Genomic DNA, 72,089 nt, shown 5'->3' on the forward strand with positions numbered 1-72,089 from the left:
GTGGGTGAAAAGAGATTTACATAGCTCTGGTAGTTATAACTACAGCTTATTTGTTACATGACTGGAAAATTTAATGAAATATTTTAAAATTCAGCAGCGGTAAGTCACAGTGGACATTTTATTGTTCTAATTCTATATGTACACTGTTTATTTAACATGTTGATTGGAAATGAAATATGGGAATGATTTAGAAGTCATCTAGATTTGGAAATCCGTCCTTCTGCACAGACACTACTGCCACCATGTGGACAATGCTGGGAGCCTACTGGGAGATGAAGGGTGAAGGATGGGCCTGAGAGAGGGTCCGTCTCTGGGAATATGATAGTGGTCTGTACCCCTTAGAATAATTTTGAAAAATTCAAGTACACTTTTAACTTTGTACGTAAAACTTTAAATTATAAGTTTGAATGGTTGTAAGGAATAGATTTTCCTGTGGTTGTGGAAATAGACATTTTAAAATAAAACTGCTGTAACACTCCTTTAAATGTATACAATGGAAGCTAAATGCCAAAGGGATTTGATGTACACCATCAGCCATTGTAATATTACATGAGCAAGAAATTTTAAATGAATAATTTTCACACAATTCTTTTTCTCCTTAAACTTGTATTTGAATTTTACTTCCCCAAAAGACTTATATTGTAATGTTTTATGCATATATATCTTATATATAAGATACAATGTTATATATATAAAATGCTATATATATAAAGTCTTATATGTGTTCTCTGTAAAAAAATAAGTATGTAAATTAGATTTTAAATTACAAAATATTTCTGTGACTGTAGGTTTTAGTTATCTATATTTTTTACATGTACATTTGATTAAAAACAAATATAAATGTTGATCAACAATTATAAAAAATTATAAAGTAGTGTTTTACTTGGAAATTTACATCTTAGTGTGGGATATAGGGATTTTAAAAAATTAGTTCAATTATCTGTGATGAATATTCATTATTGCTAGCATGAGAGACGGGTCCACATCCATATTCTCTGTTTTTTATCATTTTTTCTAGTTTTAAACCTCAAGAAACTTTCATTCACAGCAGTAAGTAATGGGACTGGAAGAACATTTATTAGGCAATGTAACTCAATTTTTTGAATGATTTCTAAGTTACTTGCTAAATATAACCTAGTACTCTTTCAAGATATATTTTTTAATGATCAGTGGGCAACTGGCTAAGTTTGGTTCAATGCTATTAAGAGCAAAAGAATTGGAAGCTACCTGACCCACAAAAGGATTAGAAACCCAGTCATTAGAATCATTTACTTTCTCAGCACAGATACCAGTATTTAAAATTGTTCCTGTGATGGATGTCCCATAGATACCTGTATCCCAAACAGCATACCTTTGTAAACTTTGGTTGTGTGGGAATTAAACTCTTTTTTTTTTTTTTGGCCACACCATTGAGTTCTAACCACTGGACCTCCAGGGAACTCCCCAAGCTCTTCTCCTTTTTCAAAAAAAATTTATTTATTTTTATTTATTTATTATTTTTGGCTGTGTTGGGTCTTCCTTGCTGCCCGCGGGCTTTCTCTAGTTGCGGCGAGCGGGGACTACTCTTCACTGCGGTGCACGGGCTTCTCATTGCGGTGGCTTCTCGTTGCGGAGCACAGGCTCTAGAGCGCATGTGGGTTCAGTAGCTGTGGCTCGTGGGCTCTAGAGCACAGGATCAGTAGTTTTGGCGCATGGGCTTGGTTGCTCCGTGGCATGTGGGATCTTCCCGGACCAGGGCTCAAACCCATGTCCCCTGCATTGGCAGGCAGATTCTTAACCACTGCGCCACCAGGGGAGCCCCCCCACCAAGCTCTTCTTTTTTAATGGGAAAAAGGAGAGACGGGAACAGAGAACTATAACAATACAACACAAAACAACATGACACAGCATCACAGTTATACCAGCATAACAACTGGCCAGAGATTACCAGGGCTATCAAGTTTATCAGTTTTAGAAATTACCAAGATTATCAAATTTGGAAACAAATACAAATGGAATTTGAAGATACAAGGGAAATGTATTCCCTTTAAATTATTTATATATATATATATATATATATATATATCTTGCAAAGTCTTTGCACATCCCAGGTTGAAGTCACTGGTTTATCCCAAAAGCCAGTCTATGATGAAGCTTTCCATAAGTCTGATGCCAAATAGGACCGTGGTGGTAGGGGCAGAGGGGGGCATTGTTAAGTTTTCAAAGTGTTAAATTTGCTGACTTTAAATAACTCTTCCTTATTTTGCTGTAATGTCTTCTGTGTTGAGAAAAAAAAAAAGAAATATGGTGCTAAGAGATGTCAGTATTGATTTTGAAAGCCCATGCCATGCTGGTGTCTCACTTACAGTGCTTTTTAAATTGTGCCAGTTAGAATAGCCTGAATAGGCTGAGGTAGTAAACAAGCCCAAATCTCAGGGATTTGAGAACAAGTTTTATTTCTGCTCACGCTCTATGTTCATTGCAGGTCGGCTTAAGACCATGACAGAGCAGCCCCTCTCTCGGACAGCTGGGTCGTGGCACAGAAAATCATGAGCATTCTCTTAAAACTCCTGCTCCCAGGGACACGCATCACTTCCATCTACATTTCTTTGGAAAAAGTAAGTTCATGGGCTTCCCTTGTGGCGCAGTGGTTGGGAGTCCGCCTGCCGATGCAAGGGATGCGGGTTCGTGCCCTGGTCCGGGAGGATCCCGCATGCCGCGGAGCGGCTGGGCCCGTGAGCCATGGCCTCTGAGCCTGCGCGTCCGGAGCCTGTGCTCTGCAACGGGAGGGGCCGCAGCAGTGAGAGGCCCGCGTATCGCAAAAAAGAAAAAAAAAGAAAAAGTAAGTTCATGGCCTCTGCTGAGTTCAACACGGTGAGGAAGTACAGACTTGGTCCAGGAAGAGGCAACAGATGTTCTGACAGATAGTACAAGCCCCCCACATCCATAAAAACCCCAACTCTAGGAACCATTGATTTACAGTCAACAGATGGTAATCATTTTCTAAAATTATTAAATTAAAATAGCTATTTTAATTCTAGAATTATAAAATATTTCCAACATAAAGAAAAGTATAGAGATTAATATCACAAAGATGTGAGTACGTATATCCCCAAATTACCAGCTGTTAACGTTTGCCATATTCCCTCAGATCCCTTTGTCACAAAGAGAAATAAAACATTGTAGGTGCAGGTGAAGCACCTCCAGTAATCCCATCTCATTCCCCTTCTAAACCCCTAACTTTTTAGAATTAACCCTATTCTGATGTATAGTATATTTTCTTTGTGCCTATTCTTTTATGTATTTGTTACAAAGTGCTTTAAAAATATACGTGATGTAAAATGTATATATCTTTCTACAACTTTTTCCACTCAACATTATATGTTTTAGTTGTATCCGTGTTGATGCATATAGATCTGGTTGTTCATTTAAAGTATTCAGCAGTAGCATGAGATAATGTATAGATCACACTTTATCCATGCTGTTGGAACTTTAGTTCATTTATAGCTTTTTGCTGTTACAGTGGAATGATAAACACCTATATATGTATCTCTGTGTATAAGACAAGAGTTTCTCTAAGATTTATGCCCTCTAATTGAAACACTTCACCAGAATGGCCTTGCAGGGTCGAAAAGCTAATTGCTTTTGCATACCAAATTGAAGCTTTACAAATGGTGGCTCCAAAGGGGCAGACTCAACAAAAAGTGACACTGTGGCCCAGTCTTCCTGAAACTATCTGGGCAGAGAGAATCAGAGACAGCTTCACAAGGCTCTCATGGGCCTCTGAATTGTGCTCAAAGCAGATGAAAGATCATCATCCTAGAAAACTAGGTTTTCCTGGGGGCTGTGAGTGGTGTGGTGAACATGGGATTGAGAACCAGCAGATTTGGAGATGCCTTGGGGTTGGATGAAAATGATCCAGCGGGGAATGCCGGGGCTGGGAGTGGACTTAGTACCAAAAGGGTAATAAGGACCAAAGATTGAAAGGAAAAATGTACAGCTGAGCTGATGTCAATTTGAACAGATAAGGACTGAGAACCCATATATCCTTCCTGGTGCCCTGATGCCATGGGCTGTAGTGAAATTGCAATTGCTACTTCCTGCTCTTCCCATTCTACTAGAACCCAATTTTGTTCAGGTGTCAACCCTTCCGCTACAGAGCCCATATGTTTCAGTTCCAAATATAGGTGTAAATGGAATAAAGGTAATCCTACATCCCTTGCCAGTAATTGGTCTAAAAATGGACTTGTAATAAAATTTGAGCCAATAAGAACTGAGGAGAGATTTTTCTGGGGGAACTCTGAGAAAGTCTTTTCTTACTCCTTTGGAAGAACTTCCAACACGTTGTTTTTCTCTTCCTTTGAACTTGGCTTGAGTGGAAATGCAATTGCTGAAGCCTGTGGATAACACTGGCATGTGGAGTAAGGCAGAACCAAAGGAATTGAAGTGAAACTGAGCTTGAATCATGGCCCTACCTCTGTGCTTTTAATGATGTAAGCAAACCAGGCCCTTTATTGTTTAAGCCTGTTTGAATTATGTTTTTAAATACTTGTCACTACAAGTACTGCTTCTAGAGAGTGGCAGGAAGTGTAAGTTGAGGAATGGGGAGTGTGCTGAATTGAATGATATTATTCCAAATTGACTGAGATTAATTTCTGCCATAAGGTAGAATGAGAGATTAAAATAGAAATTAATTTTTTATTGAAGTATAGTTGATTTACAATGTTGTGTTAATTTTTGCTGTACAACAAAGTGATTCAGTTATACGTGTATACACATTCTTTTTTATATTCTTTTCCATTGTGGTTTATCTCAGGATATTGAATATAGTTCCTTGTGCTATACAGTAGGACCTTGTTGTTTATTCATCCCATATATAATAGTTTGCATTTGCTAACCCCAAACTCCCAGTCCATCCCTGTCACACTCTCCCTCCCCCTTGGCAACCACAAGTCTACTCTATATCTGTGAGTCTGTTTCTATTCCGTAGATAATTTCATTTGTATCGTATTTTAGATTCCACATATAAGTGATATCATATGGTATTTGTCTTTTCTTTCTGACTTACTTCACTTAGTGTGATAATCTCTAGTTCCACCCATGTTGCTGCAAATGGCATTATTTCGGTTTATTTTTTAATGGCTGAGTGGTATTCCATTGTATATATATACACCACATCTTTATCCATTCATCTGTTGATGGACATTTAGGTTGTTTCCAGGTCTTGGCTATTGTGAATAGTGCTGCTATGAACATAGGGATGCATGTATCTTTTTGAATTATAGTTCTGTCTAGATACATGCCCAGGAGTGGGATTGCTGGATCATATGGTAATTCTATTTTTCGTTTTTCGAGGAACCGCCATACTGTTTTCCATAGTGGCTGCACCAACTTACATTCCCACCAACAGTGTAGAAGGGTTCCCTTTTCTCCACATCCTCTCCAGCATTTGCTATTTGTAGACTTTTTAATGATGGCCACTCTGACCATTGTGAAGTGATACGTCGTTGTTTTGATTTGCGTTTCTCTAATAATTAGTGATGTTGAGCATCTTTTCATATGCCTGTTTGGCCGTCTGTATGTCTGCTTTGGAGAAATGTCTGTTTAGGTCTTCTGCCCATTTTTTGATTGGGTTTTTGTTTTTTTGTTGTTGCGTTGTATGAGCTGTTTGTGTATTTTGGAAATTAAGCCTTTGTCAGTTGCATCGTTTGCAAATATTTTCTCCCATTCCATAGGTTGTCTCTTTGTTTTGTTTATGGTTTCCTTTGCTGTGCAAAAGATTTTAAGTTTTATTAGGTCCCACTTGTTTATTATTGTTTTTATTTCTATTGCTTTCGGAGACTGACCTAAGAAAACGTTGGTACAATTTATGTCAGAGAATGTTTTGTCTATGATCTCTTCTAGGAGTTTTAGGGTGTGATGTCTTACGTTTAAGTCTTTAAGCCTTCAAATAGATATTAATTTTAATCACAGAATATATACAAGCAGTCCTTGCTTTGCACAGTTCTGATTGGCATGCATGTCAGTTACCATGGTTTAGTTACATAAACATGGTTCAAATTCCAGTTACTCTGATGTGATATATTAACTGTGTGTAACTGGATAAAAGTATCAACTTCGCTGTTTCAGTCCACAAATCACTGCATAAATAACAGATCCCATTGTGACCAATGACCAATCACGTCAGTTCTTTCAAAGTCTGTTGTTCATGCACAAAGTCTGTTCATGCAGGCAGAAAGGCATGTTGTCATGTGGCCTCTGGGTTTCCCAGTGATGCAAACACATGATATTTTAATAAAATCAATACTGGAAAGAAAGAATTGGCCAAAAAAGATGAAAGTGAAGCAAAGAAAGAAAAAAAGCGATAATGCTGGAGGTGAAATTTGAACTGAATATAAATGTAGTTAGAAAGAAAAAAATTGACAGTGAGGATGTAGACCCTGCCACCATTTGAGAGACTATCGATATACAGTTAGAAGAACTTAATGAAGGTGAATTTATCAATGTAAGCAAGGAAAGCGATTGGGATGAAAAGGATATAGATGCCCCCAGAGAGAGTGATGCCTGCAAAAACGCCACATTAAATGACCTCATAGAGATATTTCATGAAATTGAAAATGCAAAGGATAAAATTTGGAAGCTGACTCAAACTTAGGAAGGAGTATAATAGTCCATCAAGACATAGAAAAGATGATCAGTACTCTCTGTAATTTATAGGATGAGAAGTTAGGCGCTATTCAAGCTATTCTTTTTGTTTTAAATATAAATTTATTTATTTATTCTTGGCTGTGTTGGATCTTCATTGCTGCGAGTGGGCTTTCTCTAGTTGCGGCCAGTGGGCGCTACTCTTCGTTGCGGTGCGCGGGCTTTTCATTGTGGTGGCTTCTCTTGTTGCGGAACATGGACTCGAGACATGCGGGCTCAGTAGTTGTGGCACACAGACTTAGTTGCTCCATGGCATGTGGGATCTTCCCGGACCAGGGCTTGAACCCATGTCCCCTGCATTGGCAGGTGGATTCTTAACCACTGTGCCACAAGGGAAGTCCCCAAACTATTCTTGATAAGTTTTTTTTTTATAAAGAAATAAAACACTTTAATTCTCAATGTTTCTAATGTTTTAAATTACATACTAAATCAATATTAGTTTTACTGCTTTTTCATTTCCCTAAATATTTATAGTCAACAGAAAGAAAGTTTTTAATGTTTTGATTAAAATGTTTAAAGATCACAGAACAATTGTAATTATGCATCCGTGACTTTGCACCAGTCATTCCTTCTGCCCCTCCTCCCACCTCTGTTTCTCTACCTGGCAATCTCATATGCATTTCTCAAAACCCAGGTCAGGTGTTAAGATTGCTTTGCACAGTTTCAGCTTGCTGTGTAAAGAGAGGACTGCCTGGGAAATAAAGTCACAGGTTTCTGCACACCCAAGTTTGTGAGTCTATAAAATTCATACATCCTGAAAATTTGATAGATTTGTATGGATGTCTCCTTCAACATCTTGTTAGAAGATTTTGCTTTCACCTGATAACTGGCATGGCATAGGACAAGGGTGCTGGACTAGGTTATTGGGAGGCTTGTGTTCTGGTCCAGCTTTGTGGTTAAGTAGCAGTGTAATCCAGGCCAAGTCACTTAAGCCCCTTCCATTTCCCCTCTGTAAAATACAGTGAATATGAATTTTCAAGGTACTTTTGAACTCTACATTTCTATAATTCTCTACCATTATCAAAGAGAGATAAAGGAAGGGAGAGAAAAATGCACCCCCCCCCCAAAGACTATTGCCATTTTCATAGTAACAATAAATGTTTGTGGAGTGAATAAATGATTAGCATGATTTTGGTGAGGTAGGTAGAGCTATGCAAATATTGATGCTGGTAAGAAGCTGCTGTTTACTAGCAGCTCTAGCTGCTAGTAGCTATAGCTACCTTGATAACTTAGGGTACCCTATTATGTATTCTTCAGCTTGGTTGACCATTTATTCACATACTCATTGGGCACAGTGCTAGGCACTAGATGAGAAAAACTCAAGTCCTGCTTTGGAGGATCTCCCACCGTGGTGGGGAAAACAATTCATGCTTCCCAAGGTAGGGGCATTTAAACTGGATTTTGGAAAATGTATATGAGATAGCCCAATAGAGAAAGAGAAATGGGGTTGGGAGGAGGGCATTTTAGGAAGAGAGGATGGCTGGTGCAAAGGCATGGATGCAGAAAAGAATATGAAGAGCACTGAGAGTGGAGTGATCAACAGAGGATAGGTGGTAGGAGGATTTAGAAAACACTCCAGGTATTTCTAGTAGGAAGGTTTTAACGGAGAGAATTAGGTGCTTACAAAATTGCTGGAAGGGATGGAAATGAAGTAGGGGGTTGTTGTGCAGTGTTTACATCATGTCACCATGGCTGCTACCCAGAGGTTGGGGGATACTGTTTCCTCCCAATGGTTGGGAACAGTGTGAAACCACTGCCAATATCACAGCTGGTACATAGTCTTTGACTGGACAGTAGAATAAAGTATGGCTGGTAAAAAACTCAGCCTGATGCCATCTGTTACTATAGTGTAAGAGGAAGAACAACTTCAGCTTCCTTTCTCTCTGCCAAATCCTGCATGAGTGTATTTAACTGACAGGATCACATCTAGAACCTGGTAGCAAGGGGATCTGGGAAATGTAGTTCCCAGCCTCCCAGACCCTGTGATAAAGAACTCAGAAAGGGATTGGGAATGAATGCTGAGGGTCAATAGACAATATCTAGCATAGCTGGGAAGCCAAGTTGGGACCAGACTGTGAGGGGACTGGAAAGGCATGCTAAAAGTATCAGAAAATGCTGCATGGGATGCCACTGAAAGTTAAAAGCAGGATTTTCACAATTCAATCGGTTTTATAAGCATTGATGGCATAGTAGATGCCATTCTTCTAAACGAAGGAAACCCCAAGCTCTATACCACAATAATTTATTAAATAAATAATATATGTATAACCATGCAATGAAAAATTCCTCTAAAGGTTTTTTAAAAATTAGGTACAGTCAACCCTTAACACAGGTTTGAACTGTGCAGATCCACTTTTACACTTTTTTTTTTTTTTTTTCCAAAAATAAATACTAGAGGGCTTCCCTGGCGGCACAGTTGTTGAGAGTCAGCCTGATGATGCAGGGGACATGGGTTCGTGTCCCGGTCCGGGAAGATCCCACATGCCGCGGAGCGGCTGGGCCCGTGAGCCATGGCCGCTGAGCCTGCACGTCCGGAGCCTGTGCTCCGCAACAGGAGAGGCCACAACAGTGAGAGGTCCGCATACCGAGAAAATAAATACATACATACATACATACATACATACTAGAGTACTACTGCACGATCTGGGGTTGGTTGAATCTGTGGATGCAGAGCCAGGATGTGGAAGAGCATCAAATATGGAGGGTAAGGGGCAGACTGCAAGTTATACATGGGTTTTCAACTGCATGGAGTGTCAGCGTGCCTAATGCCCACGTCATTCAAGCGTTAACTGTATTTGTGCTAACTCATCACCCATTTTTTTATTGGGCGCACATTTTGTGGCAGGCATTGTGAATACAGATATAAAGCCCCCGTGGTCTCTGACATTAAGAAGCTAATGTCCTTTTTCTTTTCGGTAAAGACTAAGAAAGTTTTAGAGGGTTATTTGGTAGATTAATTCATTGATTCTCAAAGTAACTTCTGCTGAACCTTGTAAGAGGAACATCTTGTAAGATGCTAAGAAAAAAAATGGTCCCACTATCAAACCAGGTTTAAAGAATTTGTATTTTATTTCCTCTTGCAAATTTCAACCTCTAATAAATCCTGTAGTAAAACATTAACTATTTAATTTTGTTTTACCAAAATTACCCACTGTTGACTCCTAATATGTATCAGCAGTTGAGTTCTTCAGAGCACAGTTGGGGAAATACCAGCTGCTTGTGTAGAAGAGCCAATCAAACTGAAGGCTACCACTGTGCTATTTACAAGAAAAGGGTTTAGATATGAGAGAATGAAAAGAAGAAAACTATTGTAGCTTCAGGTATGATTTCATTTCAGAAGCATTTGCAGGACAGAAAGGACATTGAACTCATCAAACCAATCTTAATACTAAAAACATTAATAGCTATCAAAACTTAATTTCTTAAGGATGAGCTATTAAGTGCCATAACAATCATCTAGGAAGATGCAAATCTTGGACAGTGGAAGGTTATAACTATTTTAACAGGATGTTAAATGGTGAGCTTGGCCGCAGCAGCAAATTATAGTTGCATTCCAAAACATTGATCAAGGAGCTTTTGCAAACCAGTTACACACTGTGGAACCCCTTAACCCACAAGGCCTTGAAAGAGCCTTGAAAGGGTGGAGCAAATGGAAATAGAAACGGATTTTGTGGAGAGTTACGCTGTGGTTCTTCACCTGTGGCTCCACTAAGGGGAGCTGTGGGGTGTTGCTCGCCTCACCTCTTGCCTGCAGTTGAGACGCGTTCTCTTGTATGACTCTGGCCTGGGGGATCTGGGTGGGATCGCAGCTTTGGCAGAGAGCGGGGAGGCTGCGTGAGTTTGGCTGGGCCTTCTCTCCAAGAATCAGACAAAGAGCACTGGATGTGGGCTAAGACGGCAGATAGAGGCAGCCTGGGGCTGTTCTAAATCCTGCCCAGTAGGCTATCTGGAGTGGATGCAGGAAAACCAGAGACTGGGGGAGAATATCCGCTGGAGGAAAATGAATTGCCTGCAGCACAGAAAGTTCAGGCAAGTGTTCCCAAGCTGAGGCTTCTGAGGAACTGTCCACACAAAACAGCTCCAACCTCTGCCAGTCCCACCGTATGAGAAGCCTGCTTACGACAGCGCCTGTTAAACCGTTGATATGCTGTGGCCTTTACCTCTCGCACTGCCCCTGCTTTGACCTTGCTGGGCACAGAAATCTAGGCCAGCTCACCGGGAGAGGAGAGATGCCCAGCAGAGGAAAGACAAAGGACCATCATCGGTGACCAGGCTACAGCGAGCCCCAGTGGCAGAAGTTTTAAATGCTCGTTCGGCATCGTGAACGGAGACTGTCTTAACTTAAAATGACTATAGAGCTTCTATTATTTACAGTAACAAGGAGGTCACAACACCTGACCTCATGTTCCTACAAGGGTTAGTGCATTACCCCCATTGACCAGGCTTAAAGGGACACTGGGAGACAAAACCAACTTGCTTCCACGATTACCCCATGAGTTCTGCTTGTTCAATGTACCCTTTACACCGTTAAAGACAACCGAGACGGGCATGTGTGAGAAGATATTGGTAGATGCCTGCGATACAGCAGGGCCTTGTTATAACATAACATGCCACTAAATATAGGCTGGTAAAATCCTAATCCTGTCGCGTGTATAGAAGCCAATCTATCCTGGGTTACTTTAGACACATCTGTAAGATGAAGGCTAAAGACTGGGACAAGAAGTGATGTGCTGAATCTAACTGAAGGCTGGCAGAGGGGCGAGACCTGTTGCAGCAGGTCCTACGGTCCCTCCTTTCACCATTTTGGGGGTTTCCGGAGTCCCAAGTGCCAGGCTTGACGCTGGGGTTTCAAAGCTGTTTCCCCAGCACCTGACAATTTAGCAGGGGAGACTGACAACAACACAACCACTAACGGACTCCGGAGATCATAGGAGCTAAGGAAAGTCAGAGTAGGTCAGCGTGGAGGTTCATTTAGAAGTGAGGGTTAACAATAGAATTTGGCTTTGAACTACAGGTGGGCACTTGCTAGACTGAGAAGCATTTAACCTTGCAGGTGACATGAGAAATCAGGAGGTAGTCTCACCTGTGATTCTTACATTGGTGAAGCTTCAGAGTCATCTGGAAGCTCCAACCCCCGAGTGATTCTATCTCTGGTAGAAATCAAAAGCTCAACAGTATAGTCCCTCAACCCTCCCAAGCTCCCACATGATTCTGATACAGTAAGTTTTGGCATTTGGGAACCACTGGAAGGGCTCAGCAAAACGATCTCACTTGGGTTTATGAAGGTCTGGTTGGCTGTTCTGCAACAGTGAATGGTTTTACTGAAATCGGTACCCACAGAAAGCCCAACAAACACAACCAACAACTCTTGTTAAAATGAATTAACTTTTATTGCTATTTTATAAAGCTTAATACTTTGCTAAAGGAAAAAATTATATAGATAATATAGCCATTAGAAGAAAGAGCAGAGCTAAGTGATACAAAAAAGGCAGTAAGCAGCAATAAAATTAATACCTACACAAAACTAGCAGCGCCATAGATAAAGCAGAAAGAGCTTTACACTGGGAAAAGTTACTTAAATACAGAAATAGCACCTTACAAAAAGGAACTGAGAAATGTAAACTTGGTAGGTAGATTCAAGTATAAAAGTTATACCCCCAACTCTTGTACCAGAATGAAAGGGTTTCACAAACCCTGGACAGTGTAGGGCACACACACACACCTCCCTCAGTGCTGACTCAAAGCTGCATTTCCTTAGCAGGATCACTGACAATCTTTTTTTTTTTTCTTCTTTTACGAAATTATACAATGATAGACTCAAGATTGCCACGGCTTCTTCACCACCCCTGATATCCAAGTCTAGCTCAGCTGCTCCACTACCATCAGTTGCTCTGTAACAAACAAATTCATATTCCCGATGGAAACAACCACTGCATTATTATTTCTACACATCACAAAGACACATGAAGAAGTGGGTACTGAAAACAAAAGGAACCTGCTCTTGGTTTTCTATTGCTAAGTATGGTCACAGAATCATAATCCCATTTATGGGTTTGTTTCTTAACACCCCTCAAGAACTGTGAATCCTCTGAGGTTTATGTGGTCATATCATGAACAGAATTAAAAAAAAAAAAGATAGCAGAGAAGTTAAAGTGGTGGGCATCCAAGAAGAGTGAGGGGAAAATCGGTCTGTGTTTTCATCTAAATATAGACCTCTCAAGTGAAAATATTTTGTGGAAGGTCTGAAGCATTGATATATTTAAAATGCATGTGTCCTGTGCAGATTTATATGCCATGTGTCTTATAATCTACTTGAAAAAGGCATATTTTTGTTTCGATAGGGAACCCATCATATTAGTTCAGGGTAATCGTTACCATGCAATTAGATTAGCTGATGATGAGAATCACATTTTTTATCAGTTTAACTCTAGAGAATTAAACTCTAGAGAGTTCACAGTCTTGTGAACAAGGGGGAAAAAATATCATCTTGTAAACTTTAAAAGTTTAGTGTTGATAAAAATTTTATATAATAGCAAATTTATTTAATCTTGCTACCTACGTCAAGTTTTCAAAAATCTTGTGGGGGTGATAAGGCTAATATTATCCTGTAGTTAATATAAAGCTACTTTATTCAGACTCCCAGAGTCTCTTAAATTAATATTTTTATTATTTCATATAACATTTTCTTGGGTCCAAAAATTAAAAATAAAATCCTACACCAAGATTCCACATTTAAGAAGTATAAAAAAGGAGAGAGGAATAAAGAAAGGAAGGAATGAAGGAAAGGAGGGAAAAATGAAGGGAGGGAGGGAAGGAAGGAGGAAGCCATTTACTCTGAAGAGACAATGAGGTAAATAATACATCTAGGCATACAAAGATCTAGTTTGGCTACTTAATGAAACCCTAAAGTAATATGGTTTAACAAAGGGATACTGGTAAATTTCCAGAATTATATTTATGCTAGAACAACGATCCCCTGCACTCTCTGTTCTTATTTTGCAGTTCTAGGAAAAATAACTCTGATTTGAATATTCTTGGATTCTGAACATCAATGTGTCCGTTTTCCCTCTTATTCTTCCCAACATGAAGAAAAAAAAGTAAAAGAAAAAAAATAAAGTATCACCTATTGTCCTACATCAATTTCTACACTGTCACTCTTCAGAATTCTACTAAAAGGTCCCAACTAGGTTCCAATTTTCCATATAATTCCTTTCTACCATCCTGATTTATTCAATAAACAGCAATTGCTAGAAGACATCCCATACCTGATGTTCTACAGTTAACATTTAAATTAAAACACAAGGGCATGTAGTGAAGGAAACTGAACATAGTAGGACTTTTTTTTTTTTTTTTTTTTTTTAACAAACGAACAGTAAAACCTCACTGTTCACACAGTTACTGAGAAGCAGCTATCTGGCTGCTAGAGTTCATCTTAATTCTCAGGCCCAGCTCAGGTTAGCACAGTTCATTATAGCAAGGTGTGTCTTCACAGTTATTTTGGTCTTGACATTCCGTCATGTATATACACTTATCCACATTATTACTAGGTTGTAAAGTAAGTGCAGGGCAAATTATAGGAAAAAAGTACAAACATTCAAGTCGTCATACCCTGAAAAACATGTGTTTTGCTGTCGTTGTAAACTTTTTGCACTAAATCCCACTTCAGGAAAAAAATAAATAATACCATAGGATTCAAACTGAAGTTGGCTTCCTGATGAAGCCGAAGGAAGCAGTAGCTTTTTCAAACTGCAGAAAGGAAGTTTCTCTCACCACAGATCTACTCGGGGTGAGTGGGAATACACGTCAAGAACGCTCAACCCAGTTAAGTGCTAGACGGGCCTCCCCCACTTTAGAAAAACCACAAGGCTCCAGGAGGCTGTTCAGATCTCCTTCCAGCAACAAGATGATTCTTGAATGAAAACCACAACAGTCAGTTGGTGCTTCCACTGTGACACCACGAACGGAGTCTGGACTCTAACTGGTAAGAAATGCACAATTAGGAACAATTACTTTCAGGAAAATAGATGCTTCCTGAAGATGGATAGTTAACATTGGAACCAGGGGATGCAGGAGAGAGGAAGGATGCATGCTGAAGACCAGATGGTTTGCGTTCTAGTTTCTGTTCACCATTAGGACATGATCTGTAACACAGGGAAATTCAGGCACCTCCATCTCACCCCTGCTGGGCAAAGCGTCAGGTTAGTCGGCCCCGCCGCTGGGGATTTCGAGCCTCCTCTGTGCTGAGCTGGTGTTTCGTGACTGATTCCTTTCTCTTCTCCTGAGGACAGGGTCCCCGAGGCTGCCAGGCGTCTTGAAAAACGTCTCTCGATGTGTGCGTCGGATGCTCTTGGGGGTCACTGGAACTGGTGACTAAAATAGAGAAGAAAAAAAAAAGAGTACATAAAAACAGAAGTGAAGTCAAATTGTACCCAGTCTCTCAACTGGAAGCCCCCTCTTTTTTTTTTCTTTTTTTAATTGAAGTATAGTTGATTTACAATATTGTGCCAATCTCTGCTGTACAGCAAAGTGACTCAGTTATACACAAAGACGTTCGTTTTTTATATTCTTTTCCATTATGGTTTATTGCAGGATATTGAATATAATTCCCTGTGCTCTACAGTAGGACCTTGTTGTTTATCTATCCTACATATAACAGTTTACATCCGCTGATCCCACACTCCCAGTCCTGCCTCCCCCTTGGCAACCACCAGTCTGTTCTCTATGTCTGTGAGTCTGTTTCTATTTTGTAGATAGGTTAATTTGTGCCATATTTTAGATTCCACATATAAGTGACATCATATGGTATTTGTCTTTCTCTTTCTGACTTACTTCACTTAGTATGATCATCTCTAGTTAAATCCACGTTGCTGTAAATGGCATTATTTCATTCTTTTTTATGGCTGAGTAGTATTCCACTGTATATATGTACCACATCTTCTTATCCACTCATCTGTCAATGAACATTTTGGTTGTTTCCAGGTCTTGGCTATTGTGAATAGTGCTGCTATGAACATAGGGGTGCACGTATCTTTCTGAATTATAGTTTTGTCTGGATATATGCCCAGGAGTGGGATTGCAGGATCCTATGGTAATTCTATTTTTAGTTTTCTGAGGAATCTCCACACTGTCTTCCATAGTGGCTGCACCAACTTACATTCCCACTAACACTGTAGGAGCCCCCTCTTGACATGTGTCGCTGTGATCCCCACGCAGGTGTTCCATCCTCTTTGCTTTTCTGTCACACTCCTCCAATGTATCTCCTTCACAACACTTACCACAATTGGAAATTAGCTGATTTATTCTGTGTGCAGAAAGGCAGCCTAGCGAAGAGGTCACAAGTGTGGCACTGACACCTGCAGCCAGGGTTTGGGCTCTGCCATAACTAGCTGTGTGACCTCGGGCAAATTACTTAACCAGTCTGTCCCTCAGTTTCTTCATCCATAAATGGGGATGATAAAAGTACCAACTTAGCAGGGTTGCAACAATTAAAGGAGGTGAGATTAATAAAGCACTTTAGATCATGCCAGGCAAGTAGTATGTGCATGTGTCTTTGCTCTTTTTGTTTACTTGCTAATATTTATCCTCTCACGTTAAATATTTATCCCTTTAATGTGCCCTAAAAGGGCAGGGACCATTATCCTGTTTACTGTTACATCTTTACTGCCTAGGTCAGTGCCTGGCACGTAACTGGTGATCAAGAAGCATATGCTATATTATAATCGCCTTGTTTAAAAACTAACATGTATCTTTCAATGTCTAACAGACTTTTGAGCCCCTGAATTACTTATCTAAAATACTTTTGGTCACAACGTAACTCCTTCTCTGGGAGAGAAATAATTACTCTGAACAATGCCTAATGCATAACAGGAATTCAGCAAATGCTCACTGACTGGACTACAGATGGAGTTGGGGGAGGCAAATAAAGTACTGATTAATTTATATCGATTACAGACATTTATCTATGTACATCTGTATCTATTTTGAATATGTATATATACACATCAAGGAAACAATGGATATATTAACATATGGCCATTGCCTCCTAAACAATGCATTTTATGAAATGATAGACGCTAAAAATCTTTGAGCTAGTATCAAGACTTTCGTTTCCCTTGATTGTTTCTATAGCTGCACAATTAAAATTCAGGATGGTCTCCGTTATTGACGTAATGAAATGAGAGCTTGGAGAAATCATCTGAATATTCAGCATGCATCAGAAATCCCCATGAACTATGCTTTAAACAAGTTCCTTCTGATTCTAAGAAACAGATTGACACCTAAAACGAGTTTTGCCTCTAAAGCACAGGATCTCCCACCTTCTGTCTCCATGCTGTATGAAATAAGCAGATACCTCTGGGTCTACAATGGAAGCCAGGTAGAATCTGCTGTAGCACCCCTGTCCTACAGTTGTTTGACTAAAATCTGATGAAACGCAGGCAAATGCTATCACGGAGTGATGCTCCTTCTTGTGCGGAGCTGAAATGAACCTTCAGGACTCACCTGTTGTAATTTTACCACAGAGGCTGGATGTCCTCCGTAAACGGGGGACTCGGGCGGGATGATGCTGTGTGATCTTGACATCACCGGACTCAGGTTAAGTGAGTGTGGACCCTGAAGCTGAGCATCTGTGGAGGGGAGTGTCGATGACTTTGGATTAACCAGGGCAGCAGGGCCGATGAGAAGGTGAGCTGTTGATCCAAGGCCAGGCAAGCCAAGATTCACAGGTCCCGTGCTTGGGAGAGCACTGGAAGCAGAGGACACCGGCCCGGGCATCGTGGGTGAATAGAGAACAGGAAAAGGGCCCAGCGTCGGCGATGGCAAGACCATGCATGGAACACTGAGCGGCGGCAGCTGACCTGAAGACGGTCCCACAGCACGGGGGGTCTGATTGCCAGATAAGAGCACACTGAAACCATTTAATCCTGGAACAGAAGCAGAACAAGGTGAAAGTCAGGGCAATGTGAAGACACCATCCAAGCTCCCACCCCTCAGGGCCCTTTCAAACGGGAGCCCACTGTCAATCAACCCTCATGCCACAGCCTGGCCACCCGCTCTGTGCTCTCCCAGCCCCGCACTGCCTCCTTGCCACAGTGGCCACCGCTGAATTCCCACAGTTACCTATGTGACAGTTTGGTGGATGCCTGAGTCTCCTGAGAGACTTTATTAACATGAGCTCCACTGAATCCAAATTGAGGAGGAAAGTGAACTTGGTTGGGAACAATGATAGCTTCCTTTTTACAAAACTTCTAACAGAAATTTATATTTCCCTCAATTAAGACCACGGGCAACAAATGACAACAGAATGAACGGTACCTTGACTTTATCACTAGTAAAAAGCACAGGTGTATTCATGTAATGTCACCACGATGGCAGATGTCTTAAGAGTCTAACGGTCCCCACACTCTGAAGTTAGGAGAGGCCTGCACTTGCTGTCAGATCTTTTCATTACTATAATTTAAAACAATTCCTTTTCTAACTGGATTTCAATATAATTGGCTTCCTCTGTAATCCTATGTATTTAATTCTCTGCATTTGTAAACATCCTGAGGAGGAATCCACAGCCTTCACCATAGCGTCCAAGGGCCCACGGCCCAGAAAAAGCTACTGATCCCTATGCTGGGCTGTCATTTTCATTCTGAAGAAGCCGGGTCTGTTTTTTTTATTTATTAAGGTATCAGCAACACTGAGTAGCGTGCTTAGACGAAGCCCTAACAAAATATTTGCTAAAGGAATAAAGAATGTTTTCTAGATAAATGAGAAATAACAAACACCTACCTAACCTGTGATGGGAACAAGGGATTGAAGAAAATCACTTTAAGCCTCTTTGTAAGAGAGCAGCCTCATGTACACAGTGCATATTTTAAAAATTAGGTATCTGTTATATTTCAGCTTTATTTCAAGAGTAAGAGCATTTATTGAGTCTTACTAAGCGTCAGGCACTATTATTCTAAGTGCTCTAGATGTATTATCTTATTAAATTTAATCCAATTTTCACAGCACCCCCATGAAGCAGGTGCTCTTATTATTGCTGTTTTACCAATGAGGAGGGCTGAATACTTAAGTTCACGCAGATAGTAAGTGGTTTTAATGTCCAGCCCTCTCACTCCAGCCCTGCACTCGACCACAAGGACATGTCAGCACTTCTGAATATTGAAGAGATCAGCATGTGAGCTGCACATGGTGGCCAGGACGTTCACATGGTTAAACTGAACCACTGCCAGATTCAGCTGAATTATAAAAACAGAATCACCTTTTGAATACGTTGTGCTTTTTACCAAGTAAAGTTGAATGCATTAAAAGTAAATTACCTGCCCTAACTGTTTTCTCCTTATCCATGAGGTTGGTGAAAGTGAAAGCAGCCTCTGCCTTCATTTCGTCGATGGAGAAAGCAAGGGGCTAGGACTGAAATGACTCAGAGGCAGCTCATCAATGCACCAGCTCGGTCGGGTGACATGAACAAAAATTTAAACATCAAATTTATGACCCGAGTACCCCAAGGGACTCGAAGACATGACACCCCTTACCTGCTGGCGACTGCACGTAAAGATACTGCAGCAAAGAGGGCTCTTTGGTGCTTTCATTTTCTTTCGAAGGCTTTTCTATCTCTGTATTTCTAGAAGGATCTCCCCACTCAGAAGAAATGAAGCAGTCTGCTGTGGCCTTCCCCAAAACCTCCTTTGCAGCAGAAAGTTGTCCGTTCATGTGAATGTCTTCATGGGGTGCAGGTCCCCTTTTATCCACGGTCTTGGAAGAGGCAATGTCTGTGGAATCTGAGGGTTTCTAAGCACAACCCAACCAGGAACCAGAAAAGCAAGTCAAAATCCCAGCAGTAAATTATAATAACAGCTTTCTCCAAATAGCTAACATATAAACAAAAAGGTCAGACACAGCTGTATGCCACCCTGATTAGTGTATATCAGTTGTTTCTGTCATATTTATAGGAACGGCCTGAAGATCACTGTCACGTCATGCGCTTCTGTAGGCTTACGATTTCTTAGGCACAGAAACGATGGAGATTTTAATAATGGGAAACTGGGTATGGTGTTTAGACTGTGAAATAAATTTCTGAGCTGGAACACGTAAAGGGTGTTGATGCTGCAGGCTTTTAGGGCTTGATAAGAATTGCAGGGCTGACCCAAAGCTGTCTTGGTTATCTAAGACACATATATATAGATATACCAGTCAGTCTTTTCCTTCCATTTTGCAACCCCAGGCTATATACAAAATTAGAAAAATTCATTCTGGCAGGAGGAAGGCATAGAGGAGGAAGGGTCTTAATTAATGGACTGATTTCCATGAGGTGTGCCTCCCTGATGCTCTACAAACGGCTGCAGGGAGAGTGCTTCTGCTTCCTGGGAGTTTGACCAGTCATATCTCATTAACCTCCAAAAGGCTACTGTGGACAGCTCAGATGTTTGTTCTTTTCATTTTGTGGCTAGGGAAACGGGCCCTCTGAGCAGTGACCCGAGCACTGACATAGACACTGAGGGCCAAACGGCACCTACATTCTTGACTGTGGACCCCAGGTGCACCCTGGATTAAGATGATTATTTCATCAGTGTGTTAAAAAAAAAAAGTATAGCAAAAAAGACTGGGAAAGAATATACAAACATGTTGACAGTGATTGCCTCTATGTGGTGGGATCATGGGTAGGTTTTTTTCCCTTTATACTTTTTAGCGTTTTATGCAAAGTGTGATTTTTATAAAAATCACTTTTGTTACAGTACTGCTTCATGGCAAGATTATTTGGGGCTGCCAGTCCTGGGCTTAATTATACAAGTGACACATGCACCGCTTCCTATTCCAGACTCAGTAGCTTATCTGTGTGTCTCTATTGGGAAGGAACTACAGGTCGACGGGCCAATCAGCTAGCACGTCCACCGGAACCCCTTACCTTGGGCATGACGAGGGAGAGGGGGCCGTCTTCGTAGTCCCTGCTTTGTCTCTTCGTGGCCGGCTCTTCCTCCTCCTGGGGCTTCCTCTCCTCCCCTAGGCGCTTCTGAACTGAGGGCGTGGCTGAGCGCTCTGCTGTGCCTTCCGAGCCCCTGCTGTCCCTCTCTGACCCTGACCCCGGGGACGGCGGCTCTTGCAGGCTCCCACACAGCATGAACAGCGAGGTGGAGGGCACGTACATCAGGGGCTGGCCGGCCAGCAGAGCTGGCTTCAGGCTCTCCGCGTCCAGGGCGGCAGAGGCGAGGGAGACGCCTCCTTGTCCGTTCAGACCATTCTGGGCAGAGAAGGCCTGCAAGTCCGTGGGAGCCACGGAAAGTACTGGGTGGGCCAAGGCATTAACACCGTATTCTGAGTCAACAGAGAGGCCGGGGAAAGGAGCAGCGGCCTCCAGGCTGCTTGACGGAGGTATCGCTCTCTGATTGGCAAAAGCTTCTGCCCTGGAATAAAAGAAACAGAGTGGGACCCATCCAGTTACCACATTCTACCAACTCCCAACTCTGCTTTCCTAAAGAGAGATGTACCAGAGCAGGAGTGAGAGGATACTGCTCAGGATGCCATTAAAGCGCACTCTCTGAGCCCGTGAGCCGACTCCAGAGGCAGATGACCATATCACCTGGATGGATGGTTAGGGGTGGGGTAGGGGGATCTCAGGTGAGGGCTAATAGAGGCTCCTCCCCTGCCTCTCCCACAGCCAGTAGCCATCAGCTACCCAGCACGTACCCCTTCCCAGGCACACAGATGCTACGATGACTAGCATAATAGGGTAATAATTTCACATAATTATTATACCACTAGCTACTCTCATCCATCCCCCCTGCCCCCGTTTACTGGGGAGGAAAACTGAAGCTCAGAGGCGAATCCACCCACTGAAGGTCACCCAGTGGGGCCTCACAGTCAGTCACTGTGAGAGATCCTGGGTAGATAACGGAGTCTAGGCCAGACATTGATTTAAAGGACATACCTAGTTTGTCTCAAATCCTCTGTGAGATCAATGAAGTGGGCAGTGAGTGAGGAAATAAATTTATCTACAAAATTATTTTCTGTCATTCTTGTCCCATTCTGCTCCATATTACTACAGAATTTTTAGGCAGCACACATTCAAAATTAAGTCCCCTCAATCTAGGAGATTATAAACGATGTCTGGGCCTTTTATAGAGAAAAATTTCCAAATACTAGAAAGCATGTTTATATTGTTAGTATTATTTTGCAAGTAGATGAGGAAGACTCTTTTGAGACTCCTTTAAGGACTAGTAAATAGAGAACAGGGATTTCCCTAAACCTCTGTGAGGGAATCACTGAGAGCAATTTTGCCCACGTTCTCGCCCCCTGTGGTGCTGGGAATAAGCGGAGTGCACGGGGCTGCAGAGATGAGTAAAGCTCTCCAACCACAGCCTCCCGGAACAAGTGATGGCTATCACTCAGCTCCATGAAACAACGTGCCCACGCTGATGGTCGCACCCACTGCCCTACCTCTGGCCGTTCACCTTCAACCTCCCCATCTCCACCAGTAAGATCACCGTCACCTGAGACCCAGGTGTTCTTTGTGATGCCTCTTTTCTACTTCAGTGACTCTTGCCGACTCACTGTCTTATACTGATTTCCATTTCTTTCCATCCCCAGCTGACACGGCTCAGACCAGCACCACAGCAGACCAGAATGACTAGGAATGCTCTATTCTATGATCTCCTAATCTGAAGCCCTTCTCTATTCCAAGCCCACCTGCTTAAAGCAGCCAGAATGGTCTTCTCCAGTGAACCTACAATAACTCTTTACCATCCATCTAATAAGTCCAAACTCTTCAACTTGGCTTTCAAAGCTTTCTGCCAACTTGACCTACTTACCTCCAATATCCCAAGTTCTTCTTATAAATACTTCCTTTCATGATCCTATTTGGACAAATCATTAAGGCCAGACTAACCAGTTTATTTCCCCTCCACTCCCTGATCCTGGCTCAACAATCTGTTTCTTCCCATGTCTGGCATTATAAACCCCTCCTGTCTTCGCTTTAGCATCTCCTCTGCTTCCTCTGCTAATATATGATTTCCTTGAAAATCAGACCCCAAATCTGATTCAGCTCTGTCGCTTAATAGCATTGTGACCTTGGGCAAGTTACTTAACCTCTCTGGATTTCAGTTTCCTCTCTGTAAAATGAGGATAATAGTACCAACCTCAAAAGGTTGTTTTTGTGATATTAGATGAGATAATACACATAAAACTTCAGGAATAGTACCTGGTAGTTCATAAACAACGTTAGCTATGATGATGACAAAGTGATTCATGGGACTATGATGTGTCATTTCTCAGTGTCACATTAGTAGTGACTTGTCTTTTCTCGTTGTATTTGTCTTTTTATTTATCTTTTTCCTTGTAAGCTTTCATGGCCTAGGGGAATAAATTTTTCATACTTTTGTGTCCCTGATGCCATATCCTGCACGGTGTCAGGCACAAGGGGGAAACTTACAAAATTCTTAATAAACAAACGGCTGACTTTTGAGCAGGACTGTTAAATTTTACCTTTTGACGGGTGGCATTTCAATTTAGTCAAAGTTAAGACTAGGAAATAGAAAAAAATATCCTTGGAGTTTTTAAGACTACTTACTGTGAATTGTCTTCTATTTTCTGTCTGTAGACAGCTGCCAGACTTCCGATTTCTAAGGAGTAGCCCCCTGACCCTAAAAAGGAAAATGAAGGTCTAGTGAATATAGCAAGGGACTTATACACACCAATTACATACAGCAGGATTCATTATTCACAGCTCAGGGATTATCTCAAATGCATTCTGGTTTTGATTCAAATTGAGAAATGTCCAGAAGCTAGCTGCTAATGGTGAATGCAGGTCTCATCAAAGATTAGTGAGAAAACAAAACAAAGCAAGTATTGCTTTGTAAGTCTGATGAATTGCTGAGATGCATCAAACAGGCCAACCATGGCAAACCAAATGATCTTCAGTCTTTTAAGGCCGGCTAGAATAATTTCAGGCATGGGGCTATGTTTATAACCTTGAAGTCACCAACTCTTTTACCCGCCCGCCACCCCAAATCATTTCACTTGAGGTAAGTGAAAAAAACAGGCACAGCCTAGAGTCAGCTCACTTTAAAATGACAGTGCATGGGTCGGGCTGCAATTACATGGTGACTGATGGATTCCATGGATTAAGTAAAGGCAGATACCTTGTTTTTCTCTGTAAGGGCTGCTGGGTTCTGAGTTCACTTTCCTCTGGATCCTCTCAGAAGCCTGATCTGAGTTAAAGGAGCCATGTCGAGCAAGCTTCTGTTTTGCACATAATTGAATGTGGCCGTATGTTTCTCTTTTCAATTCTGGTAGGACAGATGCAGAAACATCCACTAGTTCCTCATCTAAATAAATAAGAGAATTGGTAGTGTTGTTATACAGCTATAATTCAGGATAATTTTAGCCTTTTTAAGATATGGCTTTGAGGACCTATCATTGTAACGGAGCTACCCTATAAATTAAAAACTAAGACAATCAAAGGAATTTTATGAGCCTTGTGTCAAACCCCAATTCCTTTCAATGTATTGTACTAGTCCCTTTTAAAAGTTAGTGGATGACTTTAAAGTAAGACTGAATCCATATATATTCTAAAATTATCTAAACTGCAACAAAAGTAGAACAGGATGTTCTATAACCCAAATTAGAATGGACCTGGCATTGTAGATGCTTTCTTTGGGCAGAGGTATCCAAGAAAAACCCAATCATACTCAGCCCAACGTGCAGATTTAGAGATTTTAACATTAATTGAGATCAGCCTCTTACGCCACAGCCCTAGGGCAATGAGTATAAGAACCTCTGTTTTCTATTATTATGCTTTATTATTTCTTTCTTATGCAGTAGGAGGCTCAGTTACTAAGTGACCAAAGGAATAAGGTCAGCAGAAACTTCACGGCTGAAATGCTGCAGAACAGTGAGGATAATAGAAGGCTGGGCCTCGGAGGCACATTTTATGCTTAAATAAGCCTGTGTGAAATCAGGACAGAAATTTCTATACAGAACCAGGCCTATATTCTACAAAGAAATGACCCCTGTTGTTCAGATAGTCATTCCTACCCTGCTCATCTGTGCTATTTTGTTGTAAGTTCAAAGCATGTACATTCAAATTATAAGACTGATTTAATAAACTGAAAGGCCCAGCTAGACTTACATTTTCTAAAACACACAAATATTGAAAAAGAAAATCACCTTACAGTTTTCTTTTTCTTATAACAAAACCCCAACAGATGTTCTGTTTAGAAAATCCGAAGTTAAAAAAAAAAAATCAGAAGTTATAGAATCAAAAAGAAGAAAATGGGTCAAGATAGTAATGGATCATATCTACCCTCCTTCCTGAAACAAATAAAATATTGGACAAAATATATAAAACAATGGCTCTCAAGACACTGGACATCAGGACAGTGATCCCTTAGAGATCACTGGGAAGAACTTAACCCATATCCTCTCTGAATTCCTACCGAGCCGGTACTGCCATGTGCAGTGCTTAAGAGTTATCTAATTTTCAAATGTGTGCTAATTATACACCTTCAACAGAAGCTCATTAACCAACTGAAGTGCATAAAGCACTGATTTGGGTACTAGGGTGTAATCAAAGGTGAATAAAAACTGTGTCTGCCCTCAAAATTGTACAGCGGGGACAAAGCATAACATCATCAAGTACAATAGCATGATGCTAAACTGCAATCGTTTAGATGAGACGCTCTGCTCTGGGTGATCAGGGGAAACTTCATGCAAGAGCTGATGTTTGAGTGACATCTTGAAGGTTGAGTAGAATATTTTTATGTTGAAAGGGGGAAGAGAGCTTCCCAGGTGAAAAGACCGGGAGAAGCCAGAAGCAGAGGAGTAGAAAGTGGCAAAGTTGTACACTTCACGCTGGCAGGGGCTGTATCACATACGTCTTTGAATCTCTCACGGCATTAGAAGAGGCAAACCTCGGAGATATTGCAGAGATATTGCGGGTTTGGTTCTAGACCACTGCAATAAAGTGAGTCACATGAATTTTTTGGTTCCCCAGTACATATAAAAGTTAGGTTTACACTATATTGTAGTGTGCGATAGCATCACATCTAAACAAACAATGTACATACCTTAGTTAAAAAAATACTTTATTGCTAAAAATGCTAAGCATCACCTGACAACGCAGGGTTGCCACAAACGTTCAATTTGTGAAAAACACAGTATCTGCACAGTGTGATAAAATGAAGTATGCCTGTATAGTCCACATGCAGTAAGTACTTGCTGGGTTGAATTAATTAGACTTGATTTTAAGTGGTTTCATCTAGTTCCTAAGTGAATAATGTGTTACAAATGAGGTAGAGAGCTATATCTTTTATAAGCCTGGGTTAAGTGCCGGAATTTATACTACTAAGACTAAAATTGGAAAGGTAACTTAAAAATAACTTTAATGGCTTTTTTCCAGGCAGCATAGCCATACATAAAGTAGCTGGTGCAGAAGGATCCAGTCCCCGGTTGTGCAAATATTACTTTTGAAGTAAGCAGAAGATAATACCCTCTTTTGCTCTAATTTAGTAAAATTATGACATTAGCAACCTTTGAAATAAATTACAAAAAAGGTGTTCGTTACATCCATACTATATTTAGAAGCCATCTTACCACATATTAGTTTTGGGATAGTAATTGATATAATTTTTACATTATCTGGAATTTCAAAGAAAAACAAGGTTTTACTCTGCTAATGCACAAACAACCAGAGTTCATAAGGAGTGTCATTTAAAAAAATTTTTCTTTTATGAAGTGTCATTTTTAATCCTCAGTCCCAAACTTCCAGGAACTTTGGAATAAAATAAAAAATGCAAAAGAGCTGTGATTTAATAGTTCCAGAAACTGCCAGGTTCTAAGTTACCTGTGTGTAAGCCAACCAGCATAACCATTTGTAGACTAAGGCTCATTGTTCCAAGACTGATGTCACTAGTCTAATTTTGAATGTGATGTGGGTGATGGGAAATGAAGGTGAAGATCAATTGCACTGTGTGGTGGGTGTATGATCTGGAAAAGGAACTGGGGATTATACCTAAAATGGTCCCTAGCAAAACCATGCCTTACCAGTGGAACTGAAATCCACAGGCCCAATCCACTTGAAGGCGGGTTTCCGGCCTCGCTCTTCTGTTACATGCACTTTCTTTATCAGTGCCAAGCTGGTCAGAACATTGGCTATGTCATAGAGGCGTCGTACCTTTGCTAGAAGATATAAAGACAGTTGTGGTCACACCATACATTGGTCAGCAACACCATTACGTTTTAGTTTATGTGACAGGTCACTTTCTAGCCACCATATATAAGCCTCTAGCAGAGAGCAGTGGGGTAGCGTAAAGAGACCAGTGGCTCCGGCGTGAAATCACCCAGGATTTATGTATCTGATGACACTACTAAGGGAAGGTCACTGTGTTCTCCCATTTCCACAACTTCACACTCATACAAGAGGAACCTGGTGACAGGCCAGGATCGCTGTGATTGCAAACGTACCAAGAGAGGGAAATGGGCTGTAATGAAAGGCTTAGGAAATGTAATTCTGATCTGTGGCTCGTCAAAAGCTTGCCTGGAGTTTCTTCCAGCAGGAGGTGGTGGCACCTGCTCCATCAGGCAGCTAGGCTGTGAAAATGACAGGGATTCCCCAGAGCTTCCTGAGACTGCACTGCTGGGCACACAGACTGTCTAGGGCTCCAGGTTACGAGGTATGACTGTGCTGAAGACAGGCAGCGCCTCACCTTTAATCCCAGTGTTCTGGCCACCCAGTGGGGGAGGGGTGGGATGGGCATTCCCTGAGCCTGAAGAGGTTTTGTGAGAGACATTTGAAAGTACAGGGATTGGGGGAGAAATTCAGAGGGGTGGTAACACATTAAACAGGCAGGATCATGCCCACAAAGTAAGTTCTACTCAAGCAATCAACGTATAGGTCGGAAACCTACTTGAACTTAGGGCTAGGATCAAGCAAAGGGCTTTGATTACCGACCAGAAACATCAAGCATTCACCCCAGATGCCATAGTCTTCCCAACCCTCATAGAGCTGGATTTTATCTAGTCATTTCTCCCACAGGGTGGCTATACTTCTAGCTGGAAACAAACAAAAAAAAGCTAGAGAATGTTCAGCTCATGGTTTCTCAGGGCTTGAATGAGCTACCAGGAGCCAGGGGCCTTTGGCTCAGGACCCAGGTTTGATGGAAAAGGAAGATGCACGGGGTGTGAAACGTGGAAACACTTTCCTCGTCCAGCAGCCATGTCCCACCACCCCTACACCCTACCCTGCTCATTCCTCTGGTTCTTACCTGTAGACAACTTTCATGTCCACCCATCAGAAGAGTATGCAGGGGGCAAGGAAAGAAGGGAAAGAACACTCAGACATTCCGTCTTGGATGCAGCGATACTAAAGAGAAATGCAAAGCCTCTTACATCCTCCCTGACCTGCATTTGTGGGATGCCATTCTGCTTCTACCATCCACTCTGCCGGGGAAAAGGCATCGGACAGAACTTTCACAGGAATTCTGGTATGTGACCAGCTTACCTCTCACAGCACCAAGAACCTTTATGAAGGCAGGAAGGAGTGCATGTCTCAAAAAAAAATAATTTTCTAAATCTCTGAGGCAGCAAACATCAGCATATGACATCCCACTCTTTCTGTGCTAATAAGTGGATTTAGGTGAAGATGCTTACTTTTAAATTTACTGTGATCCGGCGTATCTTGGCTTTCTTCTATCAGTATTTTGGCAGCCACGTCAAGAGTAACAATCTTGGTTTTGGAGACCAGGAACAGCATGACAAATTTCTGGCTCATAATTCTCAGAGACTTATCTTTTCTACTGTTTGCAGATGCTACAAAGGGAATAAGACAAAAGCGTCAAAACGTAATTTACCACAAGAGAGACTGTACTTCTAGTTTGCCAGACCTATCTAACTGTATCAGCAGATGGAAACATCACTCTTGTTACAGTGATCAGCGGAAGCCTGCTGGACACACATCATAAAATGATGGTTCACAAAGAAATAAGACAGATTTTCTTGTGGGTCATAAAATTACAGTAGGTATAAATTCTGAAATGCTTTATATTCATACTTCATTGAATAGAAGCCATGAAGTAGTTTTCCTGAAGCAGTTTTGGAAAAGATCAAAGTAGAGGGATAAAAGGATAGAGTTAGGGACCAGGAACTATTTTCAGAACATCAACACTTCCCTCAATGGCAAGGTCTCCACTTTTATGTCTCTGAGCCCACAATAGCTAGACTGTACCCTCCACATAGCAGGCACCCACCTCTTCCATTGTTTTTCAGAAATAAGTGAAGAAATAAACAATAAGTAAATAGGAGACACTGATTAGATGTGTGTTGCCATTGATGGCAGGCAAACCGTCGCCGACAGATGGCTGTCTCCTCTGGTTATGAGGATAAGAACTGGCTCATAGGGTGGAATTAAAAGGCATGAGGTAGTAAATGGAATGAAAGCCAGGCCCATCCTTCCATTCCTATTGCTTATAAATGCAAGTGAAACGTTAGGGATACCTGCACTTTATTATCTTAGCAAGGAGCAGCAGGGTGAGAATGAAGATCAATGGTTAAAGGAGGGACAGCATAAATATGAGCTGGGAGGGGAAGAACAATGTAATATAAGTAAAAAAAAAAATCTGCATCAAATAAAGGTTGTCCATCTTTCTAATCAGTATTTTCTGCTAATGGGGTTCTTTTCTAAGTCATCTACTCCAGTATATAATTAAACAAACAGGATCCTTTGGAGAGAGAAATTCTTTCCAAGTAAATTTTCCTTAAAGGCTCACAAGCAGGAATCAGCATGGGGCTGTCAATCTGAAACGGGAGCGCTGTTCGAGAGCTACGGTCCAAACACACCAAATACCAAGTGAAACTGCCACTACACAGTTTTTCAGTGAGGTTGAGTGGGCAGCCCAGTCGGGAAGCCATCTGTCTCCCTGTCTTCAGGAGAGAGAATAAGAGGACATCTCCCTCCAGGGTGGTCCATTTGGTTCCTCCCATCTTAGCAGTGACTCTCTTCAGAAGACACCATCGCCCTCTCCCTGCCATTACTCGTGTGGGTACCGTGGACTCACAAGAGGGATAGTCCGGTTCAGAGAAATCCAGTAACTGTGGATCCTGGGAATCTGGACAGCCATCTCTTTTGCGTTCCCCAAATTTATAATCCATCAGGTCGAGCTCTTTCTGTTGGAGGTGTGCCATCTGCTCTTCGTATTTCTGCTCCTCTCCTAGCCTCTGGAGGTTCCTCAGGGTTTTCGGCAGGCTGTGCCGTCCGTGCCAGCCGTACTGATTCTTGGCCACCCGGCTGACCAGATGCAGCGACTCCAGCACATTCACAATGTCGTAGATGCGCCTCCTTTCAACGCCTGTTTGAAAAAGAGAAGCCAGCCATCATCATGCCGACCAACATTTTTGAGTATAAAGTCCTTGAAGGCTTGGACCTTGTCTGTGGACTATTTTGTGTGATACTCTGCCCAGCAAATAAAATTGCTCAACAAATTCATACTATATGAATGCAAGCAAAAGAAATTTTTTTCTTCTTGGGATCCAACTCTCGATAAGATCTAGGATAAACATCCACCTTGAGATGGATGACAGTTCCATCTGTATTACATAAATAGTAGAGCAACTTTTCTTTGGACCTGTTAGGCAAACCACATGAACATTTCAGTGCGTTAAAACGGGTGGGCTTCAGCAACACACGTCATAGTAATAAATGCTTGATGAATGTTGGATGGTTGATTTTGACTTGTGATCCTAGTTATACAGACTATAGAACTGTGTCCGGTAACTGTTAACTCATTATTGGACCATATTCTCCTTTCCTGGAGTTTGAATGATGTGAAAAAATTACTTGTTAATTCTCTTAATGGCCAGTAAGGAAAACAGATGGTATTTTGTTTCCCATTTTGCACTGGCAACTCAGGAGTCAAGGGCTTGGGCACCCTTCTCAAGTTGCTGGAGGAAGCTAGTGCCAGGGCTGGAACAACGTACAGGCCGCCCTCTGCTCATCACACCTGTGGACAACTCTCCCTGGGCTCCCACTCACTGTATCCTGCCAAACAGCCCATTGATAAAGCACAGAAAGAAACTCTAGCAGAGGCTGACCATCCAGTTCATCAATTCCCTACCCACTTTCCCAACACGCCCTAAATAGCCAGGATTACCAGCAGTCTATTGAATTTACTAAAAATATTTACGCTGGTTAAGTGCGGGGGCTTCAGGGTCAGACTGCATGAATTGGAATCCCTGCGTTATCCCTTCCTAGTCGGGTGAGCCTGGGAAGTTACTTAATCTCTCTGTGCCTTAGTATTTATCTCATAAAATGATGAGGATTAAATGTGATCATAAACTTAAAGGGTTTCTGATAGGTGTTCATTTATCTACTCTTTGTATGTTATTTGGTAAATATCAGTACTTCCTGCGTGGCACTGGAGATACCTAAAATTCCTGCTAGCATAAGAGGGGACAGTAGAAACAGATTTTTAAATCTTCCATCTTGACTCATCCTGTTATGCAATAGGCCCTTAGGCTTTGGGGACTCAACTGGCCCCTTGTGCTCTCGCCTAAGTATCCGTAACAAAAGCCTCCAGGCATCTCTCAGAAGACTGGCCCAGGTACAAAAATGCCTTCTTTCTCTTCACGTGCCAAGAGCTGTTCTATAATCAGGGCAGACTTGGTGCACGTAGCTCTTGGCCTTTCAAAGATTTAACACAAGAAATAAACCAGGTTACAATGAAAACTGTGGAGCTGAGAGGAAATTCTACCCCGTGCATGAAGAGGCATTTTGCAGTCAGAACATTTCGGCTCGTGACCTGGAAAGGCTCTTCACTCTCAAAAGCTCAGGCTTTGGTGCCAGATGCCTGCTGGAAGGTGTTGGCCAGAGCAGTCAGCAGCCCCTTGTCCGGATCTGCCTGGCTCCTTATTCCAGTCTGTTTTCATATATTAACACATCTTGTTGAGAGTGGAACGTTACAAACCTTCCCATTAGAAATGTCATGTGAATGCAACTGAGACAGCCCAGGGCCAGCCATATGTCTGGCTGTTTTGTTATTCTGTATTAGACACAAGCTGCTAAGTCTCCATCTAGTGGCTAGACATCTCAAGAAATAAAGGAAGACTGGGACAACTAAGAGAGGAAGATGATGCTTGCTGTGCACCATAAGTGTTCAGGAGGTGGTGCTGGCAAAAGCCCATAGGCAGCTACTTGCCTGAATAATCACTCACCTTTGCAATCTGGACTAACTGTCCACTGGCTGGGTGTACCTAAACTTCCCACGTCACAGGTCTCAAGTCCTGCAGGTAACTCTGGGGCTTGCTCTGCCAGGAAAGTCTTCCCTGGCGCTGAGCCTTCTTTTTCTTTTGTATTCAAGGCAATCCGATTAATCGTAGGCATGGCATTAGTTATGCCCTTGAGGATTTACCAATTGTTACCATGCTTCCCTTATGCCCCATAGAGCTTATCAAGAGCATCTCAGCTCAATAAATAGTTTCCCAGGCTGTGTAACTTTCCATTTACTAAAGTCACTCCCAGTTCTTTAACCTCTTCTCTATAATATCAGTATCGAATCTACATGAGACCAGAAACTGGGAATGAATGCAATTTGAATGCTTTGCACATCGTTGGTTAAAATATGGTCTTAAAGCTTGTGACCTGGGATAGAGCAGGAGTTTAGACTCAATCCCAGGAGATGGTTACCCCTGAAACAGCTTCTAGGAAGGGACTCCATTTTTACGATCTCACGTGAAGAGAGATGGCAGGTTCATCTGGCAGGTCTTGGAAATTGTGAAACAGCAGGAAGCTGTTGCAAAAATCTTTGGCATTCTGTTCCAGGCGGTTATAACATGGGGATTTACAGCCCATATGAGAGTAGGATCCCACTCTTCTGTCCTCCCTGGGACCTGTAATGTAGCTTTCCAACATCTAATCTTTTGTCTTCTGCACTGATATCAGTGCAAGGACTCTTGAGGAGGCCTGGGTATATGGAGGAAGGTGGCTTCGTGAACCCCAATGAGAAAGACATCGTATGATCTGTTGTTTTACCCTCATCTTCTTCTTTTTTTTTAATTTATTTTTGGCCGTGTTGGGTCTTTGTTGCTGAGCGCAGGCTTTCTCTAGTTGCGGCGAGCGGGGGCTACTCTTCGTTGCGGTGCACGGGCTTCTCACTGCAGTGGCTTCTCTTGTTGGGGAGCACGGGCCCTAGGCGCGCGGGCTGTAGTAGTCGTGGCACGAGGGCTCATAGTTGTGGCTTGCGGCTCTAGAGCGCAGGCTCAGTAGTTGTGGCGCACGGGCTTAGTTGCTCCACGGCATGTGGGATCTTCCCGGACCAGGGCTCAAACCCGTGTCCCCTGCATTGGCAGGCGGATTCTTAACCACTGCGCCACCAGGGAAGTCCCTACCCTCATCTTCTTAAGACTAGTTTCCGGACCCAGTTCCTCAGCTATGTCTACACCAAGCCTCTGTCCAGCTGGCTCACCTTCCCCTTCTTGGTTCATTGCTACCAATGCCAGAATACTGTATTCTACTTCCGGGTTCTAAAATGGCCCCCCGTCAAAGCCCTCTGCTTCCTCCTAGCTGTAGAGGATCACAGGATGGCTTGAAGATGGTGGAGGGGGTGGGGGGAGTACCTCTAATGAGAGCTGAGTAGAAACTGTTCCATGTAGCAATAAGAGTAAGCCAGGCTCTGAGTTGGGCATGTTACTGACATTATCCCCAACTTTTCTAAGTTTCTGCAAGGTAGGTGCTATGGTCCCTAGGCTGTAGTTGAGAAAAGAATAATTAACTTTTTAAAGCTCTCACAGTCTGTAAATTAGAGAGCTGGGCTTGAAATCCAGCTCTGTCTTACTCAAAGTACAGCCCATGGTCTTCCCATCACAACACACTGGTTCCTCATTACCTCAATTTCCAGCAAATAAAATCTTTTTAGCCATCAGTTTGAATAATTCAGAGTGATAACCATCTACTGGGTCACATTCTTTGGGCTACGGGAAGATATAGAACTAATAAACAAACTAAAAATATACTCTATCATAAAGCCTACTGGGCTGATTTCTTCGAGCCTTTCTTTCCCCTGTATGTAAACCCTCCTAATCTTTTAAGGGGACACTCTGACATCTTCAAATCATGTGATTTCTACTTATTTATTGTCAACAGTATGTTCATTCTGAAACCAACTGCAATCCACGTCCACTAGGAGTCTCTATTCTGAATCGGCAGTCGGCATATTTATAGTCCAGACACCACTGCACATTACACACACCCACGCCGTGCGAACGCATGTATTCCTCTTTGTTATAAGGCTTAGCTGTTTGAGTTATATCCAGATGTGCTTTTACTAGTTGGGCAGACTTGCTGTGAAGGTCACAGTATAGGGCTTCAAACATAATGCTCTTGCTTTCAAATCGTGCTTTATAACAAAAATAACACCAGTTCTGAACTCTTTGAAGCATTTTAAAAAAATAAACAGAAGGATATTTCTAAATATCTTTTGAGTCTGTCTGAAATAACATGGGATTAAGATATTAGATATTAATTTGTAATGTGAGTCTTCTGTAAACATATTTTTTAAGCTTAAAAAAACCAAATATTTGTTTGACCCTCAGGCCTAAAAGGCTCCCTGGAATTCTATGCATAATGATGATGACAGAAGAAAAGCTCTACCTGCTCCTCTGTCCTCACTCTTTTTTTTTTTTTTTTTTGCGGTACGCGGGCCTCTCACTGCTGTGGCCTCTCCCGTTGCGGAGCACAGGCTCCGGACGCGCAGGCTCAGCGGCCACGGCTCACGGGCCCAGCCGCTCCGCGGCATGTGGGATCTTCCCGGACCGGGGCACGAACCCGTGCCCCCTGCATCGGCAGGCAGACTCTCAACCACTGCGCTACCAGGGAAGCCCCTGTCCTCACTCTTTTGAGGGTCAACTCTTTACTTAGTAAAGGAGGTGATCTGAAGCCTTTGGCTTGCCCGAGGAATCAACGTCTCACCGTAACCGGAGACAGGCCTCCAGGTGATCCCACAATACATACCGAGACTGACAGCAACTTCATCTAGGGAGATGGTAGTTTTCTCAGTTGACAGTGGATAACTTGGATAGCGAGCTAGAAACTTCTGGCACAGGAGTCCTAAACTTTTCTGTTTTCTGCTTGGCCTTTGCTTTTCAAATTCGTCCACAGCACTGTCCCCAACAACATCAAGCTACAGAGGGCAGACAGAGGGAGGGGGAAAATGTCACAGTTAACATCTGAACAGAGAAATTGCAATGGGTGGTATTGGCGAGTGGAGGGGAACATCTAAATCCATACCATCCTAGATTCTGGTTAAAATGCATTTCCTAATCTAATTTTCTTAACATTTTACCTATTGCTTTCTCTGAACTGAACTTTTCCTCCTTTGTGATTTGAGGCTGAGTCTACTGTTTAAAATAAAAAATGAACAATGCAGTCATTTATAGGTTGCTACAGCCTTGATTTATAGGTTGCTACACCCTTGCTACTAGCGTGCTTGTTAGACTGAGATCAGCGTCACCAGGAGCATGTTAAGAGGTATAAAACCTCAGGCCTCACCTCAGACCTGATGTATCAGAATCCGTCTCTTCCTAAGATCCTGTGTAATTCCTATTAACGTGAAAATTTGAGATGTACTTGCCTGCAGTGTGTCACCAGACTCTTTATTTTTCACAATTTACCAAGGGTTGATGGAACTGAACAGGGGGAGCTAAATCTTATTCTTCCTTATTCTTTCTTATTGTAAGTACATTAAACTAGTGTCCTTGTCTTATCAACTCACATTTGAAAAAGGCTCAGTTCAAGCCCCAAGAAAAACTTTTTTTTAAAGTATAGATATGCTGCTTATTCAGTAGCTCTGGTTCCCTACAGGACAGGTAATTTAAAGATGATTTAACTTTAAAGCCCCAAACCAACGAACTGAACATACATGAGAATGATAAAATTCCCCAAGTCAAAAACATTTAGATTAATATTACCCTTAAAATCAAAGCAAAAATTATAATTCATGGCAGCATTAAAAAAAATCCAAATTTCTTCATTAGATCAAAATTATTAAATATCATTGCTTAAAAAAATTATCATTTAAAAATGTGTACTAGTGAAGACAGTATCATACAGAAGAAAAGAAAGCATTCATTATGAAAAATGAGATATAGAATAAGAGTTCCACTTCAGCTGTAAATAAATAAAAAGATTAAGTGGAGTACTGCTTTTGACTCAATAGTAACCGAAAAACTGAGAATTCTGTGACTTTTTAATGATCAGGTAAACATTTTAAAATTCTATGAAAGGTCTTAGGAGCACAGCCTGTTTACCTGCAGACAGTCTGTAAATGCATCGTCCTTGTTCTCAATGGGCCTGAACAGTCCTTTTTTCTTCTCTCGGTCTCTTATGTCTGGGCTGGCAGCACTAATGAGCATCTTCAGGTTAGCGGTGGGTGTCCATGGTTCTGCTTGCTGTCTGTCGACAAGCTTAACTGGAGTGATGGGATTTCTTTCTGGAGTGAAGATTTTTTGTTTCGATAAGTCAATTGGTTCATTTTTTATTGGCGTCTTTGGGGCCATCCTTGAGCGATCAACAAATATATTTTCCTATTTTAAAAAAGAGACCTTTTAGCGAAAATGAGAAAGGGCAGGTATCAGCTAACAGTACACTTTATTCCCATTATTCACTAAGTCATGAAAATACAAACAGACCTATACGTTCAGGGCTGAAAAGTATCAGGATAGGTAGGACTAATGAAAATAAACAGAAGGATCATGGGAACCGAAGAGTGGCTGCTACTCCCTTTAAGCATGGTTTTCACGGCACCTCTGTGAAAGAAGTCATGAGTGTTATGCGTCGCGGTGAATGCTTGTAATAGGCGGGGACGATAATAAGAGCAAATGTGGGTTGAGCCCATATTGCTTCTAAGTGACATATTTTTTTAAACACTATTTACGAGTTTGCACTAACTAGTGAAGAGCAATTATGCTTTTGTTCAATGTTCACCAGTGCTAATAGAGCAATTAGCAGGACAGATGAATGGAAGGGCATCCAACAAAATGCCACATTTCAAACCACCCAGCTATCTAATGTCACTCCCCCAGAGCAGTGCTTCTCAAACTACCCCTGGTGAAGGACCAGGGTTTTTCACAGACTGGAAACTCCCAGAGACTGATACACGGTCTTACTTCATAGGACTCATATGCAACTCCCATCACATGTGACTCTCTTGAGTTTGCCACTCAACTTGACCTACAGCTTGTTCGACAAGAAGAGACCACTGAGCACAGGTTTAGATGTCACAGGGGCCAGATCGACTGAATGACTGTAGAGGTTTCTAAGTGCTGAACTCTCAAGTTCTGTTCGTAATGTGTTGCAGCTTGGTAATAGTTTGTGGCCTAGCACCTTCCCCCAGACTCTTTGAGTAGACTATCTTAGATAATTAAAAGAAAAGATTAATGATGGGTTCATTAATCCATTAAGAAAAAGGACTAAGTACACACAACTCGCGTTTGGAATTACTAAATTACCGAAACAAATTTCTTTCCCCTAAAATAAGTTTTTGCCATTCAAACCCAGAAAGATTCTGCTCTTCCCATAGTTGAACTCACCTCCAGGTAATAGTGCCTTTACGTAATTAGGAAGGTGGATGAATTACATATCTGTCACTCCCTTTCCTGCACACAATATCACTCTATAGATTATTGCATGCTTGGATTTTGGCTGAACAGTGGTTTAAAAAAAAGTGTTTTCCTATAAACGAGCAACATATGAAGAAGGAAAAAGAATTGTTTGGGATGGACTTCCCTGGTGGCGCAGTGGTTAAGAATCCGCCTGCCAATGCAGGGGACACAGGTTCGAGCCCTGGTCCGGGAAGATCCCACATGCTGCGAAGCAACTAAGCCCGTGTGCCACAACTACTGAGCCTTCACTCTAGAGCCTGCGAGCCACAACTACTGAAGCCTGCGCGCCTAGAGCCTGTGCTCCACAACAAGAGAAGCCACTGAAATGGGAAGCCCGCACACCACAACGAAGAGTAGCCCCTGCTCGCCGCAACTAGAGAAAGCCCGCGCGCAGCAACGAAGACCCAACGCAGCCAAAAATAAATAAATAAAATTAATTTTAAAAAATTGGGAGAAACTGGAGTTTGCGGTAGCAGGCCAACTCTTGTTTTCTGGATCAGCAGAAGCTGCCAGCTAGCCATGGTGAGGTTCTGTCCTAGGGTAGCAGGAAAGGGGTGGAGATGGGGGTGACGATTTCTCACACCACTGCCGCAGTAAGCATCCAGCCTGAGGCAGTGCATCTATTCAAATCTCTTAACAAATCCCTACTAGTATACAATTCTGATGAAGTCTTCTACAAGGGAACTCTCAAGGGAAAGTACCGAGTGCATATTATGTGCTACACATGATACCTGTTTCATGCACTTTACACCTATTAACTCCTCATCCAATCCTGTAACCGAGGTAGTAGTATTTTTCTAGCCTACAGATGAAGAAACTGAGGCACACAGAGGGTGCCTTGCCCAAGGTCACATACAACCTCAGTCAGTATAAAAGTCATTGGTAAGGCAAGAAATAGCTGACAGCAGAAGTTTCCAAAATTCTGCATCTAGAAGTAAGCTTGTCCTGGGTGTGAACTGGGAGGAAGTTATCTTTTTCGCAGCTCCAGCAAAAGGTATCCAGCAGGCCACGGGGCCCCACTAGCCTCTGTGGAGAGGCAGCATGGGAAGCAGCTCTGCATGTGGGCTGGTAGGGCCAGCTTACCGGCCTCTGCTACTTATCAGCAGGGTGAGAGCAGGCAATTCCCTTCTCACTTTAATTCTCTCAACTGAAAATGAAGTTCATAAAAACACTGATCTCCAGAGTTATGAGAATAGTTCCTGGTATATAGTGATCACTCAATAAAACCTAGCTATTCTCTCTCCCCCCGCTCCACTTCCTGTTCTTTATTACCATCCATCCTGGCCCTCAGAGCTAATATAACATAGCACAGTGTACTGCTATTTAACTCCCTGGGCATGTATCTTGTCTCATTGACGAGACTGTGCACTTCTGGAGGTCAGGGAGCTAGTTCCACACATCCCATTCCTCACAGTTTTTGGCACCAATGCCTTCCCCTTCGCATGTGCTCAAGGAACACAGGGCCTTGATTATCTAGTTATTTCAGAAGGTATCCCAACGGTGGAGGGCGTGTCCCAGGCTTGTTGAGGTGCAGAGATTCATCCTTCTTCTCCACAGCCCTCATGGTACCTGTCCTCCCAGGAACACTGAGCTCCTACTTTTTCCCTACCAAGGAGCAATTCAGGTGAATTATTTCCTCCAGCACTTTGACATATTTTCACTACAGTTTAAGTAATACTTAAAGTAGAAGGGGAGTTATGTCACATGGTAGGTTACGATCGTTATCACACCTCTACTCAACAGAAAAAAATGCCAAGCAAATTGTTTTCTGAGGTTTCAGGTGGGCAGAAAGTCAGCTGCAATCTAATCACATCCTGATCCATCCGTCTGTGTATCCTGCAATCCTGACACTGTAGAAGGCAAAGGAAAGGGGATTGGAATGAGAATTCAGAAATAGAGCGGTTTTTGACTCCACTCTATATCTTTCTGATACTGCACAAATTGTTCATTTTGTCTGGGCCCAAGTTTCCAGATCTTTGAAATAAGGGGTTCAGACCAAATTATATATCTCCAAGGCTTTCCAGCAAGGCTACCCAGCCATGTGGTGGACACTGGGATGCACCTGGCTCACTTCTGGAATGAATGACTCATTTCCCCAGCTGCTGGAGTAATGTCAATAGTAAGCTTCTTCACGCTTTGGCTGAAGAGGGCTGACTCATCCGGGATCACACGCCTTCCCGAGAGGCCGGTACTGTCCTCAGTGGCTGGGAGAGGCAGCATTGACATGTAACAGCTTGGTCCCCTTACCCCGACTCAGGACTCCTCCGAGGGGTCGTCCCAGAACTCCCTATGGGGTAAACCCAACTTCCACTGAGACTGTTCTGCAGCTCTGCTTCTCCCTCTGTCTAATTCTGCTGCCTTCCCTTCCCTTAAATGGGCTCCCATCCCCAGGGCACTCCCTAATAAACCACCTGCACACTAATCTCCACGTCAGATCTGCTTGCCAGGAAGTCAAGCTGCAACACCCTGGAAATCACCTCTTCAATTAGAGAGGGCCTGGAGACAGTCCCCAGGAAACGGGTTCTCCAGTTCTCATGTGCAAATGGAGGTGATGCACCTTGGCTTACCTGCCATGCAGTTGCTGTGAGGATTAGATCAGATAATGAGAGTGAAAGCAGTTTGTAGTCTGTGAAGTGCTGTGCAAATGTTCATCACCATCATCATCATTATTATTTATTATACCAGCATTATGACTGAGCTGTAAGCTGACATGGAAAGGACCTGGTAATTAGAAGATCTCGGTTCTAGTCTTGCTTCTGTCTCAGATACAGCTTTGATCATGTTACCTCAAATAGTACATAGACATCAGCCTGTTCAAGGCCCTTGGTGACATTTTGCCAACCTCTTTTCCGGTCCCATCTCATGCACGTCCCACATTTTGTCCAAACAGTCCATCGTTCTTCTTCAAACCTGCCCCAAATTTTATCACATCTGAGCCGTTGCGCACACCATCACGTTGACTCTAAAGCCATGGGCTAAGCTTTGCCCACTGAAACCCGACCTGCTGTTTAAGACTCATTGCAAATATGACAGGCACGTCAGGAGGCGTCTCCTTCTAGCTATTGACTAACAACTCTCCTTCCCTTCAGAGCACACTTTCCAGAATTAGTAATCCACACGGAGGGCTTTCCCCTGCCTGTCTCCCAGGGGGTTCCTCAAACCACCAGTCTGCTCTGATCCACTGCTCTCACTTCGGTCATCTGTCAGTTGACAAGTCAATGGCAAAATATTGCACTTGACCTCACTGCAACGGTTAAGACTGTTGACTATTTGCTTTATAAAACTCTCAGTCCTTCTGAGCTACCACTGTTTTCTCTCTTGGTTCTCTTCTGACTGTTCCTTCTCAGCCTCCTTCACTGGCTCCTCTTTTTCCCCTCTTAGAAACTCAGCCCTCCACACCTCCCTGTTTGCTCTCTCCGGGGCAGCTCACCCACTCATGTACAAGGCTTTAAAACCAACCTGTATGTTGTTAATTCCCAAGTTTGTAACTGGCTAGGACTTTCCGTGAATTCCCAGATCAGGCAACCAACTGCCTCTTGTACATATTTGTTTACCTGTAATCACACGGGTACAAATACATGCTTCAAGTTGAACTCACCTTCTTTTTTAACCACTCCCAAAAGATGAATGACCTTCAAAGAAAACCCATGCCCACTAAGTCTAGGCGTGTCCCCAAATTTACCATGCTGATTTACTTCTTTACTAGTTTCCTTCCTCTCTACTTGCCTAAGTCTTAGCACTCATCCCTTCAAGCCCTAGCTCAAGTGTTATCTCCTTCACAAAGCCCTCCCAACAGCTCAATCCTTGTTGTCCACCGCTTCATCCCAAACCATCCTTTTTCTACTTTTGTCATTCCTAAATGCACTGTAGACAACTGAAGAGGAGAGTCTTGCTTATAATCTCACAACTTGGGCACAGTAAGATGGGGTAATGGCGTTGAAAACTCCTCTATGTTTTAAAGAAAAGTTTCTCCGTGAGTGGTAAGAAGATGGATGCCTACCTGTAGACCTTGAGCAATGAAGATCAGACAGTCAAGAAAGATAAGTCCTCTAAATGCCGACTGACCCATAGGATACTGTTCCAGGCACCCACCAGAGGGTTTCAAGAAGTACCACTAGCTTCTGGCCACTCTGGAAACTTTGAACATTTCTTGAATGTCCACAGCACATATACTCATATAGAGTCTGCCTATAATGACCGTCTTACTCCTTCTTGTTTCCTTATAGTTGAAGTCCTCAGCCCAGATATTACCTCTGTGAAGCTTTCCAACTTGCCCTAGACTCCCCATGAATTTCTTTCTTAATCTTCTGTTCTGCTGGGGCACTTGGTTCCCACTCCTATAGCTCTTACCAAATCACAGTCTAGTTGGTGAGTTTTACATCTCAGTCCCTGAAAGTGTCTCAGGTAACCGAGGGCCAGGCCTGCATCATATTCATCTTTGGGCTGTCAGTTCAAATGAGTAAGGTGTGGGGCTTCCCTGGTGGCGTAGTGGTTGAGAGTCCACCTGCCGATGCAGGGGACACAGGTTCATGCCCCGGTCCGGGAGGATCCCACATGCCGTGGAGCGGCTAGGCCCGTGAGCCATGGCCGCTGAGCCTGCGCGTCCGGAGCCTGTGCTCCGCAACGGGAGAGGCCACAACAGTGAGAGGCCCACGTACCGCAAAAAAAAAAAAAAAAAAAAGAGTAAGGTGTGAACAGTATGGGTTGCTGGGTGCTTTACAGACACCCAAAGAGGAGAGGCTACTTATTAATTTCAATTTATGGAAGAAAAAAATAGGCTTAGGGAAGCTAGGAGACTTATTAAACCGCTGTACCCCCAGCCCCTGAAACATAAATATTTGTTGAAAGACTGAATAAATATATTTATTTGAGGTTATGAAGTTAACAAATGGTAAAGCAGGAAATCACACCCAGATCTCTCTGACTCCGAATCCCACGTTCTCGGCAGCCCTAGAAATCCTCCTTCCTTTACTTCACAGCAATGTGAAAAGAGAGACAAAAGCCCAGCCTAGCATCTCGCAGGAGCGCTCTGTTCTCTTCCTTTGCCGTCTCTTTGACAGGTGAAATAAGCCCTGCTCGTGTATTCTATTTCAAACATTTTAACCACTTTCCCAAACCTCTATGGCGTCATTTGAGGTTTTCTCTACACCCACTAAAATATGAAAGCTCAGCTGGGCACAGCACTTACTGGGCTAACTAGAGTAGGAGAAGTAACGTTGTTGAAGGCACGATAAAAAGTCATTGACCCAGAAGGAAAGAGGTGGACACTTTGACTTTATATAAAAGTATACACATTCTTTCAAGGCTGTCCCATCCAAATTACAAAGGAAAACAAAAAGTTTTGCTCTGAAACTCCCAAAGCCAAAACTCTGAATATATACTTTAAAGTCTGGGCATTGCCACTCTCAGATGGCATAGCGAATTCTTTAAAAATGCTCTTTAAAAGAATAATGTTTTGGTATACTTCTTTTCCTAACAAAAATAAATCAAATGGTGGAGGGAAAAAAACCCCTACATGAAAAAGCATACAGTTTCACACCTACCCAAAATTAACGGTTGTCAAGTATTCTTCAAAGGCCCATATAACAGGTGCTTTGCAACCAGGCAATTTCATTGTGGGTGCTAAGCCTAAAATTAAGCCCAGGAACCAGAGAAGTTCAATGCCTATGGAAGTTGCTATGCTCAGATTGATATTTAAACTTTGTAAACCCGGGTTTGTCATATCTACTTGACTCTGCCCCAAAATGCTTAGATGTTCGCTACTAACAAGCTATTACACCTTTTCCGTAGGGCACGGGCTGGTGAGGGCGTTGTGCTGACATGGGTCCTGTTTAGACATTGCTATGGCCGGTTCACTTTGTAATGTTTCTTGAAGACACTACTATTGTCTTACAGATCACAAGTCATGCAAAAACCACAAGGGAAAGCTCAGTGCAAAACCAGAAGTAACACTGTAAAATATTCAAAGAGCCCTTGGTGAGCTCAGTCACTTTATTTCCCTATATGGGAGACACTGGTCATGTTCTTGGGAGAATGGAACCACCTCTAGGAGCTGGTCCATCAGGATGAAGAACATTTCACTGCACTTTAATAATCTAGCATTTAGAGTGAAAAAGTCTATTTTCCTGGGAACTGAGGCTTAATATTCCTGCCCAGCATTAGCTAATTCTACTCTTGATAGCTACAGTTATTACAAACCTTTGATTGCAGTGTCTAGCATATCTTTGATTCATATAAGTCAGTTTCAACATTACATCTAACCACTGCACAATGACTGAGAAATTCAACAATAATGGTTGGATGCCTCCTCCATTAAAAAAAAAAAAGAAAAAAAAAGAAAAGCATAGTCCTAAAATGTTCATCAAGATTATTATGTTTTTAAGACAAATACAAGTGGCATTTTGGAATCCTGAATTGAATTAGACATCACCATCGTAAATATGATAGAACTTAAGGTATTTAAGTTCACTTACCTTTTGGGCATTTTCCCCATCTTCAATTGCAAAATCTAGTCTGGGGTTGATCAGGTCTTTTAGTGTTAAACAATTTACCTCCATCTGTAATGCACAGTTACATTAGAAAATGACTTTAAATTGGATACTCTTTCCTTCAACAAAAATATCTATTACTTGCTCATGAACATGAACTTCCGCTCCCTAAACTCATCCTGGGAATTTTCAGGATTGTGGCCACTCCAACTCTCCGAAACGCACACGAACGAGCACAAACACTTAAGTGTGCTTAGTAATTACTGCAATTGGGAAGAAAAAAACCCCGATAAAAATAATACTTTTTAATGAAAAGCAACAGGACAAAATTAAGTTTCAAGTCAGGAGAGTGTAGGGCAAATCTGTCAGAAAGCACAGGGTCTCCTAGGTCAGTTAATTTTGGCGCAAAGAACGGGGAGGAATTCGGCTTTGAGGGGTTTTGAATCAGGGGGGAAGGAAACCTGATCGCTAGACCAAACCCACTCAGCGCTCAGCGCAGCCCTTTCCCAGGCCTCCGAGCAGACCCCAAATATAAACTTTTCCAATGAAACCCCCAGATCGTGAGGAAGGGCAAGTTCCCTACTGCCCGGCCGGAGGGAGAGCTGGAGCCCAGACACCCCTCGCACGCCTGGTCCTGCGGCAGCCGGGGAGGGGAAGGGTGGCAGGCTGGCAGCCGGGGCGGGAGGGTCCCCTTTCGCCCCAATTCCCGCCTCCCCGCCAGCGCCGGGGCCGCACGCTACTTACTCCCCCTTTGCGAAGGAGCCTTCCTGCCTCTACCGGGACCTCCACGACCCCACAGCAGCGCGGGATCAGCTGGGCGAGTCGATCAGCAGCCGGGCGGCGACATCGGGCGGGGAAAGCGAGGCGCGCAGTTCCCCGCTCCGAGTGCCCTGCGCTAGCGGGGACCCCGCGGCGTCCGGGCAGCGCCAGCGCTCCGACACGCCGAGCGCGACTCTAGCTCCGGATCGCAGTCCCCGCTAAAACACCTCCTCTGGCGCCTTGAGACCGAATTTGAGAATCCACCAATGAGCGGCGGCCGGCGAGGCTGCGCCGGCCAATCGCGCGGCGGCACGGCCCGGGCTCGCCGCCCCTCGGAGTCTTGGCGCTCCTGGGCGCGCGTTTCGACCTCACCCGCCCAATTGTTGCCGCCTCGCCCCCTCCCCCTTCCGGGTACCTGGAAACCTCGGGCCCGGGAGCCAATTCTTGCCGGGTACGCGGGCCCGGGCGGCCGCGGGAAGCCAAGGTGGGGGCGGCGCGGGGCGGCGGGAGGAGGAGGAGGAGGACTCTTTTGTTATGCGTAAAAGACCCGCCCGTCCAGCGGCTTGCGGCGCGGGGAGACCGCGGGCACAGCCTGAGGAGGGGAGAGCAGATGGAGTTTGGAAAAACGATATACACACTCTGGATGCTGCCGCCGCCACCCCTCCCCCCAGCAACCTGCGCGGAAGCGAAGTTGTCCAGGCTTGTTGGGGCAAACTTCTTAACACGAACGCTGGTGTGACACGTGAACCATGGTTACCACTCTATGCTGCGAGCAGATGGCACGCCAGTTAGCTGTGGAAACTCGACTGCCAGCAGAACCAGCTGTTTTTTCTTTGCAAGTCCAGAAAAGTTTATTGGTGGTGTTACCTTTTCAGATCATCGCCAATAATTAGCCTTATTAAGTAACTCTCTGCAGTATGGACTAGCATTCTGGGAAAGTCGAGAAAATTTCCTCAACATTGCTGATTTGTATGAAATGTTTCACTTCCCTCAACCTTAGTTTCTTACTTAAAATAGGAATGTTGATAGAGACAGCCGTTTGTGTGTGTATGTGTGTGTGTGTGTGTGTGTGTGTGTTTTAATAGATGTTAAGAACAGCTTTAAATTTACAGAAAAATTGAGACGATAGCACAGGGAGTTCACGCATATCTGGCACCCAGTTTCACCTATTCATGAACATCTTTACTGTGTAGTGCGTTTGTTAAATGAACCGATATTGCTATATTATTCTTAACGAAAGTCATTATTCAGATTTCCATAATTTTTATCCAATGTCCTTTTTTCTGTTCCAGGATACAGCATTACATTTAGTCTTCATGTCTCCATAGGCTCCTCTTGGCTGTGACAATTTCTCATACTTTCCTCCTTTTTGATGACCTCGACAATGTTGAGGAGTACTGACTGGTAAGTTCTTTTGTAGGATGTTCCACTATTGGAATTTGCCAGCCTTCTTTAAAGCATGTCTGCAGACATTTCCCTACAAACTGTATCCTTTCTAGCAAGGATATCATTCTCCTTATTATCCTTTCTGTACCAAGTGCTTCACTTTCCACCCCTCACCTCCCGAATTTATATATTAAACATATAAATGTACTTAAACAAACTTTCTGCACAATTCAGAATGCTCAGTCAAGTGCTTCACTTTGTACTCTATTTAGGTTGCTGATAAATACAGCCTAAAAATCACTGCTAGATCATACATTAAAAAGCCCCCCCAAAAAAGCATGGGAAATATTAAACTTAAAGAAAAATAACAATAGTTATAAAAATTTGACACTTTTATAATAGAAATGATATTTTAAGCTGAAATCTGTCTTGTAAGTAGAAGCATAAGGAGACAACTATAAAGAATAAAATTGCAATTTATTAAATTTTGCACTTGTGTAGAAGCAGAAAATTAGATGAAGATTTTTTTTTCCCAACTGTATTGATTTCCTGTGGCTATTGTAACTAATTACCACAGACTGGTTGGTAAGCCAGAAGTTTATTCTCTCACAATTCTGGAGGCCAGAAGTCTGAAATCAAGATGTTGGCAGGGCCACACTCCCTCTGGTGCGCTGGAAGAGAATCTTTTCCTCGTCTCCTCCAGCTTCTGGTGGCTGTAAGCAGTCCTGACGAATGTATGGCTGTCTCACTCAGATCTCTGCCTTGGTGGTCACATTGCCTCCTCTTGGTGGGTCTTAAATCTCTCCTCTGTGCCACTTGAAAGGATACCTGTCATTGGATCTAGGTCCCATCTATACAACCTAGAATGATCTCATCTCAAGAGCCTTAATTACGTCTGTAAAGACCTTTCCAAATAAGGTAACATTCACCGGTTCCAGGGATTAGGACATGGATGTGCCTTCTTCACGCGACTTGATTTTCCTCACAGCGTGGTGATTCAAGTTGGTTGGACATACATGGTGTCTCAGGGCTCCAAAAAGAGTCTCCTAGCCCACAAAGTGGAAATTTTACTTTGCGCACTTTTGTGATGTAACCTCAGAACTAAGATAGCATCAGTTCTGCTGTACTTTTTAAAACGAAGCAGTCAAAGATCCATTCATATTTAAGAGGTGAGGACATATACCCTACTTCTCAATGGGAGAAGTGACAAAGAATTTGGGGCCATATTTTAAAATTGCCACACCACGTTTCATGCTATTTGAAGTATTTTACAGTTCTACCTCGATAATCTTTGCCTGAAAGATCATTGACTTTGGAACAGTATAATATTACCTACGTGGCCACAGTCCCCAGGGTTCTGTATTGTGCTAAGCCCGTGGTTCTCAATCCTGTCCGTGCTTTAAAATCACCTGGAGAGATTTTTTTAAAATTTCTATGCCTGAACTTCACACTCAGAGATTTCTAACGGAGTCGATCTGGAATTGGACTTGGGTATTAAGTTTTTTTCAATTCCTAGTGTCTTGTTCCTTTGCACATGCTAATTGTATGGTTATGCATCGACTCCTTTGGATGCCTCTGACTCAGTGGTTTCAGAAATGGATCCTCAGGTCCCATCAGTGAGGACAGGAAGAGTTGGGCAGGTGTATTGCTCTCTGGAATAGGTGCAGAGGTTTCAAAGGGCTGGATCTTCCTGGTTTATGGCCATGTCATCACTGGTTTTCGGAAGGAGATGAGGTTGTAAATGAGAAATCTGATGGGCAGGTGGAGGTTAACAGAAGAATGAACAGCAAGGGCTGTGATCAGAATATACACAGATGATGACTGACATTCCTCTGTATACAAGACGTACTGCATGCCTTCTCAAACTTGGACATAGTCTTTTGCCCTTTTGGGGTTCTGAATCTCAAGATTTATCACACTTTACAGAAAGAATAAATGTAGTGAAATATGATCCATGTCATTTAGCCTGAGTTGTCCAGTTAATGTATCAGCTTCCTCTGATATTTTCCTTTCTTTCTACACTGCAAGCACAGTCATCTTGGTGTAACATCTGTTCGCAAAATTCAGTCACAGAAGGGAATTAGAAACTGATTTTTCACCACATGGATAACAGAAGGACCTTGACTTCACATCCTGGCAGTTCTGAGGTCTCTGACTGGATCGGTTTAACGGTTCTTCTTAAACTGAGGGCTGCCATTTAAAATGGCCTTTGTCTTCAGCTATTCCTGGGTCTGAGAATGTGATATATTTGCTTCTCTAACTGCTTGCAGGTTCAGAGAAGGCAGAAAATTTATTCTTGGCTGACTGTAAGCAATGTCAGAAGGAGAATGAGTTCATGATTGGTTCCTCCTCATGGCCTTAGCAACAATTAAAAAAAAAAGATATTAATACCAAAGGGCAGTTATGGCTCCCATCTCAAATGACATCCAGATGTCCAGCTGTTCAAAGAGAGCTGCTTAAGCTGTGGTTACGTGGAACAGAGGGAATTCATTCTTTATCTTTACAGACTCCTTGTCATCCTGGGCACTATTGAGCAAGGTCAGTTACCTTAATGATTGTGTGATTTGCGTCCTCACTTAATGAAAAGATAGCATATTTTGTGTGCATGTTTGCATGTGTGTACTTATGTGTGCATGTTATAGGCAAGGATGCAGGGAGTGGGTTGTGCTGTAACATTTCAGACCACAGCAGATAGGATGGATTTTGAGCTGGGTTAGGTGTTTCCGGGAATAATGTGATAACGGAGAGTGTATAGTGGGACACTGCTTTACGTGATGCTACATTTATGCTGCAGGTTTGGGCGTGGTTGTTTGGAGAGACCACAATGTTTGGAGGGTAAAAATGGAGATTGACCGCTGCCCTGGAACCGAGATTCTGGCTAAAATGGGGGACAGGCATCCCGTTAATCTCCAGAGCCTTATCTAGAAGGGAAGGAATTCACTTTGAGTAGTGGAGAGACATAGGTTCTAGATCAAGCTTGGCCGTGGAACAAAAGGTATTGCCTACCTAGGCCTCAGTTTTTTTCTTTAAACTGGTTTGTGTGATTTGGAGGACCTTTGAAGAACCTTCCATTTCTGTCATTCTAAGTGTTTATTGGACACTTAGGATATCCTCTTAAAACTGCTGCTGGCGTCTAATCACATAGTGTGGATGTGTAAGATGTTTGCTGAAGTCACTTTTTTATTTCCATATTTGGTGAAACTGGACACATCTCTACTAATCATATTACATTATGTACATACGTACATTAATAATGAGAATGTTAAAAAACATCAGGCCGAAGACTGACATTTATCATCTCTATTTTTCTAAGGTTAGAATTAAATGGCTGCAGGTAACTTTTTATACCTTCCTAATAGCATTATTTTAATAGCATTTTTTCATTATAATGCTTTGTAGGACCAAATGAAAATGTTTTCATTGTGAAGTGGAAAGAAGAGTCTGGGGTTAGGGGCTCAGGGACTGGAAACTTAACTTTAAATACTTCAAATATTATCTTTTCCTAACCTAGAGCCATCTCATCGTATGCAGGGGCCTTCAGCCTTGGAAAAACTGGACAAGTAGAGTATTGAGCCCAAATGGAGATACATTAGCCCACAACTTCACTAAACAGTTGGGGGAAGTGTTGATATACAAAAGTTAAGGTATTGTCTCCAAGAAGTCCCTCTTAAAATGCAAACTGTTCCTGGAAAGAGTAATCACTTAACCAACATCATCCATGTAGCATGTTAAGACATTTATCCTCAGACCACACCTGGGGGTAAAAATTGGGTTAACCTTAAAGTACAAAACATTGTTTCTTTGTAATACCTCCTATAAAACACTGGACCTTCTAGCCTTGTTCAGAGACTCACTCCTGCCTCTCCCGTGAATTCTGGGCGCCCCCAGTCACACATACTCTGAAACAAGTCCCTTCAACCTCCCTGATACCCAAGGCCTCCACTGCAATATGTTGGTTTCTTTCTACCCCTACTGGGGATGCATGACATCAGATATCTCCATGTAGCCTGGCTACTCCTGCTGATGAAGCTGTTGTCACTCCGAAAGTCAGGGATGTCCTGTGATGCCACTGTGTCCTCTGTCAAGGGCGCCAGCTGCTGCTGCTGCCGCCATCAAGTGAAGCCAGATCTGGATCTTCACTGGTGCTGCTGCCGGAGAGTATGGGAGATGGCCTTGACCCCCATCTGCACCCTCCTCTCAGCCCCCAGCAAAGTCTTATCAGGTCAGTTCCTTTCTATGCTGAAATAGGCAGTCAGAGAACAATCCCTCTTGGTGGTTGTTTTTCACTTATTATCCTTATTCCTAAGCATTCAGGCTGTGGACCACATCTGGGTAGTAGGCACTGTGTTATACTCATAATTCCTCCCCCCCCCCATGGTTGAGACATTGTAATTGGACCAAATTTTGGTCTCTTTGGTTGAATTATTTCCCCAAATGCTCCTCTCTCCTCCTCTAGTTGCAAACTAAGAGGGCCAATTCTTGGATGTGTATTAATGTCCTCATTATACTTAGATAAGTTTATCAATGTGTCTGTAGACAATAGGACCTACAAGGAGAGAGAGCTCAGGGCAGGCATAGTTGAGTGGGGCAGATGGAAGTGGAATCAGGTAAGATTGGGGGCAGGAGGAAAGCTTGAATGGAGGTGACTATGTTCCTAGTGGGGTAGGACGAGAAAGAATCTCCTGAGAAAAGGAGAAAGATTCAGAAAGGAGTGTGAGAAAATGGAGGCTTGCTTGACCAACTTAATGGAATTGTTTGGGATTCTTGGATTATTATTCTTGTCAGAGATTTAAGATATGAATAAAATCTGCAGTGGATAAAATCTCTAGATACAGCATGCCTGTCCAATAAACTGCCATGTCCATGTTGGTACAACAGAGACTTTTGTTCTTATAGTTGGCTGCACTTATAAAGAATGATACCATCTAGCATGGGGACCTGTAAGCCCTTGCAAATTAGGACATAGTCTTTTGGTCTACATTTTAATGATGCCATAATTACTTTAATTAAGTTCTCTTTCTCTCCTCTCCACATGTTGTCTGTTATAAAAGCCCCATCAAAAGTGATTGTGTTTTGTGCAAAGGAGTGCCGAAACATTCTTTTGTTTAATGTTATTTTTTAAAGTTGTAAGTCCTTATTTGTAAGACAGCATAGTTTCCTTTATTTTGTCTTATGCTTTATGTAGTTTAAGTAAAGTGAGAATATTTTTTTTTAAGTTTTTTTGGTTTTGTTTTTGGTTTTTTACTTTTGATGTGGACCATTTTTAAAGTCTTTATTGAATTTGTTACAATACTGCTTCTGTTTTATGTTTTGGTTTTTTGGCCCCAAGGCATGTGGGATCTTAGCTTCCTGACCAGGGATGGAACCCACACCCCAGGCGTTGGAAGGTGAAGTCTTAACCACTGGACTGCCAGTGAAGTCCCGAGAATATTTTCTTATTCCTTATGTGTTTTGCTTTTTGCAAATAATGTCCAATATTTTGTTGCATTTATTTCTCCCCTCTTAGGCCTTACACCTCTTTAGTAAACTGGTCTAATATCCTTTGTGAGTGCGTATGTGTCTAATTCCTCTTTGTTTCAGTTTTCAACATGCTTTTAGCTGATGATGTTAAATTCTGCCTATCCTTTTGACTCAAGAAAGACTTCTTCCTGTTTCCAGCACCCAGTTTACTGGATTTCTTATTGTTTAATTATGTTCCCATGTGGCCACTTTTATTATTTTCTTAAGCTTGCTGAAATTTACTCTGGAATTGGTTTTTCCATTTTACTGATTTCTTGTCTCATGATTAAATATTTTATTGATGTTTGCAATTACAGTGACATGATGCTAGAGTATCCTCAGGGTACTTTGTGTTTGCTCTTTTCCTAAACCTTTTGTAATCTTGTGATTTTTAAAAAACAATTACAGATTTCAAGAAGTTTCCACCTTGGTCAGTGTCAGCTTAAACCAGGCAAAGTTGCTAGTTGGAGAACAATACAGTTATGTAAATGGATTCCATGTTTTTTCAGTGACTCTTCTAAACTAGTTAAAAATTACAAACTCAGCTGAGGCATAACTGAGAACATATTATAAAGAGAGGAAAGCAGACAGTATTGCCAGAGAGGAATACCACATGTTGTAACAATAGGACTAAAATTTTAAAAGGAAAAGCAAGAGATGGATTAAAATTTGTACAATAGAAAGAAATTAATTTTGCTCTCACCATTATCTAATAAATTCTCTTGTTAAATATGCAATTAGAAGTAAGAGAGGTTAACCCTCCATGCAGTCTGTGAGTCAAGCTTCACTGACTTTCATGGCTATAAAACTGACATCTTGATCGTTTTCTTATTTAAAGTGGTAGCCTGCCATTTTTGTTTGTTTTAGAACAATCACAGTTGACTGTTTGACAGAATCCAAAGCAATCTTGTCTCTCAGGCTAATGGCAGTTTCATGGTTAATATTAATGACAGCACTGAGGATGAATATATTTTAATAGTATTAAATCTCAATGAAAAGTTGTTATGGGCTGGGTAGCTCAGAAAGCATTCATAAGACCTTCAGTTAGTTTTGTTTACTTTTTACACATCAATTATTTATTTATTTATTTAAGATGTTGGGGGTAGGAGTTTAGTAATTTATTTATTTATTTTTGCTGAGTTGGGTCTTCTTTTCTGTGCAAGGGCTTTCTCTAATTGTGGCAAGCGGGGGCCACTCTTCATCACGTTGCACTGGCCTCTCACTATCGCGTCCTCTCTTGTTGCGGAGCACAGGCTCCAGACGCGCAGGCTCAGTAGTTGTGGCTCACGGGCCTAGTTGCTCCGCGGCATGTGGGATCTTCCCAGACCAGGGCTCGAACCCATGTCCCCTACATTAGCAGGCAGATTCTCAACCACTGCGCCACCAGGGAAGCCCAATTATTTATTTTTTAATAAATTTATTTTTTTATTTTATTTATTTTTGGCTGCATTGGGTCTTTGTTGCTGTGCACGGGCTTTCTCTAGTTGTGGCGAGCGGGGGCTACTCTTTGTTGCGGTGAGCGGGCTTCTCATTGTGGTGGCTTCTATTGTTGCAGAGCATGAGCTCTAGGCACGCGGGCTTCAGTAGTTGTAGCTCGCAGGCTCAATAGTTGTGGCACGCAGGCTCTAGAGCACAGGCTCAGTAGTTGTGGCTCATGGGCTTAGTGGCTCTGTGGCATGTGGGATCTTCCTGGACCAGGGCTCGAACCCGTGTCCCCTGCATTGGCAGGCGGATTCTTAACCACTGAGCCATCAGGGAAGTTCCTACACATCAATTATTTATACCTGTAATGAAACAATAATGCTGTTATGCATTGGCAGAGCCCTTTTCACTATTGAGGACACCAAGTACTTTATGAGCTGCTGGGAGCCAATTTCTGCTCTTGATGCATATATAGTTGTCTGTCGTGAGCCAACCAGAAGCATAGATAGCATTTATGCCTGAATTTCCGACAAGAAGCCTTTGGCACTACCTTAAAGACATACCCAGAATCCAAACACAGCTCCCTGCCTCCACCATCACCTCCTGATTCCAAGCCACCTTCACCTCCTCCTTGGATTGTTTTAACAGATCTCTCTATTTGTTGTCCCTCTGTAATTTATCCCTAAGCACCAGCTACAGTGGTCCAAATGAAAAGGTCATGTCCTCATTCTCCAGACACTTCAATGGCTCCCCAACTAATTCAAAGTAAAAGCCAAAGTCCTTACAATGGCCAGCAAGGTCTTAAGGATTTGACCTCTTTTTACACCTCTGATCTTATCGTCTTCAGCTTTTCCCCTTGTTTGCTTGGCTTTGGCCACACTCTGCTCCTTGCTGATCCCTGGGCACACTTACTCTGTTGCCTGAGGGCTGTGTATTGACTGTTCCCTCTGCCTGGAATGCGCTTTGTCCAGAGAGCTGCTTACCTCTCTCCTTCACTTTTTTCAGGAGCATTAATTCAGGTGCTGTTCGCTTCTGTAGCAAAGAAACCTTAAATTTACAGTGCGTTTAACAAAGCAGAAGTGTACCTCTCACTCCTATAACAGCTGATAATGGTGTACCTGGATAGCGGGTGGCTTTCCTGTAAGTGGCAACTCTTTGGCAACCCAGGCTCCTTCTCTTTGTGACTCTGCAGTCTCTTTGGCCAGGCCCCCAGGGCCTCTGTTTCTTGTTAGTGGAAGGGAAATCAGACAGTGGACATGGCATACGTCACTTGTACTCACATCCTCTTGAGAGAACAACTAGTCACAGGGCCACGCTGGATTCAAGGGGGAGCTGTGATCGTAGTCACTGGCTCTGTAGCATGTCCTAGCAAAACTTTAACACTATGAACAGGGAGTAAAGACTCCTGGGGCAGCTAGTCATTTCTGTCACAGACTGCCTCCTGGCCACCCAATATCTATGTGACCTCCTCCCTAAAGGAAACAACCCAAAGTACCACCCAGGTGCCTCATCCATGACAAAGTCCAGGCACTCTGGGTAATGTGTTCCTTTGGTCCAGAGACCTATGAATTCAAAAACGAAGTGCGGGCTTCCCTGGTGGTGCAGTGGTTGAGAGTCCGCCTGCTGATGCAGGGGACGCGGGTTCATGCCCCGGTCTGGGTAGATCCCACATGCCGCAGAGCAGCTGGGCCTGTGAGCCATGGCCACTGAGCCTGTGCGTCTGGAGCCTGTGCTCTGCAAAGGGAGAGGCCACAACAGTGAGAGGCCCGCGTATTGGGAAAAAAAAAAAAAATATGGACGAGGAACAGGATAACCACAACAGAAACTTGTGTTTGTGAAAGGGCAGACTGGGAGATCCTTGGCGGTAACTGGTCCATAACAATGAGGAATCCGACTGGGCAGGTGCTGTGAAGGCTCCCTGCCCGGGACGTGGTGCAGATTCTTCCTTAGACCATGCTCCTGCTCAGTGGGTGGAACTTGCTTGTTCACTCTTCTCTGTGGTCCTTGACTCTGGCCTCTGGGATGTTCTTCTTGTCCATTATCCTTTCTGCTGATACCTAAGATGAGCATTAAGGAATATGACCTCCTTGGAGCTCGCACCGTTTTTACAGCCTGCTTCCTGCTGGTAGATATTGAGGTCCTTGGGAGGATGTTTTACAGTCACAGGCTTTGTAAGGCCCAGACCACTATTCTTAAGAAACATTATTCCCTTGATTTCTAGTTAGTTCCATGTGCAGTAATCATATCCCAAGTTCTTTCCTAGAAGTGATTCTTACACCTGCTCTCTTTCTTTCCTTTCTTGCCCCTATACTTCCCTTAATTTAATGGGGCTTACTGGAGGCCCCTTGAAGCAATAGGCTTGATGAGAAGAGAATAAGTTCCCATGATCTGTGTTTCAGCTTTGCACACCTCTGCTTAACGAAAGCAACTTAATGGGTGCTTCTGCTCAAAACACTTCAGGTCTTATCTCCTACTGCTTGGTGTCTAGAAGCAGTCAACTTTCTAAGCCTGCAAGGCCTCAAACCCACCTTAATTCCTAGATTTTCTTTATTCTGTTCCATTTCTGTTTGCAAGCTAGCCAGTTCTTTCCTGAGCACATTTCTTTCTTGAACTCTTTGTTCAGTGCAGAGAGGAGCATTCAGCATCTTTTTTGGACAGAATTTTGCCCCCTCAAATTCATATGTTGAAGCCCTAACCTTCAATGTGACTGTTTTTGGAGATAGGGCCTTTACGGAGGTAATTAAGGTTAAACAATGTAATAATGGTGGGACGCTAATCCAATAGGACTGGTGTCCTTATAAGAAGAGGAAGAGACACCAGGAGTACATATGCACAGAAAAAAGGCCATATGAAGACACAGCAAGAAGGCAGCCATCTGAAAGCCCAGGAGAGAGGGCTAACCAGAAACCAACCCTGCTGGCACCTTGATCTTGGACTTCCAGCCTCCAAACTGTGAGAAAATAAACTTCTGCTGTGTATTTGCTGTATGTGTATTTTATTATGGCAGCCCTAGTAGACTAATACAGCGTCTTTTGGCATTCTGGATCTTTCAAACGACTTATTCTAATGCTACAGGATCACTAGGTACTTGTTTTGTCTTACAAGTGTGCCCACGTAATAGTTTAACATTACATGGGTCTCTGATTTCCAGCTTCTAATGTCTATTTTGTGCCATCTCCTACCTGATTGCCAAGTCAATGCTCTATATTTTAGTTTTTTGGGTTTTTTTTAAGACACCACTTCAAGGAATCAGTTTCTGTAACAAATGGACCTCAAAACTTTAGAAGATTAACATAAAAGAAGTTTATTTTTCTCTCATATAACACTAAAAATTATTATATCCTGTTGGTGGGTGGCTGTCTTCCACATGGAGATTCAGGGACCCACCTCCCTTCATCTTGGCTCCAGCATATTCTAAACCTGCAGTGTCCAATGTGGTACCACCTGTGGCTACTGAGTACTTGAAAAGTGGCCATCAGTACTGGAAATATGCTGTAAGTGCAAAACACATAACTAGATTTTGAAAAAAAGAATATAAAGTGTTCATGAATATTTTATATTGAATGTATACTGGAATATATTTTGGAGATATTGGGCTCAAAAATGCATTATTGAAATGAATTTAACCCATTTCTGCTAGCGATAATCACATCTTGGATGAACTCCCTTGGCTACAGTACTGCCACTACACAAAGCTATAATATATATATATATATATTTTACACAAAGTAACAATACATATATTAGTGTGGCTACTAGAAAACTTAAAATTACGTATATGGCTCACATTGTATTTCTCTCGGACAGCCCTGTTCTAAAGCCTCAGAGTCTTCTGCTTCAGTTGGCAGAAAGGGAAAGAGACAGTGGAGGAGCCACTTCAGATTCATAAAAACCCCAGCTTACAGGTAAGAGAAAGCCCATCTGCTCAAATTCCATTGTGAGAATTAGTTACGTGGCTATGTCCAGATGTGAGAGGGCTTGGGAAATGTCATCCTGGCTCAGAGGCCACCTCGTAGCGACAGTTCTAATCTAAGAAGGGGAGTGCAAATGATTGTGGACGGCTAGCCCTCTCCAACACAAGGTCTGTGCTCAAGCATCATCTCCTTGAAGTCTTCCCTGACTACTGCAGCCACCTGCAGGCCACCCCTAGCATTCCCTGTCTTCCTTCCTTGTTTTATTTTTCTTTAGAACATTCCACGATTTGACACATCACATGTTTTGTGTATTTGTTCATTTTCTTTCTTTCTCACTATATGTAAACTCCTTGAAATAATTTTTTAAAAATTTCTTTATTGTGGTAAAATATACACAACATAAAATTTACTATCTTAACCATTTTTATGTATGACATTCAGTGGTATTAAAAACCTTCATATTTTTATGCAGCCATCAGCACCATCCATATCCAGAACTCTTTTCATCTTGCAAAACTGAAACTCTGTACCATTAGACAATAGCTTCCCATTTCCCTCTTCCTTCATCTCCTAGCAACCACCATTCTACTTTCTGTCCCTGTGATTTTGACTACTGTAAGTATCTCATATAACTAGAATGAAACAGTATTTTTCGTTTTGTGACTGGCATATTTCACTTAGCATAATGTCCTCAAGATTAATCCATGTTGTGGCCTATGTCAAAATTTCCTTCTTTTTTAAGGCTGAATAATATTCCATTATATGTATATATCACCTTTTGCTTATTCAGTCATCTGTCTATGGACACGTGGATGACGTCTGCATTTTAGCTATTGTGAATAATGCTTCTATGAATATGGGTATACATATATCCCTGATATCCCAAATATCCCACAGAGACCCTGATTTCAATTCAATTGAATATGTACCCAAAATTGGAATTGCTGGATCACATGGTAGTTCTATTTTGAACTTTTTGGGAAATGTCCATACTGTTTTTCACAGTGACTACAGCATTTTACATTCCAAACAATGCACGAGATTCCAATTTCCCAACATCCTTGCCAACATTTGTTATCTTCTGTTTTTTTGTTTTGTTTTGCTTTATAGTAGCCATCTTAATGGGTGTGAGGAAGTATCTCATTGTGGTTTTGATTTGCATTTGCCTCATGATTAGTGATATCGAGCATTTTTTCATCTGCTTATTGGCTATTTGTATGTCTTTGGAGGAATGTTTAATAGTATCTGAAGGCATTGATTTTCATCTGTGGATTCAGTGCTGTGTTACTCATGCCTGGAACTGTGCTGCCATGTACCAGACACTCAAGGATTATATGCTGACCAGATAAACAATTGAACCTTACTGGCCTGCTAAGGCACAGATAAAGCATTGAGGAAGGAAATTAGGTACTTAGTTCAGAACTCATTAGTACAGTCAAGATAAATGATATGTTCTGTCAGTTTGTAAATATGAGCAAACCAGAGTTAGACATAGTGGCGATGTCAGCTTAACATCACAGATTTTTAAACTTGAGCAGAAATTTGCTACCCTGGTGTTTTGTTTGCTCTGCACAGTATTGATTTTTTTTTGAGAATTTTAATTTTTTAATTTATTTTTTTATTAGTGACTAAAAATATCTGGATACTTTTACAGTTTTTTTTAAATCGAGATTTTATTTTTTCTTCTCCTGTTTATTTTTTAAGTCTTACTCTACTTATACTCTTTCAGTGGTATTATTTAACTTGTATCATATCAGCATACCAGTAATAATAATTATAAGGATGATAATAAATAATTTATGAGGTTAAAAAGAAGACAAACCTAATTCTAGACAACAAATATATGTAGGCCAAGAGGGGGGATATCAGAGTTAAGTTTCTAAACTCCTTGTATTGTATGGAGGGGGTTAAAATATTAACTATAGACTGTTAGTTATTATGAATGCAAGATATTGGGTCGGCCAAAAAGATCGTTCGGGTTTTTCCGTAATGTCTTACGGAAAAACCCGAACGATCTTTTTGGCCGACCCAATATTATTTAAAAGATAATCAGTAAAGAGTAGACACAGAGTCTGTAATCTTCAGCCAGTAGAAGGAAAAAATCAAACAAGAAAGCAAACCACAGTTCCACTCCTAGGTATATAGCCAAAATAGTTGAAAGCAGGGACTTGAGCAGATATTTGCATACCCATTTTTACCTCACAGTTATTCAGAATATAGAAAAGATGGAAACAAGTCAAATGTTCATCAGCAGGTGAATGGATAAGCAAATTATGGTATGTACATACAATAGAATATTATTCAGACATAAAAAGGAATGAAGTTACAATACATGCTACAACATGGATGAATTTTGACAATTTTATGCTACGTGAAATAAGCCAGACATAAAAGGACAAAGACTGCATGAGTGTACTTATGTGAAATATCAAGAATAGGCAAATTGGGGCTTCCCTGGTGGCGCAGTGGTTGAGAGTCCGCCTGCCGATGCAGGGGACACGGGTTCGTGCCCCGGTCCGCGAAGATCCCACATGCCGCGGAGCGACTAGGCCCGTGAGCCATGGCCGCTGAGCCTGCGCGTCCGGAGCCTGTGCTCTGCAACGGGAGAGGCCACAACAGTGAGAGGCCTGCGTACCACAAAAAAAAAAAAAAAAAAAAAAAAAAAAAGAATAGGTAAATTCATAGAGACAGCAGTAGATTAAAGTTACCAGGGGCTGGGGGATGGGAAGAATAAGGGAATTATTGTTTAATTGTTACAGAGTTTGTTTGGGGTGATGAAAAAGTTTTGGAAATAGTGGTGATGGTTGCACAACATTGTGAATGTAACTAATGCCACTAAATTGTACACTTAAAAATGATTAAAATGGCAAATTTATGTTATTTGTATTTCACCATAAAAATTATTTTTTAAATGAGAGCAAACCAACAATTTGCTCAAAGAAAGAATAAAAAAAATTAAAAAGTACAGTAAAGAGAAAGAGCAAGATGATAGGAACAAGTCCAGCTAACAGTATCTGTAAATCATCTGAACTTATCAGCTAAAAGACAGAGGTTGTTAGATATAAAAATGCAAAATCCATTTGCATGTTTATAAGAAACACACCTGAAACATAGGGACTAAGAAAGGTTGAAAGTGAAGGAAAAGTAAAAGAATTTTAAAAAGACATACTAGGAAAATACTAACCAAAAGAAAGTTCAAGTTTCTGTAGTTATATTAAAGTAGACTTTAAGACAAAACATATTGTTATGGATAAGAGAGTCATAAAAATGATAAAAGGTTTATTTCAACAGGAAGTTCTAGTAATTCTAAATTTACAGAGCTCAATAAAATATCTAAAATACAATGTAAAATTTATAAACCCTCAAAATATATAGAACAAAACTGATAAAACTATATGAGAAGTGGACAAATGAAATACTTGAATGGAATATTTCAACACATGACTGTCAATTATTGATGGTCATGTAGACCAAATATATAATGAATATATGGAAGATGAATCACACATTTAACAGCTGTGAGTTAATAGATATGTATAGAACCATGTTTCTAGGACCACTGATTAAAGAATGCATATTATACTGGAGAATATGAGGAACATTAAAACAAACAAGCAAACAAACAAACAAACAAACCTGACCATGTGCTAGGCCATAAAACAAGCCTTAACCGATTTCAAAGATTAGGTATTGTGTAATTCATATTTTCTGTCAGTAATGCAATCTGGTATACAATCAAAATAACAAAGATATTAAAAAATGCAAAACCCCACACTTTTGAACATTTAAAAATGTATTTTTAAATAACTCTAAGTCAAAAAGGAATAATATTGAAGATTAAAATATACTTAGAGCTCAATGATAATGAAAGTACTAAGGATAAAACTTGAGGGATGGGCAACAGAGGTATTTAGAGGGAAATTTATAGTAATAAATGCTTTTTAAAGAAAAAGAATGTAGGTTGAAAATCAAGGAGGAAGACATACAGTTAGAAAAAAATGGAATAAAGAAAAAGAAAGTCAAAGAAAACAAATTATAAAAATAAAAGCAGAGATTAATGTAAATAAAAATAAAGATACAATGGAGAGGATAAACAAAGCACTAAATTTCGCATCTAAGTATATATCCTACAGAAATTCTTACACGTTTGTATCAGACAAAAAAGATATAAAGGACAGAAATACATTACTAAAATTGAGATAAATGAAAATGGACATAAGTGAAAGTCACAAATAATCAAAATGGATACAAAAAGAAACAAAATCTGAATAGCATTATGTCTTTTGAATAATTTGAATTTATAATTAAAAGCCTTCCCACAAGGAAAACTCTAGTCTCAGATGGACTTACTAGTGAATTCTACCAAAAATTTAAGAAAGAATAATATCAGTCATGCATAAAAGCTTGAAGAAATAAAAGAGAAAGGAACCCTTCCCAAGTCATTTTATGAGACCAGAAATTCTCTGATAACAAAGATATTAAAAGATAAGACCATTATTCCTTAGGAACACAGAAAAGTTCTTAACAAAATATTAGCAAATCAAATTCATCATCTATAAATAGGATAACACACATGACCAAATTAGATTTATCCCAGATATGCAAGATTGGTTTAGTATTCAACAATCAATTAATGTAATTCAAATGTAATTAAAGAATAATAAAAGGGAAAAAACATTAGTATCTTCATAGGTACAGTAAAAGTACTTTTAAAAATTCAACACTAATTAATGATTTAAAAGATCCTTGGGAGACTAGATATAGGATGCTTCTTCAACCTGATAAAGGGAATTTGAAGACCCTGCAACTAATACCATATTTAATAGTGAAATACTGGATACTTTTCCTGTAAGATTGGGAACATGCAAGAGTATGTACTTTCACTACTTTTATTCAAGATTTTTCCTGGAGATTATAGCTGTTGCAACAGGCAAGAAACCAAATAATAGGTGTATAGATTGGAAAGAAAGAAGTAAAACTTTCTATTTGTAGAAGATGATAGTATATGTAAAAAACCCCAATGAAGCTGCAAAAAAACTACTAGAACTAGTAGTGAATTTAGCCAGATGACGTAAGTTCAATATACAAAATTTTATTGAATTTTTTTAATACTAGCAACAAATAATTGGGAAATCAAATTAAAAGAAACACGTACTATTTTATAGCATAAAAATAAAATACCTAAAAATAAATTTAACAAAATATATTGAATATGTGCATATAGAACATTATCATACATTGCTGAGGAAAATTAAAGATCTAAACAAATGGGGATGCACATAATTAGATTCATGGATTGGAGGAATCAATGCTATTAAAATTTCAATATTCCCCCAGTTGTTTTATTGATTCAATGTAGTCCCAGTCAAAATTCCTGTAGCCTTTCTTTTATAGATATTGGCAAATTTATATGGAAATACAGAAGATCTAGACTAGCCAATGTAATTTGAAAAATAAGAATCAAGTTAGAAGTTATGCTATCTAATTTCAAGATGTCATAAAGTTATAGAACTTAAGATAATGAATTTTAGCCTAAGAGTAGACATACAGATGAATGGAATAGAATAGTGAGTCCAGAAAAAAAAATATATACACACATTAATTGATTTTTGATAGGATTTCAGGGTCATTCAGTGGATTAAATGGTAATGTTTTCAACAAAGGATGTTGAGATAATTGGATATCCACATGGAATAAAATGACTCTCAGCACATACTTCACACTTTACACAAAGACTATCTTGAAATGGATCATAGACCTAAATGTAAAAGCCAAAACTATAAAACTTAAGAGGAAAGTATGAGACAATCTCTGTGACTTTGGAGTAGGCAATAGTTTTTGAGATAGTACAAACTGTAAAATCTTTAAAAAGGATAAATTAGATTTCATTGAAATTAAAACCTTTTATTCTTGGAATAAGGAAGTGAAAGCATGACATAGACTGGGAGAAATTATTATCAATACATATATACGAAAAAGGTACTTTTATCCTTGTTCTGGATTTTTTTTGGCATCCAGAATGCATAAAGCTCTGCGACAACTCAAAAATAGGAAGACAAACAACCCAATAATAAATGAGCAAAAGATTTGAACAGATACATGGCAAAAAAGATATATAAATGGTCAATAAACACATAAAAAGATGCTCAGCATTATTATTTATCAGAATAATGCAAATAAAAACTATAGTGATATACTGCTACTGACCCCATAGCATGCTTAAAAAATGAAAAAGGTTAACAATATCAAGTGTTGGCAAAGATGTGGAGCATCTGTAACTTATACATTGCTGGAAGGAGTATAAAATGGTATACACACTTTGGAAGACAGTTATATAGTTTAAGTTAAACATGCAGTTATATTATCTAGCAATTCTATGTGTGGGTATTTACCTAAGATAAGTGAAATTCTGTGTCAGCACAAAGCCTTAATCATGAACTCATAGCAACTTTATTCATAATAGCACCAAACTGGAAACAACTCAAAGGTTCATCAAGAAGTGAGTGAATAAACGAACTGTAGTATAGCCGTATGAAAGAATATTGCTCCGTGATAAATAGAAAGGAACACAACAACATGGAAGAATCTCAAACATATTATTATGCAGCAAAGAAGCCAAAGAATAGTACATTTTGTGTGATTCTGTTTACTTGATATTCTAGAAAATGCAAAATGTAACCTACTGGGACAGAAAGCACGTAAGTGGTTCCCTAGGGCTGGGAGTGAGATGGGGTTGACCACAAAGAGCCACAGTAACATTTTTGGGTGAGGAAATGTTCTGTATCTGGATTATGGTGGTAGTTACACATTGTGGTAGTTATAAATTGTCAAAATTCTTCTAACGGCATACTTAAATAAATGTAGTTTATCATATGTAAATTATACTTCAATAAAGCTGATTGAAAAGATGGATGGCAAAGAAATCAATGTCTGATCACCTCAGCTTAGTTTTAACCTGGCTGTTCTTCATGGCCAGTGGAGTGGGAACATGGCATCTAATTTGGGTGCTACAGTCAGGAAGGCTTTGAAATTACTGGTGGAGCTACTCCATTCCAGAAATTCCTCTGATTTCTTTGATTGCTCTTTTTGTTGACATCTGTTCTTTTTTTTAACGTCTTTATTGGAGTATAATTGCTTTACAATGGTGTGTTAGTTTCTGCTTTATAACAAAGTGAATCAGTTATACATATACATGTATCCCCATATCTCTTCCCTCTTGTGTCTCCCTCCCTCCCAACCCCCCATCCCACCCCTCTAGGTGATCACAAAGCACCAAGCTGATCTCCCTGTGCTATGCGGCTGCTTCCCACTAGCTATTTATTTTACATTTGGTAGTGTATATATGTCCATGCCACTCTCTCACTGTCCCACCTTACCCTTCCCCCTCCCCATACCCTCAAGTCCATTCTCTAGTAGGTCTGCATCTTTATTCCCGTCTTGCCCCCAGGTTTTTTATGACCATCTTTTTTTTAGATTCCATATATATGTGTTAGCATATGGTATTTGTTTTTCTCTTTCTGACTTAACTTCACTCTATATGACAGACTCTAGGTCCATCCACCTCACTACGAATAACTCAATTTCGTTTCTTGTTATGGCTGAGTATTCCATTGTATATATGTGCCACATCTTCTTTATCCATTCATCTGTCGATGGACACCTAGGTTGCTTCCATGTCCTGGCTATTTTAAATAGAGCTGCAATGAACATTATGGAACATGACTCTTTTTGAATTATGGTTTTCTCAGGGTATACACCCAGTAGTGGGATTGCTGGGTCGTATGGTAGTTCTACTTTTAGTTTTTCGAGAAACCTCCATACTGTTCTCCATAGTGGCTGTATCAGATTACATTCGCACCAACAGGGCAAGAGGGTTCCCTTTTCTCCACACCCTCTCCAGCGTTTATTGTTTGTATATTTTTTGATGATGGCCATTCTGACTGGTGTGAGATGATATCTCATTGTAGTTTTGATTTGCATTTCTCTAATGATTAATGATGTTGAGCATTCTTTCATGTGTTTGTTGGCACTCTGTATATCTTCTTTGGAGAAATGTCTATTTAGGTCTTCTGCCCATTTTTCGATTAGGTTGTTTGTTTTTCTGATATTGAGCTGCATGAGCTGCTTGTAAATTTTGGAGATTAATCCTTTGTCAATTCCTTCATTTGCAAATATTTTCTCCCATTCTGAGGGTTGTCTTTTGGTCTTGTTTATGGTTTCCTTTGCTGTTCAAAAGTTTTTAAGTTTCATTAGGTCCCATTTGTTTATTTTTATTTCCATTTCTCTAGGAGGTGGATCAAAAAGGATCTTGCTGTGATTTATGTCATAGAGTGTTCTGCCTATGTTTTCCTCTAACAGTTTGATAGTGTCTGGCGTTACTTCTAAGGTCTTTAATCATTTTGAGTTTATTTTTGTGTATGGTGTTAGGGAGTGTTCTAATTTCATTCTTTTACATGTAGCTGTCCAGTTTTCCCAGCAACACTTATTGAAGAGGCTGTCCTTTCTCCACTGTATATTCTTTCCTCTTTTATCAAAGATAAGGTGACCATATGTGCGTGGGTTTATCTCTGGGCTTTCTATCCTATTCCACTGATCTATATTTCTGTTTTTGTGCCAGTACCATACTGTCTTGATTACTATAGCTTTGTAGTAGAGTCTGAAGTCAGGGAGCCTGATTCCTCCAGCCCCGTTTTTCTTTCTCAAGATTGCTTTGGCTATTCGGGGTCTTTTGTGTTTCCATACAAATTGTGAAATTTTTTGTTCTAGTTCTGTGAAAAATGCCAGTGGTAGTTTGATAGGGATTGCATTGAATCTGTAGATTGCTTTGGGTAGTAGAGTCATTTTCACAATGTTGATTCTTCCAGTCCAAGAACATGGTATATCTTTCCATCTGTTTGTATCATCTTTAATTTCTTTCATCAGTGTTTTATAATTTTCTGCATACAGGTCTTTTGTCTCCTTAGGTAGGTTTATTCCTAGATATTTTATTCTTTTTATTGCAGTGGTAAGTGGGAGTGTTTTCTTAATTTCACTTTCAGATTTTTCATCATTAGTGTATAGGAATGCAGGAAATTTCTGTGCATTAATTTTGTATCCTGCTACTTTACCAAATTCATTGATTAGCTCTAGTAGTTTTCTGGTAGCATCTTTAGGATTCTCTATGTGTAGTATCGTGTCGTCTGCAAACAGTGACAGCTTTACTTCTTCTTTTCCAATTTGGATTCCTTTTGTTTCTTTTTCTTCTGTGATTGCTGTGGCTAAAACTTCCAAAACTATGTTGAATAAGAGTGGTGAGACTGGGCAACCTTGTCTTGTTCCTGATCTTAGTGGAAATGGTTTCAGTTTTTCACCATTGAGGACGATGTTGGCTGTGGGTTTGCCATATATGGCCTTTATTATGTTGAGGTAGCTTCCCACTATGCCTACTTTCTGGAGGGTTTTTATCATAAATGGGTGTCAAATTTTGTCGAAAGCTTTTTCTGCATCTACTGAGATGATCGTATAATTTTTCTCCTTCAATTTGTTAATATGGTGTATCACATTGATTGATTTGCGTATATTGAAGAATCCTTGCATCCCTGGGATAAACCCCACTTGATCATGGTGTATGATCCTTTTAATGTGCTGTTGGATTCTGTTTGCTAGTATTTTGTTGAGGATTTTTGCATCTATGTTCATCAGTGATATTGGCCTGTAGTTTTCTTTCTTTGTGACATCCTTGTCTGGTTTTGGTATCAAGGTGATGGTGGCCTCGTAGAATGAGTTTGGGAGTGTTCCTCCCTCTGCTATATTTTGGAAGAGTTTGAGAAGGATAGGTGTTAGCTGTTCTCTAAATGTTTGATAGAATTCGCCTGTGAAGCCATCTGGTCCTGGGCTTTTGTTTGTTGGAAGATTTTTTTTTTTTTTTTTTTGCGGTACGCGGGCCTCTCACCATTGTGGCCTCTCCTGTTGTGGAGCACAGGCTCTGGACGCACAGGCTCAGTGGCCATGGCTCATGGGCCCAGCCACTGCACGGCATGTGGCATCCTCCCGGACCGGGGCACAAACCCGTGTCCCCTGCATTGTCAGGCGGACTCTCAACCACTGCGCCACCAGGGAAGTCTGTTGGAAGATTTTTAATCACAGTTTCAATATCAATGCTTGTGATTGGTCTGTTCATATTTTCTGTTTCTTCCTGGTTCAGTCTCGGAAGGTTGTGCATTTCTAATAGTTTGTGTTGACATCTGTTCTTATTTCAGTGAATGTAGTAGCTCCCAAATTATCTGATGATATTATTTGGAATGTTATAATAGTTCTCTCCAGCCTCTGATTTACCTCTATTTCCTCTGTGGCCATAAACATAAGTAAAAATTAAAGTCCTAAATGTCAGCATTTTTGTTTCCCCTTTTCTCCATTCTCCTGCTATTTCAGCGCATGCCTTGAGATTAATGATGAAGGATCTCCATATCGTCTTAGATAATATACTGACTTGGAATATAGTAATTGTTTCTAGGGTCAAATTATAAGCCAGATATAAAGTTCTAGAAGGAATAGAGGATACTAGAAAGCTAAAAAAGCAATTGTGCTATCACTGCATTATTATTTTTTAGCATTAATCACAATTTTTACATTTTTATTTGAGCTGTTCTGGTTCTGATTTTTTCTTTTATTCTCCATCATTTCACAAATTATTTCTTTCTAAAAAGGTCCTGCCGAAATTAATCGAGACTATTTTCTTCCATTTAAGTTTATTTACATTCTGTTAAACAGTTAACATTTTTAGTTTTCACATTTCATTTTAATTCTGCCGAGAATTACTAAGTGCCTGCTATTTGCTGTGCACTGATCCTGGAACTGGAAAAGTAAAAGTGATAACTGGACCTGTCCTCACAGTGCGAGACACATACAGAAGTAGTTTAATAACACGCAGGTCCCTGTCATAGCAGTACATTTAAAAGGCTGGGAGAAGCAGTTGAAAGAACAATTGATTTCTGCTTTTTGAGAGAGTATTAGAGACAGCAAGTGGCTATCAAAGGTTGAGTTATCTAGGGGTGAAAGAGAAGGAAGGGCCGCCTTGACAGAGGGGAATGGTGTAAGCAAAGAATCAGGGTGTTTTTTCCTCCCATTGTCGAGGAAAGTTGAATCAAGGAACAAGTTATTCCGACAGACTTTCCATGATTTTTTCAAATTGCTTTCTAAATTTTCCCAAATATTTCATAAATATTTCACAAAATTAACCCCTCCAAACTGGCTGCACTACAGAACGAAGGCAAGAGGATTATATAGTCAGTGGGGTGGGCTTTCAGAGCCCCTGCAGTAAACCCACGTGAGTGTGTCACTTGTGTCAGTGTCAGTCATCATGTACATCTTCATGGGAAAAAGATAGAACCTTGGATTTTGAACATCTAGACAGTAATCCAAAGCATTGTTGAAATCGTAATAAAAGGAAACATTTTATCATGTGGGGAAAAGGGAAGTGCACACAAGGTGAATGTTAATAGTCACAGTATAAGTAACAAACCTGGTGTTGAATTTACTTTTTTTCTTCAGTATCCATGGACCTCTGTAATCCTCCTTCTCATAGAAGAAATTCAGGATCCTTTGTGAAGGAGGGTTTAGATTCAGAATGCAAATATATATTACTATAAGGGTAGTATACTATACTACTTAGTATAAGGGTAGCACAAGACTGGGCAGGCAGTTCCAGACCTGACCGTATACCTAATAGGGCAAGCCACATCCTCATGTAGTGGCTTAGAACCACAACAGTTTATTATTTCTCAGCGTTGGTTTGAATTCAGGCCGGGCTCAGCTGTACTTTTCCTCTGCTTTTTGTGACCATCTTTAGCGTCATTCATGTGGCCGCTTTCCACATCATTCGGCCTGGACCTCCTTACCTCACAGTGGCTGGATAATAGTTTGGTTTATCTTTTTATCCGACCTTTGTTTTATCCCTTCAGGCATTCCCTAAACTGTAAAGGCATGTATTTCACAAGACATGCTCATTCATTAAGTTCTCTCTTGCCCCTCTGCTTCCCTTCTGCCCTTTGAAGTCCCTCCCATCCTATAATGCCCATCTCTACTACCCCTTTTGTGATGAAACCTGTATGTCATTTTTCTTTTCCACCTGCTTTATCCATACCCTCTGATGGCAGTGCACTGGCTCTTTCCGAGCTCTCACAGAATGCTGTCTGTCGTTCTGTCTTGTGTTTCGTTCAGCTGTGTAGTTGATCCGAGAAGAGATTGGCCCTGTCCATGAGTACTTATTCCGTGGACCTACCTTTGTAAGGTATTGAGGACTCTTCTCTTCAGACATGTGTCCTATTTTAGATGTCTCAGCTTTCATAAGAGAATGTCAACTCTCTCCATTTTGACTGACCTATGAAACATGAAATTGAGGCTCTGTAAAATAATTTGTACTCCAGGTCCTTGACAGAGGTTATAACCTAGAAATCTCGGCTGCCCAGTACCTATCAAAAGCTCAGTTGTGAAAAGTAATATATATGGAGAACTGCCTGAAGGATATGCAGTCCATCTGTTCTTTAGACACACTCAATTTTGTTCCTGGATTAACCAAACCAAGAGAGAGCTGCAGCCTGAAATACTTTTGGTTTAGTTCCCCAGAGAATTGCTTGCATGGAATTGCCCATGGCATTATGCCATTGGCTTTCATTTTGATGGACATTATGAGGAAAAGCCTGTTCAATTTTTGCCAATACATTGGAAAATCTGGATGAAATAAGTGATTTTCTAATAAAAATATAAATTACCAAAATTGACTCAAATGGAGTTAGGAAAACCCAAATAGACCAATGACCACGGAGGGAGTTGAAAAAGGTTGCCAAAGATTTATTCCCCTCCAGAGCTGAGCCCAGTTTTTTGCGGGGGCGGTGTATATCTACTGTGTTTATTTGCCTAAGTATTATGTTTCTCCTTACATTTATATCTCTCTTCTTTTTCTTTTATCAGTCAATACCACTTCTTCCTTTGGGGGGTGGCTCCTCCCCCACCTCAGTTATATGATATTATGATAGTGGGATATTGCACTGATTCCTGGCCACAGAAGTAAACCAATCATGCTGAACCATATTAGTATATATCCTTGTATATAAGGATCCAAGGTGGGCACGTGACCCCAGTAGAGTTAATCGAAGTCTTTTCTGGTAATATTGTGTTCACATTCGTGGGAAAAGTTCTCTTCGTCTTGGTTGCTAAATGGGAATGATGTAAGCCTATAACTACATGTGGTCGCAACAACTCCCTCCCATATAAATTAAGCCCATCTGCAATGGAAGACAAGAAAGAGAGGGAGAGAAAGGGATCGGGAGCAGGGGCGTGGTGACACAGGACAGACAGACACACAATAAGAAACTCTTTGACTGAGAGATGGAGTCTGAGAGAGACAGGCACACATGCAGACATAGAACTCAGACATGGAAATAAAGTAAAAGACAAAGATTCCAGCATTGTTTGAGTCCTTGGTGCTACTCCTGTCCTTCCTATGTGTGAAACAATACATCTTCCTTCTTCCCTTCCTTCCTTTCTCCCTCCCTCCCTCCCTCCCTCCCTCCCTCCCTCCCTTCCTTCCTCCCTCCCTCCCTCCCTTCCTTCCTTCCTTCCTTCCCTCCCTCCTTCCCTCCTCCCTCCCTCCCTTCCTTCCTTCCTTCCCTCCCTCCTTCCATTCCTTCCTTCTTTCCTCCTTCCTCCCTCCCTTCCTTCCTTCCTTCCATCCTTCCCTCCCTCCTTCCCTCCTCCCTCCCTCCTTCCCTTCCTTCCTTCTTTCCTCCTTCCTCCCTCCCTCCCTCCCTTCCTTCCTTCTTTCCTCCTCCCTCCCTCCCTCCTTCCCTCCTCCCTCCCTTCCATCCTTCTTTCCCCCTCCCTCCCTCCCTCCCTCCCTCCCTCCCTCCCTTCCTCCCTCCCTTCCTTCCTTCCTTCCTTCCTTTCTTTCTTTCTTTTGCTAAAGCTAGTTTAATTTAGGAGTCTTTCACTTGCGAGTGAAATAATTCTGATCAAAATGGTTTTATAGGTGAACTTAAAAAATGAATTAAGGCACAGATCATTCCTTTGTTCCTTTTACTCTTCCAAAGCATATGAAAAGAGAACCCATAACATTTGTCTACCCATTTTTTAAGGCTAGAATAACTGATATAAAAACTGAAATATTATAGCACAAAAAGAAAACAATGAATATAGATGCATATATCCTAAATGTGTCCCAGAAAACATCTATGTACAAGTCCTCACAAGACGACTCTGTTTGGCCCTGCACCATTCAGTGCAGAACTCACCCTTTTCCTAGGGTTTCTCAAATCACATTATATCTGCCAGGATACTCAATGTCTTGCTAGGGTAACAAAAAACCCCAAATCCTTAGTGGTTTAAAACAATCAAAGCTTATTTCTTGCTTATTCAACTGAGGGTCAGCTGGGGATTTCCTCACATAGGGATACAGGCTTTCAGAATATCAACCATTTGGAAAATTATTTAATGACTGCTATCATTAAATTGCAGTCATTATGATTACCCAAGGAAATATGGGGAATCGTATTCTGGCCTCTTAATGTATTGTTACAGAGATGATATATATAATTTCTACTTAGATATCATTGGCAAAGGCAAGTCACATGTCTGCATCTAACTTTTAAAGGTTAAGAAGAATCCTACCTTCATGGAAGTAGAAAGGTCTGGAATATTTGCAAACAGTCCTAATAATTACCAGAGAATTCCTTCCTGGTCACCAATTACTGGCTTCACTCTCCTTTCCACATTCAAAATACAATTGTCCCTTCTCCAAAGGACACTACCCAAAATTTCTATAGTCTAACAAAACCAGACTTAAAGTCCAGGATCTCTGGGTGATGTGTGATGGGCTGTTCATGAACAAGGAGGTGATGCCTAATAAAGAGTCTCTATCAAGATCTGGAGACTTGTGAACTAAAATGTTATCTGCCCCTCACTCAATATACACACGGGTTGGGTAACGTGAAAAGAGCCCCTTTTCTGGAAGTGGGGATTATCCTTTGGTTGAGTCCTGACTTGGCTCCTTGAACATCTGTTATTATTCATTGCACCAAGATTCTACCTCTAAGAGATTCTTCCTTCGCCACTATTCTCTTTGGTCATATCTGAAGTGGGAATCAGGGACTATATCCTATACTGGGGCAGGCAGCATTACTGGCCCACTTCCTGTTCAATAGAAGATTGGGACCTATGGTTGTCGTAAGTCTAGAATCATTTTTTGTCCAGGTTGGTGGAATTTTGCAGTACAAATCACTCAAAAACATTCATGACTACTTTCCTATTTGATTTCAGTCAGCTCCATGTACCAGTA

The 72,089-nt window shown here is 41.3% G+C and overlaps 1 protein-coding gene across 1 annotated transcript; it reads right to left on the minus strand.

The window, feature by feature from the left end:
• Window positions 1-13,486: 13,486 nt before the first annotated feature.
• E2F7 (E2F transcription factor 7) lies at window positions 13,487-44,777 on the minus strand. Its single transcript, XM_004271576.3, has 13 exons — window positions 44,544-44,777; window positions 43,785-43,868; window positions 35,959-36,234; window positions 34,664-34,832; window positions 29,718-30,008; window positions 28,315-28,473; window positions 26,710-26,844; window positions 23,808-23,993; window positions 23,237-23,309; window positions 20,579-21,074; window positions 19,209-19,464; window positions 17,185-17,606; window positions 13,487-15,054 (listed from the first exon to the last, which is right to left on the minus strand). The coding sequence occupies exons 2-13, from the start codon at window positions 43,866-43,868 to the stop codon at window positions 14,884-14,886; spliced, it is 2,718 nt and encodes a 905-aa protein (XP_004271624.2). The 5' UTR covers window positions 44,544-44,777; the 3' UTR covers window positions 13,487-14,883.
• Window positions 44,778-72,089: the final 27,312 nt, after the last annotated feature.

Source organism: Orcinus orca, chromosome 11 (genome assembly GCF_937001465.1).
Source record: "Orcinus orca chromosome 11, mOrcOrc1.1, whole genome shotgun sequence".
In the NCBI taxonomy this organism is placed as follows: domain Eukaryota; kingdom Metazoa; phylum Chordata; class Mammalia; order Artiodactyla; family Delphinidae; genus Orcinus; species Orcinus orca.

Bases quoted from the DNA above. Each gene is read 5' to 3' on its own strand.
- E2F7 (XM_004271576.3), bottom strand. From the start codon at position 43,868: ATGGAGGTAAATTGTTTAACACTAAAAGACCTGATCAACCCCAGACTA. The intron at 36,235-43,784 runs GTAAGTGAACTT...TTTTTAAAATAG, and splicing joins ATGGGGAAAATGCCCAAAAG to GAAAATATATTTGTTGATCG. The intron at 23,994-26,709 runs GTAAGGCATGGT...TTATTTATTTAG, and splicing joins TGTGGATTTCAGTTCCACTG to ATGAGGAACTAGTGGATGTT.